This window comes from Muscardinus avellanarius (assembly GCF_963383645.1).
Source record: "Muscardinus avellanarius genome assembly, chromosome: 19".
NCBI lineage: Eukaryota > Metazoa > Chordata > Mammalia > Rodentia > Gliridae > Muscardinus > Muscardinus avellanarius.
In genome coordinates, this window is record NC_137805.1 from 50,071,851 (window position 1) to 50,137,054 (window position 65,204).

At 45.1% G+C, this 65,204-nt stretch overlaps 1 protein-coding gene across 1 annotated transcript; it reads right to left on the bottom strand.

Moving 5' to 3' along the window:
• Nucleotides 1-30,703: 30,703 nt before the first annotated feature.
• On the bottom strand, nucleotides 30,704-60,621 carry FKBP1A (FKBP prolyl isomerase 1A; the record flags this gene model as incomplete). The annotated part of the gene is made up of 5 exons (XM_080716065.1): nucleotides 30,704-30,737; nucleotides 32,817-32,980; nucleotides 38,350-38,462; nucleotides 60,463-60,510; nucleotides 60,585-60,621. 4 exons carry the CDS (start codon nucleotides 60,619-60,621, stop codon nucleotides 32,852-32,854), a joined length of 327 nt encoding a protein of 108 aa, XP_080572191.1. The 3' UTR covers nucleotides 30,704-30,737; nucleotides 32,817-32,851.
• Between the last annotated feature and the right edge of the window lie 4,583 nt (nucleotides 60,622-65,204).

The following is a 65,204-nucleotide window of genomic DNA, read 5'->3' on the forward strand; positions in this document are numbered from 1 at the left end:
ATATTTTGTCAGCCTACAGAATGTATTTGACAAGAGAAGTCCAAATTCTTAAAAGGTAAATCAAGGAAACCAAGCTCACCCCACCTCACATGCTCACATTTGCACACCTCTTATGAAAGCCCCCATACAAGGTGCCTCTCATTCACTGTGGCGTGGTCCATGTTCTCTCTTGAACGTGTATTTCTTGCTTTCTTAAATCAACTTCTGTTTATGTCTCTGGCACATGCTGGAATGCTTCTCTGTCATGTAAATCAAGAACCCTACAATCCTAAATTGAGGAATTTACCCTCTCCCATGATAACTCCAGATCCTATGCTTTTAACTAGAGTGAACTGTACATATTTATTTGGAAGGTAACTGTATAAATATGTAATATATGATAACAGTTGGTGATTCCTCTGGCTCCCACTGGGCCGCTCAGATCACCCCAGAGGGAAAGCAGGCTTGTTAGGCTATCTGTTGGAGCAAGAAGAGTCCATGAAGAGTATATAAAATACATGATTATATTTGTTATAGTTAAGATCTAGAATATCCCCTAAGGAGTAATGTGTTAAAGGTTTGGTTGCCAGTCTGGTACTGTTGGGAGGTGACAGAACTTTTAGGAAGTGGAGGGACAAGGCTTGTCCTTAAAGAACCTCCCTCTCCTCTGCTTGCAAACTGCTATAAGGTGAGCTTTTTTTTTTTTTTTTTTTTTTTCGGGTCTGGGGATGGAACCCAGGGGCATTTGACCTCCGAGCTACAGCCCCTGCCATATTTTTTATTATTTTGTGAAACCGGGTCTCACTGAGTTGCAAAGGGCCTCACTAAGTAGCTGAGGCTGTCCGCAGACTGCGATCCTCCAGGTCTCAGCCTCCCAAATGCTGGGATTACAAGCGTGCATCACCACGCCCGGCTAAGGTGAGCATTTCTACTAAGGTTCCTCACCTGGTCTGTTTCACCACAGGTGCAAAGTAACAGAACCAAGCAACCATGGACTGAAACCATGAACCAGAATAAATCTTCCCTCCCTATTGAAAGGTTCGAGCCCCTGCCCACAGTGGGCGGGGTTGGAAGCTAGGAGGCGGAGCCCGGTGATTCCGAGAGAGGACCACGCCTCTCGATCAGGGAGAAGTGAGTTCAGAGAGACAGAGACGGGCTCTCCCCCACCAGCCCCCACGGGCCTGCGGGGCCTGGCGGCCGACTCCCCATGAATAAAGGCATTCATACCACCAATAATGGATTTCCGCGTGTATCTGTGCGCCAGTGGGACTCGCCATATCTTTCAGTTGGTGCTGAAAGCCGTATTGGACTTATGGGGCCTGACTTGGACCTGCACTTATTGGACCCTCCATCGCTCTGTCTGCAGCTGCTTCCGAGCCCCGGCTCCATCCCCTCTCTGCGTGCCCACCCGCCCCACCGGCGCCGGGGCCGAGGAGGTCCTGGCCCTGCTCAGGTGGGCACATGGCGATCTTCTGCAAAAGCTGAAAGAAGATACGCGGCGCCGCTGGGATGGGCCGTGCTGCCTGCCCCATGCCGCGCCGGGCGGTGCACCGTGCGCCTATGCCTTCTCCGTGCCTGGCATTACTTAGACCTGCCCGCCGGTGCCGCCGCACGCAGCCCGCGTGACCCACCAGGCAGCCTGGGGCCCTGTGCCAGCTGCCTCCTCCATCTGGGCGGCTGCCACTCTGCTGAACAGCCCCCGGCCCGCCAAGTCCAGCCTGCGCTCCAGCTGGTTCCTCCACTCGGACTCGCGCCCTGGCGCCCTTCACCCTTTGCCCGCCCACCCCCGCTGCCTGGGCCCAGCCATTCCGGTAAGCAGCCACATGGAATCACTGGGGGGGGGGCGCCAGCTTTGGCCCACCATCTTTGCCCCCACGTGCAATCACTGGGGGGGCACCATCTTGGACACATGGAATCTCTGGGGGGCCGCCATCTTGGCCCCACCATCCTTAACCCCTCCCACCTCATGGCCTCACTGGAGGCCTCGCCATCTTTAATCCCTCCCACTTTTCGCTCCTAACCAATTCTAGGAGTCAGCGGCCATTTAAAAAAAAACGTTTCACAGCCATTTTAGGCCAAATCTCCACAGCAGCTTCTCTCAGTGGTAAGCTTCCTCTTAAGGGAGTGAGTGGGTTCCGGCTTTTTAGCCTAACTTGGGGGATTCTGACTGACTGCTCTCGAACCCGGTACCGGTATCCTCCAGTTCTCTCCAATCGGACGGGCCGATTGAGGGGTGTAAAAAGAGAAAAGAGACGTCTTCTCTCTGACATACCCGATCTGTTCCGGACTTGGGCAGGGCCTTGGGACGCTGGGGACCTGCCTTCGTTCTTGCCCACTTACAACTCATGGGGGGAAGTCAGCCATCAAAGGTTGAGATCAACTCTCAGTCTCCGCTGGGCCGTGTGTTGGCTAATTTCCAGACTTTGGGGTTCTCCGGGGAACTGTCCCCTGAGAGGCTCGTGTCTCTCTGCACTAAGGTCTGACCAACATATGATTTAACTAATAATTTTTGATGTCCTGCAGTGGGCATGCTAGATCCTAGGATGTTGATGGCTCTCAGTGAATTTTGCACGCGGTCGGCAAAATGGTGTGACCTCACGTATATACAACCTTTTGGCGACTGCATTTTCTGTTTTCTCCCTCTACTGGCTCTACTGCCCGAGGCATGCTGGCTGGGGAGTCCCGCCAGCCACAGCCACCATCTTGGACACCACAACTCACAGGCGCCACCTAGTGGCCCTTCTGGGTCACAGGCTTATAATTCTGCGGACCCACAGCCACCATTTTGCGATGAAATGTGGTGCCGGGGTCTGACCCAGCTGGGTTACAAGCCCCATCTCCCTCTCTCCTGGCCCCACTTCGCAAGGTGGCTGGTGCAGAAGGGGTGGTCTGGGTCCATGTCCCTTTTTTCCTTCCTGATCTCACTCAATTAGAAATATTGTGCAAGCATATGATTTAACTTGGTGGGATTTGCATGTCATTCTAACCTCTTCTCTAACTCCAGATGAACACGATCAGATCCTGAAAGCGGCCAGGGAAAGAGCTGATCGGGCTCATTTAACAGATCCGGGGCTTCCTATTGGCACAGCTGCAGTTCCATCCAAGGAGCCCCACTGGAATTATAATGTAAAGGAGGGAATAGAAATAAGAAATTATATGATACAATGTCTTCTTGATGGTATGCGAGATGCCTCCCATAAGGCGGTTAATTATGATAAGCTTAGGGAAATCACCCAGGGTCCAAATGAAAACCCAGCAGTTTTTCTTAATCAGTTATGAGAGGCTCTTACATGCTATACCCATCTAGATCCATCCTCTGAGACAGGCTTGATCATATTGGCCACCCATTTCATTGGGCAAGTGGCTCCTGACATACGAAAAAAATTAAAGAAAGCTGAGGATGGCCCACAGACTCCTGTCCGAGATTTGATGAATATGGCATTTAAGGTCTTTAATTCCAGAGAGGAACAGGCAGAAGTGGAGCATACCCTCCATCTTTGTCAGATGGCAGACTTACAGTCCCAAGCCCTGATAGCAGGCCTGAGGCCGGAGGAGGAAGGGCAGCCCTCCGGGTGGCAAGCGTCACCCAGGGGAGGATGACAGTAAAGACAACCACCTCCAGGAGCCTGTTTCAGGTGTGGAGTAAATGGCCATTGGAAAGGCGAGTGCCCTTTAAAAAGCGGTGGACCTCAGGTATCTCACTACAGGGGGTCTACCCTTCTGGACAAGGACCTGCCACTGGCCCTATTTGGTCTGACCAAGGACTGACAGCTCCTGGAATCCCTCGTCCTCCTTCCTCCATCTTCCTTGCTGGCCCAGGGTAACTCTACAGGTACAGGGTAAGCCAGTTTCCTCTTTGGTGGCCTGCTCAATCTTTCAGGCCTTAGTTTCCTTCCCAAATCTCCGTCCAGGGTGATGACGGCAAGCTCTCCTGCCTCTGCCCACGGCTTAGGCCATATCTAAAAGGGCTCCGTTACAACAGCTCCAGGACAAATTCTCTTGCACGGTGTTGGGACCCACTAAACTTTGTTTCTCTCGACATAACTCTCTTTGATGTTTATATTTTAGCACGTCCACCACTTGTTTACATACTATGGTGCTCTCCCTCTTCGGATGCCAAATTGCCTTAAGTTTTAAACCGCTAAAATGGGTAACTGATGCTCCTGACACAGTAACAGGTGTTTGTTTGACCAGACAAATCCATACCCACTCAATGCTGAAAAGAGTGGTGTGGGGTCCTCTCCGGGAGTTGCTGCTATTAATAACTCTGGTCTAATGAAAAAAACTGCTAAAGGGGCAGCACATGTATTCCTAAGGAAAGTGCTATTTGTATTAATAGATCTAGTGACAATCTGCCTTGTATCTAAAAGGGCTCCTGCCCAGCCTGGGTTCTACTCTCACAATTTTCTTTTTCTTTAATAGCACCTTGCCTGTTAGTCTCCTCAAAGCAAACCATGTCACCGAGCTCTCCAGGGTAACCTCCAACTCTCGCTGCGACCACACCCACCTGCCCCTTCCGGCGGCTCAGATTCCGATTTCTCCCGACCTGGGGCCCCTGACTGATGACGCCCCTTCACAGCGGGAAGTCGCTAGAAGAGCCAATCATCGCCCCTCCTCCCCCCTAGTCAAAAAGGTTGGAGTGAAAGGTTCGAGCCCCTGCCCGCAGGGGGTGGGGCCGGAAGCTAGGAGGTGGAGCCCGGTGATTCCGAGAGGGGACCACGCCTCTCGATCAGGGAGAAGTGAGTTCAGAGAGACAGAGAGACGGGCTCTCCCCCACCAGCCCCCACGGGCCTGTGGGGGCTGGCAGCCGACTCCCCAGGAATAAAGGCATCCATACCACCTATAATGGATTTCCGCGTGTATCTGTGCGCCAGTGGGACTCGCCATATCTTTCAGAATATTTGCACACAATTAAATTATTACTGGGGAAAAAAACTAAATAAGCCTAGCTTCACTTATTTTTAGTCAACTTAAAAATCACTAATTTTGGAGGTCATTTGGCTGGGCAATGTGTTATTAATTTCCTACTAGCTTTGTTGTGGATAATATGGGGGTTCTGATAATAATGGTTGCCTAGGTTACTTTTTAGGGTGTGTGTGTGTGTGTGTGTGTGTGTGTGTGTGTGGTATTGGAGATTAAAGCTAGGGGCATTCTACCTCTAAGCTATATCACTAGCTCCCCCCTCCTTTTATTTTTTGGTGGTACTGGGGTTCCTGGAAATCCTTTTACCTCTGGGCTACACTCCCAGACCTATTTTTTTAAATATTTTTTATTTGGAAACAGGGTCTCTTAAGCCAGCGAGGCTGGCTTCGAACCTGCACAATCCTCCTGTCTCCACCTCCCAAGTGCGGGGATTACAAGCATGTGCCACCATGCCCAGCGTATTAGCCTTTTTAAAAATTATTTGTTTTGAAACAAGATCTCACTATGCTGAGGTTGGCCTTTGGCCTTGAACCTGTGATCCTCCTGTCTCAGCATCCCAAGTGCTGGAATTACAGCTGTGCACTGCCACACCCCATTATTTTTCAGTCTTGAAGGTCATTTTTACTGAAAACACTGACTCTTCACTTGGGCCCACAGATATCTGGGGGTGAGTGGAAAGGGATCTGTCATCATGTCTGTCCCCCTTGCTTCCTTTACTTTTGGGTCAAATCCTACTTGGCCCTGCATGTAGTCATGCTTTGGCCCATTGGAGCTGCTGTGTGTTTTCTTCTGCTCTACCCTGTGCTTTCTCCATAGCTATAGCAGCCCAAGCACCCAAAGTCTTTCAACCCTATCAAAGGGTGCAGCAGATCAAGCCACGAGGCCAGGATATTTGCACAGGATGATGGTGTCAGCAACAAGAGTAAAAGTTGATGATAGATGGTCCAAGTTTCTCACACAAGAAGAAACATCTTTTGGAACTGTGCCCCTAACCACTGGAAATTACCAGACCCTAACCTACCCCAGGAAATCAAAGAAAGCTTACATCTCCTTGTTTGGGGAACAGCCTAGTCCTCCTCTAAGTGAAGCCCCAATTAATGCCCTGCCTGTATATTCATGTTCATTTAGCTCCATTTTATTTCTCTTGTTACTGAGTCAAAAGTTCCAGTCTCTAAGACCCCACCCACTGTGGGCTCAAAGACTGTTTGAGAAGAGAGCCCAGCACATCTTCTCGTATAGCTGCACTCATCCCAGTGCCGCCCTTTTGCCCTGGGTCCAGCTGGGAACACCACATGGGGAAACAAGATCCCTAAGTGTTGTGACCCCTGCCTGCTTCCATGTGGCCCTGAGCAAGTCATTCTCTCTCCGTAACCTCCAGCTTCTCGTCCCTACTCTACCAGCATCCTCCAAAGACTCTTCCTGTTCTGACAGGTGGTCTAACAAGAATGCTGTACCTCTTTGGGGTCACCAGAGCTGCAAGGTGGGTGATCCAATGGTCACCTTTCCAACCCTACAACTCTTATATGTTTACATAATTTTTTCAAAAATAGCTATTGAGGATCTCTCAGCATCCATTTCTCTTCTTACCTAACTGCTCACAATTTTCCTCCTAGAAAGCCTTCTCTCTGCTGCCTCGGGTTCCAAGGAGAAGGAGGGACCAAGCCTACAAAGCCCTGCATTCCATTCCCAAGACTGGGGAATGGTTGTGTGTGTGTGTGTGTGTGTGTGTGTGTGTGTGTGTGTGTAGGGGGTCATCTGACCCAGTTCTAGTCAAAGGTTATCAGGCTGAGGATACCCGACTGTAAAGTCTGGAGGTTTCTGATCTAGAGGGTCTGCAGCTGTACTGGTGGCAGACATCTCGCCTCCACTGAGAACAGAGCCCCTGCAAAGTAGGCGGAACTGGGGTGAAGACAGAACCCTGAGCACTACCTGGTGTAGCTTGACCCTCCAGTTCTTCTGTTTACGAAGTCCCTCTGATCCATCAGCTTTTCAAGTGTAGGAGCTGTTACAGTTTTGAAGCTGATGTTACGATTTGAGAATATGTTACGGTTTTGGGGAAACTGTCCCCGAGGACCCCTGTTAGGGTTCTGGACACAATTTCTCTCAAAACACAAAAAACACAAAAGCAGAAAAATCACGGGTTCTTGTCCTGAGCTAAGGATAAATACAAATTAGCCCCGACTCTTGCTGAAGATTTAAAGAAGTTTATTAAAAAGATAGAAATACAGAAGATAGTTACAGCCCCATGCCATTAGCCCCATGCCATTCAAGAATGGCATTGGGGGGGGGTGGTTCAAGTTAATGCCCCACCAAAGATACAACACATGGACCAGTCCTTTTATACCCATGACCTCCATCTTGTTTAGTAATTCTGACACAGTAAACGTCCCTGTAAGGTTCCTCCCCTTACCCTGTAAGGTACCTCCCCCGGCAAGGTGTCTCCTTTCACAAAGGTCGACCCCTCCTTCCATCCTAGCTAGATTATCCAATTCTTATGTAAACCTGTCTTTAGAATGAGGACGAGGAAGTCCTAGTTCCCTTCTCCTATAGACTTGCTAATTACCTTTAGCTAGGTTAATTAAAGTTCCAATAGCTGTTTGCTTCCTGACCGAAACCGAGTCTTTCTTTCCCCAGGTCTGCCACCATTTTGACACAATTATTTTTGAAATATATCTATTCATAATCAGAGCTTTCTCAAGTCTTCCTAGGCCATTCCCAATACTGGTACATTCCCCCCTCTGTCTAGTAACTTCCTGACATCTGTCAGGCCAAAGGTAGATACAGAAAATACATTTTGACTTTTATAATTTTACAAACATTTAACATGAGCTAATTTCCCATCAATTCTCTCCCATTATCATTACATACATGTACCCATAGCAAAGGAATAAGGGAGATGACTCATTGAGCTTCTTCAGGCTGAACAGGGGAGACGTAAGGGAGCCCTGGCTTAGGATACAGGTGTACGTAATTGGCATGGGGGAATCAGATAGGTCCGTGTGGTGCGTCTCTATGACCATCCAAAGAGCTTTGATAGATGTTTTTGTCAGGTTCTGTCTGTACCACCATCTGATGTCTGAAAGCTTCCAGCCTATGAAAAAATACAATACAGGTTAATCATGAAAACCTAAACATATTACTTAAATGAGAAGTTAAAAGCTGTTTTGCTGAATTAAGCTGAAACACACAAAGGTGGGATATATTTAGTTTATTTTGCACCATGTGAACCCAGAAATTAGTACTGTGGAAACCTGAAATAGGCTTTGGGGTAATTTGAATAAAGATTTTAGAGGATTTCTCATATGTTATATCATTAGGGTACTGTTTTTGAAGTTTAATACATCTATTGATGCCAATATCAAATAGAGTGGCTTGAGGCTAAATAATAGAAAAATTAGTCTTAGAAGGCTTTGACTGATCCATTAAATTTTTAAATCTCGGCTATATGAGAAAATATTGTTTTTGAATGGTTTACCCATATTACCAGTCCTATGGGAGAACTATGATTTGCCCAGCACTGTAATATTAAGGAATTTTCTATTGCCACTGTGTCACTGCTGTAGCTAAAGGCTGTAAGGTAGCATCCTTTAGCAATTGAACATGTAACAATTGGAAAAAGACCAAAAATGAACCACCTCATTGTTTAATTAATCCAGAAAAATGAGTATAATTAGGAAAAGTGAAAAGACAAATTTGAGTGCCTATATAATCCTGAAATTTAATGGTTTTAACTCTGTTAAAGACAAACAACCACATAATTTAGAAACTATGGGCCAAACATAAGTTTAAATAAAATGGCCTCCAGAGGTCTAAAGAGAGGTAGACTTACTAGAAACGTATTTACTCTTAACTATTAAAACCATCTTCACATATGCAAACAAACATACCACAAACACTCTGCAACTTACCATAAACACTCTACAACTTGCTTTAACCCTCTGATTTTTCTATTCTGGTCCTTTCTTTCCCATTTGGGACACTCTTAGGATAAACCTTAAAATATGTTTTCTTAATATCACAAAATTTCCTTTTGTTACAAAAAAAACTTTATACCGACACATGCCTTATATCTATCTATTGTTGTTACATACAAGCTAAACCAAAAAAAAAAAATACCATTTAATAATGTTGTTTAGATAACAGCAATTTTAAAACCCATTTAAAAGACTTAAGTGTTACTTTAAACCTTATGAAGTTAAGAGCATTTTATTGAATTATAGATTACCGTGGAAAGTTAAGACATTAGGTACATATCACTAGCACCTTAAAACCTTAGTTTTGCAAAAGGAATAAAATTAAAAAGACAATGCATATCACATTTGGTCATATAACTTAATAAATGTATAATAGATACCACAGAAATCCACATCATCTTAAAACATTTTGTCAAAGAAAATAACTTTATTTAATCACATCTTAGAAGTCTAATTGGACAGCTTTTCTGAAGTTACCCTTTTAGCTAAGACTGATTGAGATTTTAAAAAAAACTTTGAGCAATAACTTTAGTGACACCAGCAAAAAGAAAAAAAAAAAAGTTCATTTCCTGAGAAGAGCTAAAATCTCTAGTTTAATAGTTTAACTGAGAATGGGAGAATTGAAGGTCATCCTGGATGCCACAGGCTGAGTATTGGGTAAAAAATAGTTTGGGGGCTGGCCTGATCTGCCTTTCACCCTGGCTAAGCTTTTGGACCTTGGGCTGGGAAAGGAGGGCAACGCCTTAGATCTGGCCTCCAGATCTCACTGTGATCACCTAAGGCTCCTTAGTCTTAACTCAGGTGGTGGGAGTTGGGAGGAGTCACTGGGAACCTAGGTCTGGGGACCCCAGTTCCCTTCGGAACTGGGGGTGCTCAGCCGTTTAATGGTCCCCCTTTGCACTGAGCCAGGCCTTGGAGCGCCTTTTTGGCCTCCTGGTTGAGGGTATTTACGTCAGAGAAGCCCTTGCTCTCCACCCCTAAAATAGACTTGAGCCTTGGCTTCTGTGCTCATCCGGACTTCTTTCATTGCTTTTGCCCCTCTGTCTTTCCCTTTTCAAGTCCCTGTTAAATTTAATTGGCAGCCTGCAGTAGTAGTCTTTGTCTGAGAATGGCCTCCCCTTCTACCAGAATTAACTAAGAATGCCAGCACTTAATGTTTGAGTTGGTGATATAGCTTTCAGCTCCGCATATGGACAGATGGATCTCTAAACTCCCCTCTCCAGGTGGTATAAGGAGGCCTGTAGGCAGAACCAATTGGAGGCTAATCTGGCGGCACTAAGACCCTGAGGATCCCAGGCTGCTGAAGCTGCGCCTGGGATGGACTGGCTTTACTGTGGCCAGGCTTGAGTACTGAAACACCTTTGCATTTTGGGATCAAATTTTTCCTTAGCACTTTGGTGTCAATTTTTTTTTTTCCCAATTTTGGAGGACCCATGCTAGTAGTCCACCAGAAGAGTTTTGCAGGCTTGAAGTTTAGCCACCTCCCTTCTGCCCTGCTAGTCCTTTCTCCTGTCCCTTTTCTCAATGAGGTTTTCTAGATGAAAATATTGTCATTTTCAAAAATTAATCTTATTAATTTGCCTCACTGAAAATATTCTCCAATTTCTGAGGGGCCAAAGAATACAGAGCAGCCAGTGGTCAGGCGTGGCCTCCTCCTGAGCTTCCTCCCCTGAGGGCTTCCTTATGCACATGGAGCTGTAGCTGCCTGCTGAATGCCGGACAGTGCCTCCTAGGTGTGGCCATTCACCTAGCAGACCTGCCTGGCTAAAACTTTTGACTTAAGCTTTTTTTTTTTTTCCCTTGAGCTTTTGGGGAAGCTTATCCATTCAGACTATTGCTGCTGCTAAAAGCAAGCTACCTTATCTCCCTAGAACCTGTTTCCAGTTACAGAAAAAAAACTACCATTTTAGAAATGGGTGCTGTCTGGCGTCTCCTGTTTGGTGCTGACTGGCGTCTCCTGTTTGGGGAGCTTTCTGAAGGTGGGCCATGGACCTTTCTCTTTTTAGATTTAACTTTGTATAGGGCTTTTATTATTTATTTATTTATTTATTTATTTATTTATTTATTTATTTATTGTGGGTCTGGGGATAGAACCCAGGGGCATTCTATCTCCAAGCTATACCCCCTGACCTATTTTTTATTCTTTATTTTGAAACCGGGTCTTACTGAGTTGCAGAGGGCCTCACTAAGTAGCTGAGGCTGCCCGCGAGCCACGATCCTCCAGTCTCAGCCTCCCAAATGCTGGGATTACAAGAGTGCACCACCACACCTGGCAATGTATAGGGCTTTTAAGAGTGCCCCATCTTTGATATGGGCAGAATGGATGGGCACTCATTGGACCTATCAAGCCTACACAATTTAAAGGGTTTATTTCCTCGAGGGGATTCATCCACGGGCTAGTTCCTTGGCTGGGGGGTCCCCACAAACCAGAATTGCCTCCCAGATGCCGGAAGATCAATGGTCATCCCGGGGGAACTCCTTATCACTCCAGGAAGATACATACCTTTTGGGGTGCAGTGGGACCAGGACCACTGGCAAGATGCCCTAGAATTCACTTTCAGAGATGCAGTGATGCAAAGGCTGCTCTATAGTTGTTTTAAAGCTCAGTAGCTCTACAGCTGGAGCTACAGCTGCTGCTGCCCACTGACCCACAGGCCAAAAAGTGCCATGAAAATTACTGAGCCACGTGCCCCATGTTGGGTGCCAAAAATGTTACAGTTTTGAAGCTGATGTTATGGTTTGAGAATATGTTACGGTTTGGGGGGAAATGTCCCTGAGGACCCCTGTTAGGGTTCTGGACACAATTTCCCTCAAAACACAAAAAAACCACAAAAACAGAAAAACCGCGGGTTCTTGTCCTGAGCTAAGGATAAATACACGTTAGCCCGGACTCTTGCTGAATATTTAAAGAAGTTTATTAAAAAGATAGAAATACAGAAGATAGTTATAGCCCCATGCCAGAATGGCATGGGGGGGGGGTTCAAATGAATGCCCCACCAGATACAACATGTGGACCAGACCTTTTATACCCATGACCTCCATCTTGCTTACATAATTCTGACATAGTAAATATCCCTGTAAGGTACCTCCCCCAGCACGGTGTCTCCTTTCAGGAAGGTGAAGGCTGACCCCTTCCTCCCATCCTAACTAGATTATCCAATTATTATGTAAACCTGTCTTTAGAATGAGGATGAGGAAGTCCTAGTTCCCCCCTCCTATAGACTTGCTAATTACCTTTAGCTAGGTTAATTTAAGTTTCAATAGCTGTTTACTTCCTGACTGAAACAGAAACCGTCTTTCTTTCCCCAGGTCTGCCGCCATTTTGACACAATTATTTTTGAAATATATCTATTAATAATCAGAGCTTTCTCAATCTTCCTAGGCCATTCCCAATACTGGTAGAGGAGCCACTCAAAAATACCTTTTCACTGAGCCAGTTTGACGTGGGGTTTCTGTTACTCACAGCCAGGAAAATCCTGTTTTGTTGAATATTCTTCCCTCTGACACCAGTAATTGTAAGTTGATTTTTGTTTGTTTTTTGTACTGAGGATTGAACCCAGGGGCCTTCTAACACCAACCTATATCTCCAGCCTTATTTATTTATTTATTTAAGAACTGGGGATTGAACCCAGGGACATTAAACCTCTGAGCTATACCCCCAGCCCTATTTTTTATTCTTTATTTTGAAACAGGGTCTCACTAAGTTGCAGAGAGCCTTTCTAAGTAGCTGAGGCTGGCTGCAAACCCAGATCTCCTGTCTCAGTCAAGTACTGGGATTACAAATGTGTGCCATCATGCCCAGCTATTTTTTTATTTATTTTGAAACAAGGTTTTGCTAAATTGCTGATAAGCTGCTGAGGGTTTCACTAAATTGCTGAGGCTGGTCTTGAACCTACAGTCCTCCTGTCTTAGCCTCCCAAGTACTGGCATTATAGGTGTGCTCCACTATACCTGGCTTGTAAATTTATTTTTAAAGAAAATATCAAGCTGTGTGTGGTGGCACACGCTTGTAATCCCAGCATTTGGGAGGCTGAGACCAGAGGATCATGGTTCACGGACAGCCTCAGCTACTTAGTGAGGCCCTTTGCAACTTAGTGAGACCCTGTTTCAAAATAAAGAATAAAAAATTGGGCAAGGGATGTAGCTCAGAGGTTAGATGTCCCTGGGTTCCATCCCCAAACCCCCCACCCCCACATACAAATCACTGGCTTACTCACAGCCACATAAACAATTGGATAATACAGTGCCAATACCTAACTCACCCTTCCCCTTCTAGCGACATGTTCTGGGACAGTCATCTCCAGTCATGCCCTCATTCCACAAATGAGCATGGTGGCGGGGGAGGCACTGCGTCAGAACTAGTTCTGAACAGTCATCACTTCCTAGAGATAGTCATTGGGCCAAGTAGAACAGAGATATGACCTTGAGACAGAAATGTCACTGCTCTGCTTCTCAATTGCCACATATATAAATGAGAATAATTAATTCTTAATAACTTCTTCAATGTAACTTTCTGGAGTTAAAATTCCAGAGAAGCCAGGTGTGGTGGCACACACTTGTAAGAATTTGGGAGGCTGAGGCAGGAGAGAATCGCGCAGGCTCAAACCAGCCTTAGCTACTTAGGCCCTTTGCAACTCAGTGAAACTGTTTCAAAATAAAGAGGAAAAAAAAAAAAAAAGGCTGGGGATGTAGCTTGGAGGGGAATGTCCCTGGGTTCCCTTCCCAGTACCTAAAAAAAAGAAAAGAAAAGAAAAAATTCCAGAGAAAATCCTGGCATAGTGGCACACACCTGTAAACCCAGCTACTTGGGAAGCTGAGGCAGAAGAATCAAAAGTTCGAGGTCAGCCTCGGCAACTTAGCGAGACCCTGTCACAAAATAAAAATAAAAAGTGCTGAGGAAGGCTAGGACAGGAGGGTCACAGGTTCAAGGCCACTCTCAGCAATTTAGCAAGAACCCCAGCAACTTACAGAGGCCCTGTTTCAAAATAAAAATACAAATAGGCAGGGTGGTGGTGGTGGTGGTGGTGGTGGTGGTGATGGTGGTGGCGGTAGCCTGGAGGTAGAATGACCCTGGGTTAAAAAAAAAAAGTGTGGGGGGGGGAGGGGAGAGCTGGGATTGTAGCTCAGTGGCAGAGCACATACTTCCAAGCATGTGTAAACACCTGGATATTCAATTCCAGAGAGAGAGAGAGAAAGAAAGAGAGAGATAGACAAGGAAGGAAGGGGGAAGGAGAAAGAAAGGGAAAGAGAGAAAGAAAAGAGAAAGAAATGTGCTTAGTCACAATTTCTTCATATACTTCAACAAAAACAATATACTACACCAGACTGAATGCAAAAGTAGATGTAATAATTCATTTGTGTTCTATTAAGCCAGGCACTAAATTTCCAAAAATGTAAAATAATGCCACTCTTCTAATATTCTTTTGTGAGGTAATATATACTTATCAAGGAATATTAGAAAAACTTCCAAACTGAAGGAAACATTTTACAGATAAGAATGAACTTCCAAATATCCAACATTCTTTCTTCTAAAACAGGAGAATTAGAAAGAGAAGAGATAAAAGAACAAAAAAAATTCATGCACGGCCATATTATGAAATTTCATAAGTAGCAAATCTTTTGTGTGTGGGGGGGTCTGGGATGGAACCCAGGGGCATTTGACCTCCGAGCTACACCCTGCCCTATTTAGTATGTATGTATGTATGTATGTATGTATGTATGTGTGCATGTATGTATTATGTGGTACCAGGAATGGAGCCCAGGGGCTTTCTACCTTTGGGCTACACCTCCAGACCTATTTTATATTTTATTTGGAAACAGGGTCTCACTGAGTTGCTGAGAGCCTAAGTAGCTGAGGCTGGCTTCAAATCTGTGCGACCCTCCTGCCTCAGCCTCCTAAGTGCTGGGATTACAAGAGTGTGCCACCACACCTGGCTTTGTATTTTTATTTTGAAACAGGGTCTCACTAAGTTGCAGAGGGCCTAAGTAGATGAAGCTGTCTGCGAACTGCGATCCTCTGATCTCAGCCTCCCAAATGCTGGGATTACAAGCATACGCACCACGCCTGGCTAGTAGTAAATCTTGAAAGACTGCACACACAAAATTAAAAAAAAAAATACTCATGAAGGAACAGAAATCATAATGGCATAATCCATCTCAACAACACCAGAAGCTTCAAGACAATGGAACAATGCCTTTATTCCTCAGGAAAATACCATCTAGAATAAGTTTCCAGCCAAATTATCAATCATGATGGCAGAAGACATTTTTAGACAACATGTATTAAGACTGTTATCATATGGCTCTGATGACCCATGCTTCCTCGTACCCACAGTACTTTGCAATGTGACTGCTATTCCTCCTGTGCAATAGGGATCTATTTCTTCACCCCTTTAAACCTGGGTTGGCCTGTGACTTTTTCTGACCAGGAAAATATGGAAGAAGTCACACTGTGTGAGTTCGTCATCTTTAGAAGGCCTTGAAGCTTCTCATCTGATCTTCCTGGAACCTTGAGACCGCCATGCTGTGAGAAGCCCGGCATGTCCACTTGAGGACAGGTGGCCACAAGATGTCTAAAACTGGTACATCATTAAATAGGGCGTGGTGGTGCACACTTGTAATCCCAGTACTGGGGAGACTGAGACTGGAAGATTGTAGGATTGTGACCCATCTCAGCAATAGTGAGGCCCTCCGCAATTTATTGAGACCCTATTTCTTTTTTTTTTTTTTGCGGGTCTGGGGATGGAACCCAGGGGCATTTGACCTCCGAGCTACACCCCCTGCCCATTTTTTTTTTGTGTGTGTGTGTGTGTGTGGTACTGGGGTTCCTGGAAGCCCTTCTACCTCCGGGCTACACTCCCAGACCTATTTTTACATTTTTCATTTTGGAAACAGGGTCTCCTAAGCCAGCACATGCGGCCGGCTTCGTACCTGCGCAATCCTCCTGTCTCTGCCTCCCAAGTGCGGGGATTACAAGCGTGCGCCACCACGCCCGGCCCCCCCTGCCCATTTTTTATTCTTTATTTTGAAACCGGGTCTCACTGAGTTGCAGAGGTCACACTAAGTAGCTGAGGCTGTCCGTGAACCGCGATCCTCTGGTCTCAGCCTCCCGAATGCTGGGATTACAAGCATGTGCCACCACGCCTGGCTGAGACCCTATTTCAAAACAAAGAATAAAAAATAGGGTTGGGAGCCAGGTGTAGTGGTGTATGCTTGTAATTCCAGCACTTGGGAGGCTGAGACAGGAGGATCACAGGTTCGAAGCCAGCCTTGACAATTTAGCAAGGCCCTCCACAACTTGGTGAACCTGTTTCTTTTTTTAAATTTTTTATTTTTTTTAATTGGTGCACTGTATTCATACATCATAATGGGATAAAAATAATACTTTTGTAGACATACATGCACACATCGCCCAGTTATCCCCTACCCGATCCCTACCCCGTTCCCTCCCCATCCCTCCTTCCCATGCATGGCTTAGTGGTTGACATCTAGTATTATAGCAATTTATCCAAAATTAACAATGATAATCTCACATAAGAAATTAAAAAATTGGAGCTGGGCGTGGTGGCACACGCTTGTAATCCCAGCACTTAGGAGGCTGTGACAGGAGGATCACACAGGTTCAAAGCCAGCCTCAGCTACTTAGTGAAGCTCTCGGCAACTTAGTGAGACCCTGTTTCCAAATAAAGTAAAAAAACAGGTCTGTGAGTATAGCCTGGAGGTAGAAAAGCCTCTGGGTTCCACCCACAGTAACACACACACACACACACACACACACACACACACACACACACACATTGGGCTGGGGGTTTAACTTAAGAGGTAGAATGCCTCTGGGTTTTGTCCCTAGTGCCCCAAAAAAGAAAAAAAAAGAGAAAGAAAAAAGGAGGGCTGGGGATGTAGCTCAAAGGTAGAATACCCCTGGGTTCAATCCCCAGTACTGCAAAAACATACAAAAATCCAGGTGTGGTGGCGCATGTTTGTAATCCCTGTACTTGAGAGGCTGAGTCAACAGGAGGATCACACAGGTTTGAAGCCAGCCTCAGATACTTAGTGAGGCTCTCAGCAGCTTAGACCATTTCCAAATAAAATATAAAATAGGTCTGGGAGTGTAGCCCAGAGAAAGAAAGCCCCTGGGTCCATCCCTGTAACACACACACACACACACACACACACACACACACACACACACACACTATATTTATACATACATATATGGTGTGTATGTATATGTATGTGTGTATACATATATAGAGACCATATATATATCATGTATATATATATATATATATATATATATATATATATATTTTTTTTTTTTTTTTGCGGTACTGGGGATGGAACCAAGGGGCATTCTACCTCCAAGCTATACCACCAGACCTATTTATTATTCTTTTTATTTTGAAACAGGATCTCACTGAGTTGCAAAGGGCCTCACTAAGTAGTAGCTGCGGCTGTCTGTGAACTTCGATTCTCCTGTCTCAGCCTCCCAAATACTGCAAAAATTTTTATATACAAAAAATAAAAATAAAACTGATACATCAAGACATAGCATTTAAGCCAGGTATGCTGGCATACACCTATAATCCCAGTACTTGTGAGGCTGAGGAAGATAGGTTCAAGGCCAGCCTCAGCAATTTAGTGAGACCTTCTCAATAACTTAGATCCTATTTTGAAACAAAAATAAAATAAAAAAATAAAACAGCTGGGATGTATGTCAAAGGTAGAATATACTCTTGGGTTCAATCCCCAGTAAGTTCCTCCCCCAAAAAGATAGCATTTATGTAAAAATCTTACAGCAATTTAATGCTATTCTCTATTAGATTACTTTTCCTGTATGTATGTGTATACACATACGTGTGTGTGTGTGTGTATGTATGTATATATATATATATATATATATATATATATATATATATATATATTCTCCATTTTTAGAATCCTTAGAAGAATGGGAACAAATCTACCATTCGATCCAGCAATACCACTTCTGGGTATCTACCCAAAAGGAAGGAAACCAAACTACCAAACCAATGCATGTGTATCTATGTTCATTGCTGCACAATTCACCATAGCCAAACTATGGAACCAGCCAAGATGTCCATCAACAGATGAATAGAGGGCCGGGCATGGTGGCGCACGCTTGTAATCCCCGCGCTTGGGAGGCGGAGACAGGAGGATTGTGCAGGTTCGAAACCAGCCTCGCTGGCTTAAGAGACCCTGTTTCCAAATTTAAAAAAAAAAAAAAATAATATATATATATATATATATATATATATATATATATATATATATATATTAGGCTGGGAGTGTAGCCTGGAGGTAGAAGGGCTTCCAGGAACCCCAGTACCACTAAAAAAAAAAAAAAAAAAAAAAAAAAAAAAAAAAAAAGATGAATGGATTACAAAACTGTGGGATACGTACTCAATGGAATTTCACTCAGCCATTAAGAAAACACAAGTGCAGCATTTACAGGGAACTGGATGGACCTGAGGACGTTCTGCTGAGTGAGACTCATCAGTCACAGACAGTAAGGAATCGGATGCTTTCCCTAATATGTGAAAGCTAAGGAGAAAGGGGTCATAGGAGGAATCCAGGTGAAAAAGGAGATCCTATAGAGGAGCAAGTAAGGCGACCTGAGGGGATGGGGGGGGGGCCCTTTAAAGTGCACGACGTACTAATTCATATCACAGTCAGCCACTGAGCCAAGCATGGGAGGGCGGCTGGGGGAGGGAGTGGTGGGGAGAGAGGGGCTGGCTGGGGGCTGTGTGCATTTATGTCTACACAAGTGTTTGCTTCATCAGGATGTATAAATATAATGCACCAATAAATTTTTTTAAAAAAAGAACTAAAAGAAGTTTTCTCCATTTTAAAAATTATTTTAGTTAATTAATGAATTGATTTTTTTGTGTGTCTGGGAATGGAACCCAGGGGCATTTGACCTCTGAGCTATAACCACTACTCTATTTTTTATTCTTTATTTTGAAACAGGGTCTAGTTGCAGAGGGCCTCACTAAGTAGATGAGGCTGTCTGTGAACTGCAATCCTCTAGTCTCCTGAATGCTGGAATTACAAGTGTGCACCACCATGCCTGGCTTCCATTTTTTTAAAAAAACAAAATGTGACCTGGGTGTGGTGATAGACGCTTCTAATCCCAGCACCTGGGAGGCTGAGACAGGAGGACTGCACAGGTTCAAAGCCAGCCTCAGCTACTGAGTGAGACCCTATTTCCAAATAAAGTATAAAATAGGTCTGGGAGTATAGCCCAGAGCCCCTGGGTCCCACAAATAAACAAATAAATAGTAAATAAATAAAAACCAAAATGTGTGTCAGGATGTCTTTACTGCTGCTTTCTCCTGCGGTAACAACCTTCAGGAAGCCTGGCCTTTACTCTCATAGCAGGCAGTGGATTGTGGAGCACACAGAACACAAAGCAACCGTCTGTGTGCCTGAGGACCTGGTGGTGCGTAGCATCCGAGGCCTTGTGCACCACAGAGCGAGAGTCAGTGCCAGCTCGCACCAAGTGGTGCTGCCTGTTTTCTTTTCCAGAGAGTGACGGGAGTTCTTCGTGAGAGACACGTTCTTACATACATCATGGCTGGAAAGCATGGCTCACCTATAACTGCGTGCACTGTATCTTCTATCGTACAGAAATTTTGTCTTTTACTTTAGGCAGTCACATCTAATAATAATTTCCTTTACATCTTTGAGGTTTTGTTTCTTGATTAAGATTTGGAATTGTATTTTTTTGGGGGGACACCAGGATTGAACTCAGGGACATTCTATTATTGAGCTATACCCCAGTCCTTTTTTTTTTTTTAATTTGAAACAGGGTTTGAGGGTCTCGATAAATTGCTGAGGCTGGCCTTAAAACCTGTGATCCTCCTGTCTCAGTCTCCCAAGTACTGGGATTTCCGGTGTACACCACCACTCCTGGCTAGGAGATGCACTTAAATTTGTTTTTATTTTCCTTAAAAAACAAATAAGGGAGCTGGGCATGGTGACGCATGCTTGTAATCCCAGAATTTGGGAGGCTGAGACCGGAGGATCGTGGTTCGCAGACAGCCTCAGCTTCTTAGTGAGGCCCTCTACAATTCAGTGAGATCCTGTTTCAAAATAAAGAATAACAAATTAGGGCAGGAGATGTAGCTTGGAGGTCAAATGCCCCTGGGTTCCACGCCCAAAAAACAAAACAAAATAAAACATAAAACAAATAAGGGGAAAAAACAGCCACAGTAAAGGCAAGTGGCAGGTGCAATGTGGCTGCAGCAGTCAGAAACGAGAGCAGAATTTAGTGATAACCTGGAGGGAGGGGCCAGGCAGGAACTGCCGCCTGCCCGTCTACGGGAACTCTTCCTCACATTCCAATTGGAAGCTGCACTCACAGGGCGTATCCTGATCTGACCGCTCACCAGCCTCACTTCCCCCTGCCTGGACCAGTGCCCTATCTTCTCTCACCTCGACAACCCCAGCAGCTGGCTCACAGGCACCCTGCTTCTACCCTTGGCAGTCTTAGTTTCTACTGCTGTGAAGTAAACCATGGCAAAGCTCTTCAGTCTCGTGTTTTGTGATCTTCCTGAGCTGAGTGATGCTGCTGCAGCTGTGGATGCCTGTGGGCTCCACTGGACAGAATGTCCACTGTGGCTCCTCATCTGGCGGCTGGTGGCTGAGTTCTCAGCCAGGATCATCGGTCTCAGGTGGTCTCTGTCTGGTCTCTCCACGTAGCCTAGGGCCAGAGCTGGTGTTCTGACAGAGGAAATGGAAAGCTGGTGGTCCTCTCAAGCCTGGCCTTGGAAGAGGATGTTCTGGTCCAAGCAGGCACAAGGCCAGCCTCTGTGCAGGGCTGTGGAGGAGCCACTGGGGCATCCTGGCAGACAAGCTACCTTTCATTCAATTTTCCAATTTCCCGAGACATCTTTTAAAAATAAACATCACTTCGTTGTTGAAATCCAATGGCATCACCATGCTCACTAGTGTAATGCCCTGCCTGCCCTGGCCTCGGCCCAGTGCTGCCCCTCATGCCTCGGCGCGTTCCCTCTGGTCCCACTGCTATTAGTCCAGCTCCCCAAGTGGGCCGCCCTTCAGAGCTTTGGCACTTGCTGTTCCATTTGCCTAGGACTTCTCTCCAGGCCCTCGCTTGGCCAATTTGCGCTCTACTATTTTCAGCCGGGGAGACCTCACTGTATTTCCTCACTGCTCCCATCTCCTTCATTAGAATGCAAGGTCCCTGCAGGCGCACCTCCCTGTGTCATCCTGATTCATTCCTAACACCCAGAACGGCGCTGATTACAAGAATGGCATAGTTGTAAATATGCTCTGTGGCTAACTGAATTTATTTCCCTAAATCTTGGGCATGTACTGCTTTGAAAAGTATAAAAAGCTAAAATAGAAAGTGACAAGCCAGGTGCGGTCACTACCTATTATGCATCAGGACTTGGGAGGCTGAGACAGAAGGGTTGCAGGTTCAATGACAGTCTCAGCAAGTTAGAGAGGCCCTCAGCAACTAAGAGAGACTGCCTCAAAAAAGTAAGATAAAATAGGGCTGGGGTATAGCTCAGAGGCAGGACACCTATGGGTTCGATCCCCAGTAAATACACACACACACACACACACACACACACACACACACACACACACACAAAGGAAATGACAGTAGTCATTACATAGATCTGATAGTATATCAGTCCCATACATACTCACTGGCATTTTATATTTTGTTAAAAAAAAAAAAAGCTGATGGCTGTTTTGCCACCAACAGCGTAGCTACTATGGCAAGCCTAGCCATGTACAGGTCCATAATTTAGTTGCCCTGTGTATGACTGGAGATCAGGGAACTGATAAGCCCTGGGAGAAGACAGAGAGTTGCCCCCTTGGCATTTTAATTTTAATCCATTTTTATGTCAGCTGTCTTTCAGTATTGATTAACCTGTTTAATTTTGGGGGGTACTGGGATGTGTGATGAAGTGAGCCTAGGCCTTAGCTTCAGTAACGCCGTGCTGTTACCCTAGGTGACCCCAAGGCACTAATGTTCATCAGCCTGAGAACTAATGTTCATCACCAGGTATCTTGCTAGTCCTGCATAACTGCCTGTTTGTCTTCTGTAACGCCTGCTCAGCTTGCACCTGCAGGGAAACAAAGTCTGTTAGGAACTTTCTATCCTTAAAAAAAAATCAATAGGTGGACAACAGAAGGGACTGACATTTGTTGCCGAACTCCTGTGCAGTGCTGTTCCTGGTTTCTGTACTTTCTGCTTGACTTGCACACCCACTAAAAGAAACTGTTGATTGTCCATTCTGTGGGAACCTAAACTCTTCACTCCTGAGCTTGTAATTTTGACGTATACAAAGAGCCTTGAGAAAGAGCTTGGGGCTGCACTCAGGACCAAACACCCTGCAATGCAGTCGCCGGCCGGCTACAAAGACTTTTTATTTGGCTTAAACTAAGTCTGAGTGGTCTTCTCTGGTGGTTGCCCTATAACAGAAGGAAGCCAGGGGCATTCTACTTCCGAGCTACATCCCTAGTCCTATTTTTTTATTCTTTTTTTTGAAACAGGGTCTCACTAAGCTGAGGAGGGCCTCACTAAGTAGCTGAGGCTGGCTGAGAACCTGTGATCCTCCTGTCTCAGCCTCCTATAAATGGTGTCACCACATCCGGCTAATTCATTTTAATTTAATTAGAGCTATAAATGAAATTTCTTACATAGGTTTCTTGTAATCCAGGATTTGGGAGGCTGAGACAAAAAGATATCAGGTCTGAGCCAGTCTCAGCAATTTAATTAATTAATTAATTAATTTTTGGTTACTGGGGATTGAACCCAGAAACATTCTTACACCCCCAGCCCTATTTTATTTTTTGCTTTGAAACAGTCTCATTTAGTTGCAGAGAGCCTTGCTAAATTACTAAGGGTGACCTAGAATCTGTGATCCTCCTGTCTCAACCTCCCAAGCACCAGGATAATAGATGTGTGTCACCACACTCAGCTCAGCCTCAGCTATTTAGTGACACCTTGTTTTAAAGTAAAAAACTGAAAGGGCTGGGGGTGTATGTCAGAGGTAGAATGCCCTTTGGTTCAATCCTCAGTAACAAATAAAACAAAATATAAAAAATAAAAAAGGGCCGGTGATGTAGCTCAGTGGTATAGTTTGGTACTATACAAACAAAAACAAACAAGCAAACAAACAAACAAAAAACCCCAAAAGGAAATACTGTCACATTGGCAGGACCTGTGGAAGTGAAGAGACTAACTGGCCTTCAAGTACATGTGGCCATCCATGATTAGCTGAAAGGGCGAGGGTGCAATCTGGGAGCATCTCAAAAGAGGAAGGGGTGGAGTTTCCCTGCTAGCCATTTCCTGAATAAGTAGGTACCACTAGGTGCTTTTTTGCAGTCAAACTTCCATCATGATTTTCATAGATATGGTGGGGTGGTGGTGGCAGGAAGTTCCTCATATGAAACTCAAATTTCAAATATTTAACATTTTCAAGTTGGAAGGTCTCTTAAAAGTTCACTGGTAACTCTGACCACCTGTGTCTCCATTCCTACCTTATGTTCACTTAACGAATGGAAAAACTCAGACAGAGTCATTTGGTGTTTAAGCCTTAGCAGATGGAAGCAAAATTAGAAACAAATTTCCCTAAATCCCAGGACTGTGACTATAAACATCATGCTTCTCAAAAATAAATAAATAAATAAGTAAATAAATAAATAGCGGCTGGGCGTGGTGGCACACACTTTTAATCTCAGCATTTGGGAGACTAAGACAGGAGAATCGCAGTTTGTAGACAGTCTCAACTCTTACTGAGGCCCTTTGCAACTCACACTGTTTCAAAATAAAGAATAAAAAATAGGACTGGGGGTGTAGCTAAGAGGTAGAATGCTCCTGAGTTCTATCCCCAGTACCAAAAACAAAAAAACAAAAAAACAAAAAAACAACAACAACAACAACAACAACAAAAAACGGCCAGGCATTTTGGGAGATTGAGAGAGGAGAATTGCGGTTTGCAGACAGTCTCAGCTCTTAGTGAGGCCCTTTGCAACTCACCCAGTTTCAAAATAAAGAAGAAAAAGCCAGGCATGATGGCGCTCGCTTGTAATCCCAGCATTCGGGAGACTGAGACTGTAGGATCATGGTTCATGGACAGCCTCAACTACTTAGTGAGGCCCTTTGCAACTCAGTGAGACCCTGTTTCAAAATAAAAAATAAAAAATTGGGTTAGGGCATATCTCGGAGGTAGAATGTCCCTGGGTTCCAACCCCAGTAATGCTAAAAATAAAAATAAAAAAATAAAAAATAGGGCTGGGGGTGTAGCTTGGAGGTAGAATGCTCCTAGATTCTATCCCCAGTACCACAAAAAATAAATTTTTTTAAAAAGCGGGGTGTAGCTGGGTGTGGTGGCACACGTTTGTAATCCCCACGTTTGGGAGGCAGAGACAGGAGGATTGCACTAGTTCAGAGTCAGCCTCGCTGGCTTAAGAGACCCTGTTTCCACATAAAGTTAAAAAATAGGTCTGGGAGTGTAGCCCGTGGGAGTGTAGCCTGGAGGTAGAAGGGCTTCCAAGAACCCCAGTACCACCAAAAAAAAAAAAAAAAAAAAAGCGGGGTGTGGTGGTGCATACCTGTAATCCCAGTACTGGTAGGCGGAGACAGGATTACAGGCTAGAGACCAGCCTCAGCAACTTAATAAGACACTCAGAAACCTAGTGAGATCTTGTTTCCAAATAAAATAGGGCTAAGGTTGTTGCCAGAATGCTCCTGGGTTCAACCCCCACTACTATAAAAATCAGTTTTTATTTTTTGATTGATATCAAAAAGGAAGTTGGATGTGGTGGCACACAGCCTGGGCCACCTATCAAGACCCTTGTTTTGTGTGAAAAAAAAAAAAAAAAGCGGGTTTGGGAGTATATATCTTAGTTGTAGAACACCCCTGGGCTTAATCCTCAGGACAAGACACACCCAAAAGGAACTAAATTAAGATGTACTCAGCAACATGAACCCATTCCAGTTGGGCCCTCTGCTTATTAAAGGAAAACTGATTATTAGGGGCTCCACACCTGGGCTTCAGCTTCCTTCCCCAGCCTTGGGGGACGGGTCCTGATTGGTCCAGGGCAGTCATTTCAAGATTCAATTCTGGCCTATAAACATGGGAAAATGAGAGGGTGTCTTAATTCATTTTGTGCTTCTGCAAGACCACAGACTGGGATATTTAAACTGAAAAGAAATTCATTTCTCACAGTTCCAGAGGATCAAGGTTTAGGGCTTTATTAAAGGCACTGGGAATTGAGCCCGGGAGGCAGAATGTGGTGACTCTATTTACTGAGCCATATCCTCATCCCTTTTTTTTTTTTTTTTTTTTTGGTGGTACTGGGTATGGAACCTTTCTACCTCAAGGATACCAGACCTATTATATATTTTTATTTGGTAACAGGGTCTCTTAAGCCAGTGAGGCTGGCTTCAAACCTGCGCAATCCTCCTATCTCCGCCTCCCAAGCGCGGAAATTACAAGCGTGCACCACCACGCCCGGTCTCATCCCCTTTTTTAATTTTGAGAAAAGGTCTCACTAAGTGGTTGAGGCTGGCCTGATCACCTTGTTTCAGCCACTGAGACTATAGGCCCTGCACCACTATGCCCGACAGCAGGGACCTTCTTGCTACCACCTCGGGGAGAAAGGCAGAGGGGCAAAGACATTAGAGAGGGTAAGAGGAGCTAGAACTCATCCATTTATAAGAAATCCACTCCAAGCAGTGTGGTGGTGCCACACGCTTTTAATCCCAGTACTTGGGAGGCCGAGATAAGAGAATTGCAGGTTTGCAGCCACCCTCAGCTACTTGGTGAGGCCCTCGCTAATTAGTCTAATTAGTGACTGTTTCAAAATAAAGAATATACTGGATTGTGGACAGCATCAGCTACTTAGTGAAGCCCTCTGCAACTCAGTGAGACCCTGTTTCAAAACACAAAGTATAAACCAGGCGTGGTGGCGCACGCTTGTAATTCCCACGCTTGGGAGGCTGAGACAGGAGGATCACACAGGTTCAAAGCCAACCTCAGCTACTTAGTGAGGCTCTCAGTGACTTAGTGAGACCCTGTTTCAAATAAAATATAAAAAAATAGTTCTGGTATATAGCCCGGAGGTAGAATAAGCCCCTGGGTTCCACCCCCAGTACCACCCAAACAAAACAAAATAAAACAAAACAAATAAAACAAAAACAAAAACAAAGAATAAAGCCAGATGTGGTGGTGCACACTTGTAATCCCAGAATTTGGGAGGCTGAGGATTGCGGTTTGCAGACTGCTCAGCTTCTTAGTGAGGCCCACAACTAAATGAGACCCTGTTTCACAAAAAAAGAGTGCTGAGGGTATAGAATAAAAAAGAGGGCTGAGGGTTAGCTCTGAGGGAGAATGCCCCCTGGGTTCCATCCCCAGTATCGAAAAAAAAAAAAAAAAAAAAGCTAAAACTATATATAGACACATGGACAGCTGAGGATAGTGGCAGTTGTCTGTAATCCCAATACTTGGGAGGCTGAGACTGGAGGATCTCAGGTTAGAAGTCAGCCTCAGCAACTAGTAAGACTCTCATCAGCCTAGTGAGACCATGTTCCAACATAAAAATAAAACAGGGCTGAGGTAGAACACCCCTGGGTTCAATCCCCAGTAACACCCTCCACACACACACCCTCCTGATGAAATATTAAACATGTAGGGGAAGAAATGCAAAATTTGTATTATGCTGGGATTAAAGAAAGAATTATAAGTACTCTAGGTAGTAACTAAAAAAGAAAAACAAATCGAGGTCCGATTTGTTAAGGTGATGATCCTGTACAGGTTTTTTATGGTTATTTTTATTTTTTGTGGTACTGGAGGTGGAACCCAGAGGCTTTCTACCTCCAGGCTATACTCCCAGACCTATTTTATACTTTATTTGAAAACATGGTCTAAGTTGCTGAGAGCCTCATTAAGTGGCTGAGGCTGGCTTCGAACCTGTGTGATCTCCTGTCTCAGCCTCCCAAGCGCGGGGATTACAAGCGTGCACCACCATGCCTGCCTTTATTGTTATTAATTTTAAAAATGGCCCCTGCACTAAGTGTCCTGTTTGTATTTGTTGCTGCAATAAATTACTACAAACTTAGGGGTTTAAAGTACTAATTTATCATTTTGCAGCTCTGAAAATCAGAAGTCCAAAATGCTTCTAATGGAACTAAAAATAAAGATACGGGCAGGTTCTGTTCCTTTCTGGAGCCTGAGGGGAGAACCGACTGTCTTGCCATTTGCAGGTCCATAAGCTGCCAGCACCCCTGGGCTAACAGGGGTTCCTCCATCCATGCCTTTCCCTCCTAAGATCTCCTTTTCTGAACCTTGTGTGGCTTCTTGTGATTACACTGGTCCACTCAGGTAATCCAGGATAAGCTCTTCACCTCAGGGTCCTCAGTTTACACTCACAGGTTCTGGAGGAATGATCTGAGCATCAATGACACCATGATTCTGCTGTGCCAGCCTGGATCCAGAGGGCACCTCTCAACTTTGACTTTAATGAGGCTAAACAGCTTCCTTACACGTCAAGTGAAAGCACACAACTACCAAGAACACAGGAACAGAGGACACGGTAGAATTCCACTGAACTTCCATAGCAGGCAACTCTGATCTATGGTGAGAATCAAAACAACTGCTGCCTCTGGGCGTAGGGTGGGGGCTGAGTGGGCGAGGGCCTAAGAAAACTTTCTAGTTTGGTGTGATGTTTCACATCTTGATAGGGGTGCAAAAGTACAAACATTACACTCATTTTATGACATGTAGGGTGACTGTAGTGAAGCCTGCCATTTACTGTATGACATAAAGGATGGAAGAGATGAAGAAATGCATGGTAAAGAGATACAGCAATATTTTATAAAAGTATCAGATAAGGCCGGGCGTGGTGGCGCAGGCTTGTAATACCAGTACTTGGGAGGCTGAGATAGGAGGAGCGTGATCGCATAGGTTTGAAGCCAGCCTCAGCCACTTAGTGAGGCTCTCGGCAACTTAGTGAGACCGTTTTCAATTAAAAATATAAAACAGGAAGCTGGGCATGGTGGCGCACGCTTGTAATCCCAGCATTTGGGAGGCTGAGACTGGAGGTTCGCGGACAGCCTCAGCTACTTAGTGAGGCCCTTCGCAACTGAGACCCTGTTTCAAAATAAAGAATAAAAAATTGGGCAGGGGCTGTAGCTCTGAGGTCAAATGCCTCTGGGTTCCAGCCCCAGACCCGCAAAAATAAAATTATACATATATATATACAAAACAGGTCTAGGAGTGTACCCCAGAGGCAGAAGGCCCCTGGGTTCTATTCCCAGTGCCGCAAAAAGAAAAAAGTTTACTTTGGGGAAAATAAGATATGATCCTGGAATATTACTCCAGCAATCTAAGGAGGATCACAGGTTCGCCGCCAGCCTCAGCTGCTTAGTGAGGCCCTCTGCAACTTAGTGAGACCCTGTTTCGAAATAAAGAATAAAGAATAGGGCTGGGGGTGTAACTCTGAGGTAGAATGCCCCTAGGTTCAATCCCCAGTACTGCAAAAAATAAAAAAATAAAAAATAAATAAATGGAAGAAAGTTAGGCGTGGTGGTATATGCTTGTAATCCCAGTACTTGGGAGGCTAAAACAGGAAGATCTCAGGTTCATAGCTGGCCTTAGCTACTTAGTGAGGCCCCCTGTAACTTAGTGAGACCCTGTTTCAAAATAAAGAATAAAAAGGCCGGGCGTGGTGGCGTACGCTTGTAATCCCCGCGCTTGGGAGGCTGAGACAGGATGATCGCACAGGTTTGAAGCCAGCCTCAGCTACTTAGTGAGGCTCTTAGCAACTTAGTGAGACCCTGTTTCCAAATAAAATATAAAATGGGTCTGGGAGTATAGCCCGGAGGTAGAAAGCCTCTGGGTTCCACCCCCAGTACCACAGGAAGGAAGGAAGGTAGGTAGGTAGGTAGGTCAGGTTGCAAGTGTAGCTTGGAGGTAGAATGCCCCTGGGTTCAATCCTCAGCACCAAAAAAGAAAAAAGAAAAAAAAAAGCGATGAACTTGGAAAATTACTCGTATTATTCATCAAATTCTTGAACAACCTATTTAAAAACCAACAGCTTGTTGCCAGGCATGGTGGTTGCACCCTTGTAATCCCAGCATTTGGAAGGCTGAGACAGGAGGATCACGGGTTGCAGACAGCCTCAGCTACCACTTAGTAAGACCATTTGCAACTCAGTGAGACCCTGTTTCAAAATAAAGACCTGTTTTATTTATTTTGAAACAGGATCTCAGTAAGTTGCTGAGGCTGCTCTCAAACCTGCAATCCTATCTCAACTTCCCCAAGATTGGGATTAGAGCATGGACCACTGCACCAGTGAGAAACACCAATTTAAAACCAAAATTCTCCCTTCATTCTTCTTTCTCAGTATGGTAACATATCTCCAACTAGGCTGTGACTCACTTCTTCAGAGTTGGTCGCATTCCTCCCTCACCTTGTAAGCAGAGAACCCACCACAGTAGACTTGTGCTCTTAAGGAGCCTGACAATAGGGAGTGGTGCTCCTGTACCCCAGCCTGACCTCCTGGCAGTTTTGTTGATGTAAACCTGCTGCCTCCACACCCCCACTGCTGCCCACTCTGCACCCCAGTGTGGCCCAGGGGTAAGGATGTCAACTGCTACCGTTCTTCCAAGAACACTGTTCTCCCCACTCCCCAATCCCTTCCCCCTGCACCAAATGGCAGGGAGGCACCTGAAAGTAACCACCACGACAGAGAGCTGAGAAAGCCAGCGTAAAAGCACTTTTATTGCAATAATAAAACTGGAAACTCATATGTGGTGTGGGGGAGGCAGGGTACAAAGCAACAATTTCTCCCACCAAATCACTACACAGGACAGCAGAGGGTAAGAAGGGGCTGTGGGAGGAAAAGCCAGGAAACTCTGAGATCAGCAGAGAGCCAAGCATCGCAAAATAGGAGATGCTGAAGCGGCGATGACCAGCATCGTTTTCTTAGAGCACACTCAAGGATGTGTCAAGATGGCTGGGCTTTCACTGTAAGTCCACACACAGCACCTTCAATTGAAGCTTTCAATTAAAGTTCTTAAAATTTAGGAAGTAGAGCTTGGATAGTTATGATATTACAAAAGTCCTGAATATTCATTAGAAAACCCAGAGGTTGAAAGGAAGAAGAAAAAAGAAAGAAAAAAAAAGAAAAAGCCAGGTCACAAAGGCTTGAGGTCCCTGCTGGCCCAGGGACAGATTCCTGTAGTGTCTAACATCGCAGTGAAAGTGATCTGCTTTCAAAAGGCAGAGCGATTCAGGGGAGGGTGGATGGGTTAGCAGAGACAAAGGCTCTCCCCTCTCCCGATTCAGTTTTGAGTAGGGCTTTTAATTTAACCCTAAGACATCTCTCATATTAGAGAATAATTCAGCCCTCAACAGCATCTCAAATCTGCTATGGCTTTGCAGCACAGCAGCAAGAATGTTCAATATATAATAGATAAAAATTTCATCCAAAAAAAATAATAAAATATTCTTGCAAACCCCACCCCAACACCAATTCCTATTCTAAAGTTAACCCATCACTGTGCTGTTATACTTGACAATATACTTCATGGGAAACCTATATCCAAAAGATTGAAACCAAATCTTCACCCCAAAACAAAAACAAAATGATTCATTTGAGGTTTATGGCATATAGTTTAGGTAAACACACATCTGAGAAGGGGAAGAGGAAATGGGAGTGTCGGAAGCAAAGCAGAGTGACGGACACATTCAGTCGGGTAGATGTTTATACAAAGAGTGTCATGGGACGTCAGAGAAAGCTCCGTATGGATCCATGTGCACGCGTCTGGAGGCACCAGATCCCTCCATGGCAGATCTGTTGGGGACAGAAAATCTGTGAGTTCCACAATCCCGTGTTCTTTGTGGGGGCAGCCACAACGCCATCTGCCATATCAAATCCCGTCCCCAATAACTGAGAGGTCTTACTGGGATCACACTTTGCTTCTAGCTAGAGAGCCAGATGGGCTCTGGCTAGATTCCCAGGTGAGCAACCTCACTGCTGCTGAAGCTGGTCCATGTGTTTCATTTTGCTCTTTTGCTGTTAACTGAGGTTAAGTTCAGCTTGCTGAGGACAGCAGGAGGGCTGGCCCATGCTGGTCACAGTACAGTTCCCCATTAACAGTGTCTCCAACTTGACAGCACACAGCCTGGCTCAACCAGGGGCTCAAAAACATCTTAATGAAGCTGGGCGTGGTGGAGCACGCTTGTAATCCCAGCATTTGGGAAGCTGCGACAGAATTGCAGTTCGTGGACAGCCTCAGCTACTACTTAGTAAGGCCTTTTGCAACTCAGTGAGACCCTGTTTCAAAAAATAAAGACTAAAAAATATGGCTGGGGGGGAGGGTATAGCTAGGAGGTAGAATACCCCTGGGTTCCATCCCCAGTACTGGAAAAAAAATCTTAATGTCTGGATCTCACCCCCAGTGACCGTGAGCAGAAGGAGCTAGACTAGGTATAGACCTCTCGGCAGACATAGGCTAAATGTCCAGAATTACCTCCTAGTAGGAGTGACAGGCAAAGAAGCCAGGGCTATCAAACCTGGCCAGGCTTGTATGACCTTGGTGTGTATTTACATGTACGTGCTCAAGCCATGGAGAAGATCACTGATCATGAAAATGTGCATGGTAGCACAACGCTTGTAATCCCAGCATTTGGGAGTCTGAGACAGGAGGATCCAGGTTTGCAGAGAGCCTCAGCTACTTAGTGAGGCCCTTTGCAAGTCAGTGAGACCCTGTTTCAAAATAATTTAAAAAAAAACAAAACAAAAAAAACAAAACAAACAAAAAAAAAAAAAACAGGGTTGGGGGAAGGAAGGAAGGAGTCTTACTTCAAGAACCTCCTGGCCAAGACAAGCTTCCAAGCAGCTCTCAAACAAAACAGTGCTTACCCAGTCCCTGGGTGTAGCCTCATGGTTCCAGGGGCAGAATGAATAGAAAAGCCTAGGCAAGTTGGAAAGAATCTGACAGCATTCATGTGTTTAATGATTCTAATATATATAGAAAACTGGACGTACCACTAGGCAATTCAATTTGGTTTCCAAATGAGGGTAGAAGAGTGGGTTCTGGTCCCACTTTGGACTACGTGGACATCCATCCAAAGGCCTTTAAGGAAGGCCTTTCTCCTGGAACTCAGTTTCCTCATCTGTTGCCTAGGAAGGCTGACTCAGGTCCCTAAGTCATATCCCAGGACTGTCCAATCTGGGTGCATCCTTTTACACCTGAGGGGCATCCTCTGGCCTCATCTTTTCACCTCACTCACTGTTAAGTTGGCCTGGAGTGTCCTGGGCTTGCTCCGAGGCCAGTGCACTGAGGCAGTAACACTTTCCTCGGATCATCTCACAGACAATGACTACAACTATATGGTCAAGAGAGCCAGACAAGTTAGATATGACGTTCGTGTGTTTTTCTTACCAGCTTCTAGAAACAGAGTGGAACAAAGTCATGGCTCTAGAAATTTGTTTCCAGACTCCATCCATCTCAGTTTTAGCTATTAAGCTACATATAAAAAGAATGCTTAAACAGCTGCCGCACCCATGATTTCACAAGAAAGCAAATGGGTTACCTTTCCTTGACCAACTCTTTTTTGGCCAAGGTACTGGGGATGGAACCTAGAGTCATTCTACCTCTGAGATACACCCCCAGACCCATTTTATTCTTTTATTTGGAAGCAGGGTCTAAGTTGTAGATGGCCTAAGTTGCTGATACTGGCCATGAACATGCAATCCTCCTGTCTCAGTCTCCCAAGCACTGGGATTACATCCATGCACCATCATGCTCAGCTGGGACCAACTTTTCTTTCCATTCAAGGCTACACCAATAAACACTGAAAAAATACCCAACTGGGCCTAATGAGAGAGGAGCAAGGTGGTTCCAAGCCTTCAGCACTGTTTCCTTACCCAACAACAGGGAGCTGAGAGAGGAGCCACTCTTGTCATTCCAGTTTTAGAAGCTCCACATCAAAGACGAGAGTGGCGTATGGTGGGATGATGCCTGGGTGTCCAGTGGCGCCGTAGGCATAGTCTGAGGAGATGGTCAGCTTGGCTCTCTGGCCCACACTCATCTGTGGAAAGAACAAGAAACACTGAGTCGGATGCACCTATGTCCACAGAGGAGAACTACTTTCCAAAGGTTCTCTGATCAGAATGGTGACTAGGACATTCTGGTGACCTTATAGCTGTTCAGGCTTTAAGCAGTACCCCTGATTCTATGAAGGAACTGAAAGTTGGCACCAGACTCCAGGGTCCCAGTGGCTGTTAAACTCCCCTCTTGACTCCACAAAGGTCAGGTCTCAACCTTTCTGTTTAAGACTTACTGATGGATGCTAGATAGGCAATAATCCTGAAAAGGACCATAGCCTCCCGTGGTATTCTGTGGAAGTAATTCTAGGAACACAGGGACAACAAAACTTGTGGATGCCATGTTCCTTAAGTAAAACATACTTGCATATAACCTATGCACATCATCCTGGATAGCTGAAATCACCTCTGTATTACTTATAATACCTACTATAATGCCAATGCTACAGTTTTGTTTACCTTATTGTTTAGGCCAAAATGACAAGAAAAAATACCCATGTATATTTAGAGCGGATGAAACTTCCATACCCTTTTTTGGTGGTACTGGGGATGGAAGCCAGAAGAATTCTATTTCAAAGCTATACCCCCAGCCCTATTTTCTTTTCAAACTCTTTATTTTCAAACAGAGTCTCACTGAATTGCAAAGGGCCTCATTAAATAGCCGAGGCTGTCCAAGAACCATGATCCTCCTTCTCAGCCTTCCAAAAGCTGGGTTTACAAACGTTCACCACCATGCCCAACCCGAGCTCTCTTTCTTTCTCTCCTTTTCTTTTCTTTTCTTTTCTTTCTTTCTTTCTTTTTTTTTTTTTTTTTTTTTTTTGCAGTACTGGGAATGGAACCCAGGGCATTCTACCTCTGAGCTACACCCCGAGACCTATTTTTTATTCTTTATTTTGAAACAGGGTCTCACTTGAGTTGCAAAGGGCCTCACTAAGTAGCTGAGGCTGTCCGTGGACCGCAATCCTCCTGTCTCAGCCTCTCAAATGTTGGGATTACAAGCGTGTGTCACCATGCCCAGCTTCTTTCTTTTTTTTAATGTGGTACTGGGGATTGAACCTAAAGGCATTCTACCTCCGAGGTATACTCCCGTGTACCCCCAGCCTTATTTATTTATTGTAGTACTGGGGATGGAACCCAGGGGCATTCTACCTCCAAGCTATACTCCCAGCCCTATTTTTTATTCTTTATTTTGAAACAGGGTCTTACTGAGTTTCAAAGGGCCTCAGTAAGTAGCTGAGGCTGGTGGCCACGAACCATGATCCTCCTGTTTCAGCCTCCCAAATGCTGGGATTACAAGCGTGGGCCCAGCTCCAATCCTATTTTATTTTAAAACAAGATCGCATTGTGTTGCAGAGGGCCTAAATTGTAGAAGCTGGCCATGTAGGTGAGATATTCCTGTCTTAGCATCCTAAATACTGGGATTAAAGGCATGCATCATCATGCCTGGCTCCCCTTAAATATTTCTGATCTGTAGCATATCCTATGTGCTATTTTGCACCCCCAGAAAACTATACTATCTGTTTTAAAGTTTCTCAGTGTGCATTTAAGAGTCTAAAAATGGAGAATACAGAAAACAGACTACTCGCAAACAAAACTTCATCTGTTTCCTTTCTTTTTATTTTGGCAGGACTGGGGTTGGAACCCAGGGGCATTCTATCTCCAAGCTATGCCCTAGTTTTATTTTTTGTTCTTTATTTTGAAACAGGGTCTCACTGAGTTGCAAAGGGCCTCACTAAGCAGCTGAGGCTGGCCACGAACCCAATCCTGTCTCAGCCTCCCAAGTACTGGGATTACAGGTTTTCACCACCACACTCATCTTACAAAGTACATTTTTCAGTTTCTAATCAACTGCTCAAATAAGTGTAAAATTCATTTCCTCAGACACTAACAGGTTTTCTGCTGTGTTTCCTTTACCTATTTTTAGTCTTAGTCTCCATGTATGAATTCCTGGCTGACCCAGCATGAGTAACAGTAACTGAAGAGCAGGCTGTGAGTAGTAACAAAGTTTCTAATGCAACTCTGAATTCATAATTCCCAGTGTTCCTCTCACAAACCAGGACATGTTGGATCAAGGTTTAGGTTAAAACCTTATGACTTTACCTAATGAAAATAATTATATACATACATACATACATACATACATACATACATACATACGGCCTCACTAAATAGCTGAGGCTGTCTGCGAACTGCAATCTTATTTCAGCCTCCTGAATGCTGGGATTACGTGTGCACCATCATGCCTGACTAATAATTATATTTTTTGACTCAGTAATTCTAGGACATTCTACGAACAACCCAAACATCCATCACGGGGAATGGTTTCATAGGCTTGTCTGCACCATGGATTAACCATTAGAAAGAATGCAGTAATCCCAGCATTAAGGAGAATAGCAGCTCATGGACAGCCTCAGCTACTTTAGTGAGGCCTTCTGCAACTTAGTGAGACCCTGTTTCAAAATAAAAAGTAAAAAATAGGGCAGGGTAGCTCGGAGGTTGAAGCTCCTGAGTTCTACCCCCAGACCCACAAAAAAATAAAATTAAATAAAATTAAAATAAAAATATAAAGGGAGGGAAGGTGTGTGTGGTTCTGAGGTAGAACATCCCTGGGTGGTCCAATACCCAGTATATCTATCTATCTATCTATCTATCTATCTCTCTCTCTCTCTCTCTCTCTCTCTCTCTCTCTCTCTCTCTCTCTCTCTCTCTCTCTCTCTCTCTCTCTCTCACACACACACACACACACACACACACACACACACACACACAAAATGTAGTAGTTTTTGTTGTTGTTGTTTTTTGGGGATGGTACTGGGGTTCCTGGAAGCCCTTCTACCTCCGGGCTACACTCCCAGACCTATTTTATACTTTTTTATATTTGGAAACAGGGTCTCTTAAGCCAACGCGGCTGGCTTCAAACCTGCATGATCCTCCTGTCTCTGCCTCCCAAGCGCAGGGATTACAAGCGTGCACCACCACGCCTGGCTAAAATGTAGTAGGTTTTAAATGTACTAACACAGAAAGACAACCCCCCCTCCTCAACAAAAAGGGAACTGCCAAATTGTTACTTGTAGTAGGATTCCATACCCATAGTAACAATGTCAAAGAAGAGGACAAGACAATCTCCCTTCCTCCTGTGCCTGTAACTCATTTGCTGAAGAAATATTCTGTGCAGTAGAGTTCAACAGAGTTCCCAGACTTCTCACAAGTGAAGGGCTTTGACTGACCCCACAGAACTGGGTCAGGGGGAGTCTGGGCATCTCCGGGGCTCCCGCCACGCTTTGTCAAGCCTGGGACTCAGTTAGGTTGATAACTTTATCTCCATGGCAGCCATAGCACTTGGGACACACAGCACAGTCATTGTCCTAATGCTGGAACAGTCACAGAAGATGGGCTGTGGTGTGGACAATGGTTGGCATGGGAGATGGGGAATGGGCCACAGACCCCAAAGCTGGCCAGATCACAGGGGACAGGGGCAAATGGTATAGTTGACAAGGTTTCCCCAGGGAAGCAAAACACAAAGGGGCCTCTTCCTTGTTCTGCCAACCCTCTCCCCTACAGAACAGAGACCTAGACAACCAGGAATGGGAAGGCTTAGCATTTCTGCAAATTAAGCAGTTTATTTAGAGATAAATCAGTGACACTTTACAAAGAAAGTAGAGCAATGTGTACTCTGGGGGAAAAATATGAATAGAAATCTTTTTTTCATCTTGGTTAAATTTCAAATTCTTTTTAGTGAGAGGAAAGAGAATAATTACCCATCGTACAGAGCCTAATTTTAAAGCTCCCTGAATCCGGGCCACTGTAAACACCTCTTTATTTACCTGGCTAAAACCAAGAAAAAAAAATCCTGGGCTTGATAAAAGTAGGGGCGGGCGGGGTGGGGGCAGAGTTCCTCCTGTCCTTTGAGAATTTTGTGGTATTGCAGTAACAAAAGCTATTTCCACAAATGGGGAGACAGGTAAGGAAACAAGACTCAAAACTAACAACATGACTGTCTTACTGAGTGTGAACTCTCAGAACTTGTCTACCTAAACTGATCAATAATAAGGGCCAGGAGTGGTGGCGCACGCTTGTAATCCCAGCACTTGGGAGGCTGAGACAGGAGGATCACGCAGGTTCAAAGCCACCCTCAGCTACTTAGTGAGGCTTTCAGCAACTTAGTGAGACTGTTTGCAAATAAAATATCAAATAGGTCTGGGAGTGTAGTTCAGGGGTAGAAAGCCCCTGGGTTCCACCCCTAGTACAACACACACACACACACACACACACACACACACACACACACACACGACAGTCCCCCTGGCCTGGTGGCACACACTTGTAATCCTAGCATTTGGGAGGCTAAAACAGGAGGATCCAGGTTTTTGGCCAGCCTCAGCTACTTAGTGAGGTCCTTTGCAACTCAGTGAGACATTGTTTCAAAATAAAGAATAAAAAATAGGGCTGGGCCAACATGCTTGTAATCCCTGTGCTTGGTAAACTGAGACAGGAGGATGGCATAGGTTTGAAGCCAGCCTCAGCTACTTAGTGAGGCTATCAGCAACTTAGTGAGACCCTGTTTCCAAATAAAATATAAAATAGGTGTGGGAGTATAGCCTGAGATAGAAAGCCTCTGGGTTCTACCTCCAGTACCACCAAAGGGGGGAAAAAAAAGACAGGGTTGGGGGTGTAGCTCAGAGGTAGAATGCCCCTGGGTTCCATCTGCCACCCCCACCCCCACCCCCCAAAAAAACAAGACAAGCTGGGTGTGGTGGCACACGCTTGTAATCCCAGTTTTTGGGAGGCTGAGACAGAGGGATTGCAGGTTTGTGACCAGCTTCAATTTAGTAAGGTCCTCTTTAACTTAGTGAGACTCTGTTTCAAAATAAAGAATAAATAAGGGCTGGGAGTAGAGCTTGGAAATGAAATGCCCCCGGGTTCCACCCCACTACTGAAAAAAAAAAAAAAAAAGACAAACACAAAACTATATGAAATACCATTTTTCACTCGTTATGTTGTCACAAAGTCAAAAATTTAAAAACAGTCCAAGCTGGTGGTGCTGGGAGGAGACAGCACCTTCCTAGCCTGTGGGTGGTAGTTTAACTAAAGTACAATTCCCACGAAAAAGCCAAGTACAGAACAATATGTGTGTGTGTAAAGGCAAAAAAAGGAGTATGGGTCTGTATATGATTAAAGAAATTGAAAGACACAACAATAAAGGAGTTTATAGGGTATTAGACAGATATAGTAGGTTGAGTACGAGACTTTTCACTTATGTCTTTTTGATTTTTGAGCCATATGAATGTGGTACCTATAAAAGCAACTTACAAGGTGGATACTAGAAAACAAAACAAAACAAATGAAAGCATACCTGGGCCACCCCTTCTTCCCAGCCTCGGATCACCTCCTGCTTGCCTAGCATAAATTTAAAGGGCTTGTTTCTGTCCCGAGAGGAATCAAATTTCTTTCCATCTTCAAGCATCCCTGTGAAAAAGGTCAGTTGTAACATGAGCAATGAGGAGAAATGACATGAGGCAAGTCAGAAAACAGCAGCAAAGACCCCATCAGAGCCAGGAGTGGCGGCGCATGCTTCTAATCCCAGCATTTGGGAAACTAAGATAGAATCGCAGTTCGAGGACAGCCTCAGCTACTTAGTGAGGCCCTTTGCAACTCAGTGAAACCCTGTTTCAAAATTAAGAATAAAGAATAGGGTTGGGGATGTAACTCGGAGGTAGAATGCCCCAGGTTACATCCCCAGTACAGAAAAAAAAAAAAAAAAAAAGGACCCATCAGAGATGAATGTGCTGAAGAGCTTGACAAGCTGTTCTAAGCCTGGGAGGAACTGCAGCACCTAGGGAGAATTTCCTGTGACCTCATTCGACTGCTACAGTGTTGGGGTTATCCCCCCAGCCCAGACCTGTGGGGCTCTTCCCCAGTGCCAAGCCACCAACTCAACCACAAAGGGACCTTGGGGCTCTAAGTTTACCTTGTTCCATGTAGGTGGGTAATAAAAACTCCTTCCTGCATGACTTTTTCAGCACCTTTAGGCTTAAAGTGTAAGAAACATTTTCACCCCCAAATTCCTGTTATCTTTTACATATAACATTTTCACCCCCAAATTCCTGTTATCATACACACACACACACACACACACACACACACACACACACACACACACACACACAGTTTTCCATTGTTTGCTTGTTCGTTCGTTCATTCATTCATTCATTCAGTGGTACTGGGGGTGGAACCCAGGGGCTTTCTACCTCTGAGCTATACTCCCAGACCTATTTCATATTTTATTTGGAAACAGGGTCTTACTAAATTTCTGAGAGCCTTACTAATTAGCTGAGGCTGGCTTTGAGCCTGTGCAGATCTTCCTGTCTCAGCCTCCCAAGCGCTGGGGTTACAAGTGTGCGCCACCACGCCTGGCTTCCATTGTTCTTTTGAGGCAAACCCCCTCCACACTGCCAGCCCCTGACTCCCACACTGCCAGCTGCTAAGTATGACTACATGCTGCTGCTCCCCAAGAGGAGGTAACTAGGGTCTTCTAGGGGAAGGAAGAACCCACTCAAAAACATGGAGTGGCAGGAGAAAGCAGGAGGGTGGCTTTCTCCAGCACTCTGATGCCATGTCTTATGCCAACAAGGAGCCTGGGCACAAAGCTGGGTCCTTGCAGGCCAGCTTTTGCACTGTCTTTATCCTCTTGGGAAAAGAAGACACCAAGCTGAGCTAAAGCAGAGAAACGACACTTGTGCAGCAATGCCCCAGAGTTCATCTGAAGCTCATTTCTTCAGACATGAACTCATTCAGTACTCTCCATAGCTTTGTGCTCATCTCATAGATAAGGAAACTGAGGCAGAGAAGTGAAATCACTTGCCAACGTGACAAAGTCAGCCTGTAAATCCAAACAGCATGTTCTTTCTGCTAGACTGATTTCCTAGATGCCAGGTAAGCCACAATGGCAGCCTCCATAAAAGAGGGGAACTCTAGAGATGGAGACCCAGAGTGAATGCCATGAGAAAGAGCAAAAGTTCTGTGACAGAACCTGTACCTCCCCTTTTCAAACACACCATCAGCACAGTTTTCTCCAGAAGCCACTGTCAGCCAGTTGACAGCTGACATAAAGTTCCTGAAACCACTCACACCAGAATCTCAGACAGGATGGAGACAGCCAGTTCTTGACATAACTGACACAAAACTGATTTTACTGGAGGCTGAGGGTGGCACTCTCAAAGGTCCTGAGCATGGTCCAGAAGACTCACAAAACAGAATCCTATTGTGTGGCATGTGAAGGAGCTTAGGGGAAAAGGGAAGCCCTGACAAAAGCCAGCCTCAAAACACCACCATGTGTAAGTAGGACGGGGAAGCAGAGGTAAACTGAGAGTGTTATCACAGCCACCATACTAGGTGGACTTTAACAAAAAAGGAAGTGGGGAGCCGGGCGTGGTGGCTCACGCTTGTAATCCCAGCATTCGGGAGGCTGAGACCAGAGAATCGCGGTTCACGGACAGGCTCAGCTACTTAGTGATGTCCTCCGCAACTTAGTGAGACCCTGTTTCAAAATAAAGAATAAAGGGGGTGGGGGGCAGGGGATGTACCCTGGAGGTCAAATGCCCCTGGGTTCCATCCCCAGACCTGCAGGAAAAAAAAAAAAAAAAAAGGAAGTGGGGGTGGGGGATGCTGTATTTCAAAGAGCAGGTGGGGAGGCAGATACCCAAGAAGACTAGGTACAGACAACGCATGCCGTAAGCAGAGGCCAAGAGAGGACAGGAATGAGGGCCCGTTCCCGCTCCAAGTCCATGCAGAAGCAGGGAATAGAACCCTAAACTGGTGTGTTGGGGTATACATTTAGTTCAATCCTTGATCAATACATAATCACCACCTGGTAAAAGAAATGACAAATGGCCAGGCATGGTGGCACAAGCTTTTAATCCCAGTACTTGGGAGGATAAAACAGGAGGATCACAGGTTCAAGGGCAGCTTCAGCCAAGTACCAGGACTCTCAACCACCTAGCAAGAATGTCTCAAAATAAAAAATAAAATAGAGCTGGGGGGTGCGACTTGGAGGTAGAATGCCCTTGGGTTCAATCCCGAATATCACACACACACACACACACACACACACACACACACACACACAAAAGGGGGGGGGAATGACAAATGGCAGGACTTAGTTTTCTATAAATAACAAGGAAAGAAATAGTCTTCAGCACCACAATACCCACAAGCTATGATTCTCAGAATTTTCTTTGGACAAGCAGGGACCCTTTCCATTCACCTTGGAACTGCTTTTAACAGAAGCAAAGAACCAACTCCCAGGCTCTGTAACCCAGCGAACTGGGGCCTGGCTCTAGCAAAAGGCTTTATTTAGCCAAACAGGGAATGTGAGTTGGGAAGGAGACCAATAACCAGAAATAGCCTCTTCCCGGTTTGTGCCCCTTCGAGCAGTCCTTGAGCTGGGGCTCAGCGATTCCTGAGCAGCCATGATAGAGAAGATGAGGAGGCACACTAGGAAAGAGCCTAGGGTGAAGGGCCTAGGGTGGAAGGGCAGCCTCTGGCCTGAGCTTGGCTTTCTGGACAAAAACACAGAGAGAAGCATGCCCTCGAACCATGGATGCAGCACACTGAGAGCAGAGCCTGCACTACTTCTGACTGAACTCTGACTTTCCAGAACAGCCCCACGCCAGCCTAGGGCATGAGTGGGAATCAACCGAGCCTTCTCCTGTGGCAGAGTTGATGTGGGGTGGGCACATGGTCCAATGTGGGCACTAGGATCTACTTAAGTCTAGGCACTACCTCACTTACTATGAATTTCTACCCGGACTCTTCCAGGAAAGTTCTGCCCCATTGGAAGACACACTCAAGAAAACGCTTAGCTGGGCGTGGTGACATATGTTTGCAATTCCAGTACTTGGGAGGCTGAGACAGGAGGATTACAGGTTAGCAGCCAGTCTCAAGCTACTGCATGAAGTCCTCCGCAACTTAGTGAGACCCTGTTTCAAAATAAAGAATAAAAAATTGGGCTGGGGGTTTAGCTCAAAGGTAGAACGCCCCTCGGGTTCAATCCCCAGTACAATTAAAAAAAAAAAAAAATCTCCTAAATAGGGCGTAGTGACACACATGCTTATAATTCCAGCTACTTGGGAGGCTGGGGCAGGAGGACCACAGGTTCAAGGCCATCTGGACAACTAAGTGAGATACCATCATAAAACAAAACAGAGCCAGGATCCCAGTACTTAAGAGGCTAAAACAGGAGGATTGTCAGGTTTAAGGACAGCCTTTGTTGCTTAAGAACAGCCTTTGCAACTTAGTGAAGCCCTCAGCAACTTAGTGAGACCCTGTTTTGAAATAAAAAATAAAGCCAGGCGTGGTGACACAAGCTTGTAATCCCAGCATTTGGGAGGCTGAGACTAGAGGATTGCAGTTCAAGAGCAGCCTCAGCTGTCCATGTGAGGCCCCTTGCAACTCAGTGAGACCCTCTTTTTTGTGTGTGGATCTGGGGATGGAATAAAGAGGCATTGGACCTCTGAGCTACACCCCCTGCCCTATTTTTTATTCTTTGAAACTGGGTCTCACTAAGTTGCGGAGGGCCTCACGAAGTAGCTAAGGCTGTCTGCAAACCGCTATCTTCTGGTCTCAAGCGTGAATAAAAAATAGGGCTGGGGAGCCAGGCGTGGTGGCACACACTTGTAATCCCAGCATTCGGGAGGCTGAAACAGGCTCATGGATAGCCTCAGCTACTTAGTGAGGCCCTCTGTAACTTAGTGAGACCCTGTCTCAAAATAAAGAATTAAAAATAGGGTTGGGGGTATAGCTCAGAGGTAAATGCCCCTGGGTTCCATCCCCAGTACTGCACAAAAATACATACATAAAAAATAAAAGAATAGGGCTGGGGGTATAGCTTGAAGGTAGAATGAACACCCAAGTTCAACTCCCAGCAATAAACACATAAATAAAAAAATATAAATAAATGGGTTGAGAGTATAAGCTCAGTGATAAGAGTGTTTGCCTACCATGCCATGTGTGAGGCTGTGGGTTCAAAACCTAGTACCAGCAAAAGAAAAAACTAGTGTTCTGAGGTGATTAAAATCTGCTTTGGCACAGGGTGTGGTGGTTTATGCTTAAAATCCCAGTACTTGGTAGGCTGAGGCAGGAGGATCACAGGTTAAAAGCCAGTTTCATCAATGTAGCAAGGTTCTCAGAAATCTAATAAGACCATGTTTCCAAATAAAGAAATAAAAAATAATAAATTGGCTGGGGGTGTAGCTTAGAGGTAGAATGCCTCTAGGTTTAATCCCCAGTGCAAAAAAAAAAAAAAAAAAAAAAAAAAAGTTTGATTTGGAGGAGTTTGAGGAGGGAGGAATGAACAGATGAAACACAAGACCCTTTTAGAGCAATGAAAATGATCTTTATGATACAGTAACAGCAGATATATGTCATTATACATTTGGCCAATCCCACAGAACATACATCACTAGGAGTGAATCCTAATGTAAACTATGGAACGTGGGTGATCATGATGTAGGCTCTTCAGCTTTAACAAATGTACCACTCTGGTGGAGGGTGCTGTTAATGGGAAGAAGGCTAACGCACGTAAGGCCAGGATGTATGAGAAATTTCTTGTATTTTCTTCTCAGTTTTGTTGAGAATATAAAACTGCTTTAAAAAATTGTTTTATTTAAAAACAAGTCTGTTTGCTTTGTGTTTTCAGTTACTCACAGCTGAATGCAACCTCAGTGATAGGTATGAGGTAAGCCTTTTATGATGTTCTTAGCATACCCTTGAGTATGCCATGAGGTGAGTATCAAAGAAATGGAACTCAATAACCAAGACAACAAGAGCTATCATTGATCTGTTGATAACCCTTCCAGTGTTTTATGCCAAGACCTAACAGACACATCTACATTTTGTGTGTGAATGATCAAAACAAAACTTACAAGCCGGGTGTTGTGGCACACGCTTGTAATCCCAGCATTTGGGAGGCTGAGACAGGAAGATCCAGGTTCGAAGACAGCCTCAGCTACTACTTACTGAGGCCCTTTGCAACTCAGTGAGACCCTGTTTCAAAATAAAAGAGTACTGCTGGAAGTGGTGGCAAACACTTGTAATCCCTGTGCTTGGGAGGCTGAGACAGGAGAATTGCACAGGTTGGAAGCCAGCCTCAGCTACTTAGTGAGGCTCTCAGCAACTTAGACCCTATTTCCAAATAAAATATAAAATAGGTCTGGGAGTCCGGGCGTGGTGGCACACACTTGTAATCAATCCCCGCATGTGGGAGTCGGAAAAAGGAGGATCATGCAGGTTCAAAGCCAGCCTCCACTGGCTTAAGAGACCGTTTCCAAATAAAAATTATAAAATAGGTCTGGGAGTGTAGCTCAGAAGTAGAAGGCCCCTGGGTTCCATCCCCAGTACCACAAAAAAAAAAAAAAAGTCTGGGAGTATAGCCCAGAGGTAGAAAGCTCCTGGGCTCCACCCCCAAAGCCCCTGGTTCCACCCCCAGTACCACCAAAAATAAGCAAATAAATAAATACATAAGTACTAAAAAATAGGGCTGGGGGTGTACCTCAGAGGTAGAATGTTTCTCAGTTCCATCCCTAGTACCATCCCCAGTACCGCAAAAAAAAAAAAAAAACTTATAATAGCTTCCATATGTGATACACTTCTCATTTTTAAAAAGAATCTGATTGTGGCCCACTAAATTTATTTCATAATACATAAATGAGCTGTAACCCAGTTTTAAAAATATAGAATATCTAGAAAATTATCCTATTTCTTGTCAAATCTGAACATGGTCTTAAGCCTGGTCAAGACCATATTTTGATTGTAAGGAAAAATCACAAGGTACAGAGACAGACTCCCTACACTTTAAATTCCAATCAAATACAGTGCTGAGCCTGGTATCATAGTGCATGCTTGTAATCCCAGTAATTGTGAGGCTGAGACAGGAGGATCACAGATTCATAGCCAGCCTCAGCTACTTAGTGAGACTCTTTTTAAAAATAAAGACTAAAGCCAGGTGTGGTAGCCCATGCTTGTAATCCCAGTACTTGATAGGCTGGGACAGGAGGATCGCACAGGTTCGATGCCAGCCTCAGCTACTTAGTGAGGTTCTCAGCAACCGTAGTAAGACCCTGTTTCAAAATAAAATATAAAATAGGTCAGGTGTATAGCCCGGACGTAGAGGCCCCTGGGTTCCATCCCCAGGACCACACAAAAAATTCATAAATAAATATAAAAAAAGAATAAAAATAAAGGGCGTTGTGGTGCATGCTTGAAATCCCAGCATTCAGGAGGCAGAAACCGGAGAATTGCTGTTCACAGACAGCCTCAGCTACTTAGCAATGCCCTTCACAACTCTGAGACCCTGCTTCAAAAAATAAAAAGACTAAAAAATAGGACCAGTGTGTAGCTTGGAGGTAGTACTATCCCCAGTACTACAAACAAACAAAGCAGTGTTCAGCACTACCTTCAGAAGTTCCATGCATACGCTACTTGGCCTGAGGTGAGATGCTTCGACTATGACTGGCGCCAGGCAGGAAGCACAAGGTGAGTCAGAGTCTCCACCTGCTTCTGAGCCAGCCTGGAAGTGAATGCAGATTGTGGGTCTGTGAAGATGTCTAACTCCTGCTTTCTTAAGCTTATGTGAGAAAATGAGGGGCGAAGCCTCTCCCTATTATCTCAGGAAATAAGGCCAGGAAGCAGAATCTTTGCCTAGGATCCTTTTTCTCCTATAATGAGATGTTATCTCTAGAAGAGTTGACATGAGCCTTGCTTCAGCTCTTCAGGCCAGTCACTGTCAACTTCCTATACTTCTTCAAGGAGGGAATTTCCTATAATCCAACTCCAAAAGCTAAAAGACATTCCAAAAGATGAGCAAGGTGACTGAATGGGTACCACACACCTGACACAAGTTATAGGAAGAGATACCGGAAGGTTTCCCCAATGGGAGGAACAAAAGTGGCAGTGTATGTTAAGAGGCAGGAATGAGCAAGCCTCTACCTTTCTGGAATGGGAATTATGCTGATCAGCTCTGGTTGCAGGGAAGAAGAGAAGCAGGCAGTGAAAACAGGTGCAAGGGCTTCTGTTTTCAGCCAAGATACAGGAAAAGATTCAAATTTATCCTTGAAACAACCAAAGAGCCCCCCAAAAGCCAAGAAAAAACCTAAACAAGACCCTAACAATAGTTTTAATATATTATGGACACCTGTAATGAAGGACATCAATTGCTGAGAGTGGAATTAAAAAAGCAAGTATACAATTGCTCCAGTTAACATCCTTGGGAGCTTACAGCATTAGGACAACACCATGGAGATGCTCCTCCCTGAATATTTAGCATCATGCCTGAGAAGACTACTGGAGGTCAGGGGGGAAAAACACTCAAAAGGTTTAGGAAGGAAGCCAAGTGCTCACACAGGGCAGGATTAGTGCCTGTTTCCACTAGCCAAACTGGAGAAACTCCTAGTTCATGAAGCACTGAGGGGACGTTCAAGACCTCACCACTAGAGTGGAATCGGTCCTGAATTGGGCATTGCTCCACACCTATCTAACAAATCCGCAAAAGCAAGTTCCAAAGGACCAAAACACTTCCTAGGAACTTAACTGCTTCTCAGAAGGAAACTCAACAGGATCTACAGGACTAAAGATATCTAGCACTCCAAAAGGTAAAATGCATAATACCCAAAGAGGCAGAAAAACATAACCTACAATGAAGAGAAACTGGTAGAGAAGGACAATTAAGACTTAAGTTTCCAGAGAAGAGAATTAAATATATGAGACAAAAAAATAGACTGGGCTGAAACATCTGGATATGCATATAGAAAAAAACAAAAACTTAGGATTCATAGTTTATACCATTATCAATTAAAAATGATCATAGGCCTAATGTAAATACTAGGCCTATAACTTAGAAGAAAACAAGAAAAAGATCCTTATAATTGTAGGTTAAGCAAAGATTTCTGAGTTATGATGTCAAAAAGTACAACCCATATAAGAACACTGTTAAAAGAGAATAAAAAAAAAAAGTCAAAGACTGGGAAAAATTTTGCAAAACATACATTTGATAAACAACTTACATCCAGAATATATATAAAAAAAAAAACTATCAAAATTCTACAATAAGCTTGTAATTCCAGCATTTGGGAGGCGGAGACAGGAGGATCACAGCTTATGGCCAGCCTCAGCTACTTAGTGAGGCTCTTTGCAACTCAGTGAGACCCTGTTTCAAAATGAAGAATAAAAAACAGGGCTGGGGGTGTAATTCGGAGGTAAAATGCCCCTGGGCTCCATCCCCAGTACCACAAGAAAAGAAAGAGAAAGAGAAAGAAAGAACGAACAACTCAATTAAAGGAAAGGCTTAAATATTTCATTGAAAAAGATGTATTCACTGGGCGTGGTGGCGCACAGCTTGTAATCCCCACCCTTGGAAGGCTGAGACAGGAGGATCACACAGGTTCAAAGCCAGCCTTAGCTACTTAGTGAGACTCTCAGCAACTTAGTGAGACCCTGTTTCCAAATAAAATGAAATTATAATATAGGTCTGGGAGTGTAGCCCGGAGGTTCAAAGCCTCTGGGTTCCACCCCCAATACCACCACCCCCCCAACAAAAGAAAGAAAAAGATGTATTTGAGCTAGGTGCGGTGGCACGTGCTTGTAATCCCAGCATTTGGGGATCTGAAACAGGAAGATAAGGGTTTGCAGGCATCCTCAGCTACTTAAAGAGGTTCTTTGTAACTCTGTCAGACCCTGTCTCAAAATAAAGAATAAAAAATAGGGATGGGGTGTAACCCCTGGGTTCCATCCCAGTACCCCCCCACACACAAAGATGTGTATGAATGGCAAGCAGCACAAGAAGGATGAAAACTAAGACTCAAAAGCTGAATACATCAGGTGGATAGTGAGGATGTGAAGCAACTCAACTTCTCATTCACTGCTGGTGAAAACACAGAATGGAGCAATCACTGTGGAAAAAGCTTGGGAGTTGAAGTTAAACATACTCTTCCCATATGATTTTATTACTGGAAAGGACAGACTATGTCCATATAAAGACTTACACACAAAAATGTTCAAAGCAAGTTTATTTGTAATAGCCAAAACTAGGAACCAATCCAAACATCTACCAATTGGTGAATAATCATACATAAAGTATAACCATACACAGAAACCATACATAGAAAATATTCAGCAATAAAAAGGAACAAAGTATTGGTACATGGAAGACATAGATGAATCTCAATAGTTATGCTGAGTAAAAGATGCCACACTAGAATATGTACTGCATGGTTCCATTTATATAAAACTGTAGGAAATACAAACTAATATTGATTGACAAAAAAAAAAAAAAAAAAAAGCACACCAGCAGCAGCTGGGGAAAGGTAAAGAGTGGGGACTTTATTTATTTATTTGCGGGTTTGTGGATAGTACCCAGAGGCATTTTACCTCTGAGCTACACCCCCTGCTCTATTTTTTAATTCATTTTGAAACCGGGTCTCACTGAGTTGCAGAGGGCCTAAGTAGCTGAGGCTGTGCGCGAACCGCAATCCTCTGGTCAGCCTCCAGAATGCTGGGATTACAAGCGTGCGCCACCACGCCCGGCTAGGAGTGGGGACTTTAAAGGGAACAAAGAAACACCAAAACGTTATGAAACTGTATATGTAAAGTTTACTGATTGTCAATTATACTTCCAACAAAACTTTTTTTTGTGTGTGGGTCTGGGGATGGAACCCAGGGGCATTCTATCTCCAAGCTACACCCCCAGCCCTATTTTTTCTTCTTTATTTTGAAACAGGGTCTCACTAGCTGAGGCTAGCAGCGAATCATGATCCTCCTGTCTCAGCCTCCCAAATGGTGGGATTAAGCGTGCGCCACCACGCCCAGCTCCCAACTTTAAAAATAAAAAAAGTAAATAGTGCTGGGCGTGGTGACAAACTGCTTGTAATCCCAGCATTTGGGAGGCTGAGACAGGAGGATCAGGGTTCGAGACAACCTCAGCTATTTAGTGAGGCCCTTTGCAATTCAGTGAGACTGTTTCAAAAAATAAAGAAATCGCTGGGTGTGGTGGAACACGGTTTGCACACGCTTATAATCCCAGCGCTTGGGAGGCTGAGACAGGAGGATTGCACAGGTTTGAAGCCAGCCTCAGCTACTGAGTGAGGCTCTCAGCAACTTAGTGAGACCCTGTTTCCAAATAAAATAGAAGATAGGTCTGGGAAGATAGCCCGGAGATAGAAAAGTCCCTGGGTTCTACCCCCAGTACCACAAAAATAAAGAAAGAATAAAAAATACGGCTGGGGGTGTAGCTCAGAGGTAGAATGCCCCTGGATTCCATCCTCAGTATCACCAAAAAACAAACAAACACCTAAGGAGTGATATTTATGAAATTCCTGCCTATGCTTAGTTCCTATATCCACCCTGTAATGGATAAAAAGTGACTGGGGCTTGGTGGTACACGCTATAAATCCAGTACTTGGGAGGCTGAGACAGGAGGAGTGCAGGTTCACAGACAACTGCAGCTACTTAGTGAGGTCCTCTGCAACTTAGTGAGACCCTGTTTCAAATAAAGAATAAAAACTAGGGCTGGGAGTATGGCTCGGAGATAGAATGCCCCTGGGTTCCATCCTCAGTACCACAAAAACAAAACAAAAGCTTCCTCTGTGGGGAGGGAGCAGGTAAAGCATACAGCAGTTGTTCCAATATTAACTCCGGAGGTCTCTGTGCCAGTACCTGGAGCTCTTGAGCAGTTATGCCACCTCGAAGTTAGTGCCATAATTTCCTAGAGAAGGCATGCTCTGGAGGTAGCAACTGAGGCTATAGTTCAAACATGACACCTGGCTTTTTTTTTTCTTTTTTTTTTGTGTGGCGGTACTGGGGATGGAATCCAGGAGCATTCTATCTCCGAGCTACGCCCAGCCCTATTTTTCATCATTATTTTGAAACAGGGTCTCACTGAGTTGCAAAGGACCTCACTAAGTAGCTGAGGCTGTCCCTGAACCATGATTCTCCTGTCTCAGCCTCCCAAATACTGGGATTACAAGTGTGTACCACCACTTCCTAGAAGAAGGGGGGGGCGGTATTGGGAATTGAACCCACAAAAATTCACCTCTGAACTACACCCTCCCCAATTCTATTTTACTTTACTTTTTTATTTTGAAACAGTCTCACTAAGTTGCAGAGGATCCCACTAAATCCCTGAGGCTGGTCATGAACCCGAGATCCTTCTTTCTCAGCCTCCCACTACTAGGATTATAGGCATGTACCACCAGGCCTGACTTTTAATTTGAAACAGGACCTAAGTTGTTGAGGGCCTCAAACCTGCTATCCTCTTGCCTCAGCCTCCCAAGTACTGGGATTATAGGCACGTGCAAGAACTTCCATATTCTTGATTTCAAGAATGCAGTTTGAGGCTACAGATCTAACTCAGCCCTCTGCACTCACAATGCTGGCATTCATGAGTACTTTGAATTTGCTTCACTTGCATATTTACAAACTAGCAGGACAAGCAGGAAGCTTCATATTTAGAGCTTCTTCCCTATACTGGTAGGAAGAATCTGAGGAGTAATCCCAGAATTGTGCAATCTCTGCTTTCTGTACCTTTAAGCTACTAATCAGTGAGAAAACTGAAAATTGGGGTGTCTAGTTAAAAGCACAAGACTGAAAAGAGTAAAAGCTCCAGCTGCAGGCAGAGTTGATGTCACCTTTACCTGGGTCTCCTCCCAAACTGTATAGCTGTGAACTAGGCAAGAACCACACTCAAATCCCTGGTGGGAAGATTAAACAAAAAGTAATGATAACACACACACACACACACACACACACACACACACACACACACACACACCTCAAGTCTCTCTTCTCCACAGCAGTGGGTTCTTTCTTGCTGCTTATCTGGGTGAGCATGCTCTTGAAGGAATCTGCAGAGAGACCTGGCCAGCAGTTGCTGGGCAGGCAAAGTGCCCCAGACTTTGTTCCTGGTGCTCAGCTCACATCAGAGAATTAATGGTTGAGACCCAAGACTGAGACTCAAAAGACTCATGGGGACCACTGCGTTATTATTTCACTAATCACTCAAGAGAAACAGAGGCAGTTCCAGTGCACTCTGCTTTGTGGAAGGCAGAATCCCCGTACGGGTAAAAGGTGACTGAAAGCCCCTGCAGGAAAAGCTCTGTTCACAGTGTGGTGCACAGCTGCTCAGCAACCTGTGCAGGTTTTCAAAGGCAGCATTAGTTACAAGGGCCCAAATATGAAAAGTTTTAAAGACTACACCTAAATCAAACAATAACAACAAAATAACACCACAGCCCAACCCCAAGTTCTTGCCATTTGCAGTTGGGAGAGGTTGAAAAGATTTCTACCTTCAACACACACACAGGAGTTTCTTAATAACCAGTGGACCTGTTGGAGGGAAAGAGAGTTAAGCTGAAGACACACTTTCCTGCAGAAAATTTGCATCTGGAGCCACTTAGACCCTTCCCATACGGATGCAATGCTTGAGACCTACTGGCTTAGCTGTTTTCCTTCCCTCTTGTTTTTTTTTTTTTTTCCAGTACTGGGAATAGAACCCAGGGGCATTCTACCTCAGAGCTACACCCCCAGCCCTACTTCTTCTTTCTTCTTTATTTTCAAACAGGGCCTCATTAAGTAGCTGAGGATGTCTATAAACCCAGATCCTCCTGTCTCAGCCTCCCAAATGCTGGGATTACAAGTGTGCGCCACCACGCCCAGCCGTTTGCTTTCCCTCTTACTAGACACACAAACTCCCTGAATCACCCTTTACTTACCTATTTATTTATTACTTATTTTCTGGTGGGGACTGAAGCCATGGGTGTTCTGTGAGCTACATCCTCAAGCCCTATTTTCTTTTTTACTTTAAAACAGGCTCTTGCTAAATTAACATGCTCTGGTCTCAGCATGGGCTTATGGGATTATGGGCCTGTATCACCAACCTTGAGTCAGAAAAACCTACTGTCTACATAATAACTAAACCTGCAATGGTGAAGAAAGCGCTCTTCCGCCTCACACCTTCATGAGTTTTACCAACAGGGGCAGCTATATTTGCTTCCAAACCCATTCACGTCAGCTATGCTAACTGTGTACAGATGACATAATTAAACAGCATGTAAATCAATGAAATATGAGTCTGACTAAAAAGAGTAGTCCCAGCTGACTGTCTGGAGAGACTCAATACAAGCAAATCCCTAAATAATATGGCTAGCTAATAAGTGCATAGGATACCACCGAATGTATACAGAAGTAAGTCTTAAAAATCTGGGAAGTGAGCTGGGCGTGCTGGCATGAGCCTGTAATCCCAGTACTTTGAGAGGCTGAGACAGGAGAATTGAAGGTTTGCAGGTAGCCTCAGCTACTTAGGGAGGCTGATGCAACCCAGTGAGACCATAGTTCAAAATAAAGAAAAAAATAAGGCCAGGGGTGTATCTCAGAGGTAGAGTGCCCCTGGGTTAAATCCCCAATAACCACCCCCCACACACACACACTCTCTCTCACACACACAAAAATATGGAAAGGTATGGTATTTACATGATCTCTCACAACAGTACTTCTCTACTAAAAAAAAAGAAAGAAAGAAAGAAAGAAAGGAAGAAAAGATGGTGCCTATAATCCCAGTACTTGGGAGGCTGAGACAGGAAGATCTTAGGCTCAAAGACAACCTCAGCAATGTAGCAAGACTCACAGTAACCGAGACTATTTAAAAAAATAATAATAAGCCAGGCACGCTAGTGCATGCTCATAATTCCAGAACCTGAAAGGCTGAGGACAGGAGGATCACAGGTTTGTGGCCAGCTTCAGCAACTTAATGAGACCCTATTTAAAAAAAAAAAAAAAAGGTAAAATGTCGGGCATGGTGGCGCACGCTTGTAATCCCCACGCTTGGGAGGCAGAGACAGGAGGATCTCGCAGGTTCAAAGCCAGCCGTGCTGGCTTAAGAGACCCTGCTTCCAAATAAAAAAAGTATAAAATAGGTCTGGGAGTGTAGCCCGGAGGTAGAAGGGCTTCCAGTAACCCCAGTACCACCAAAAAAAAAAAAAAAAAAAAAAAAGGTAAAATAGGGCTGGGGGTGTAGTTCTGAGTAGTAGTAGTAGTAAGTTCTGAGTAGTAAAATAGGGCTGGGGGTGTAGTAATTTCCTTGAATCCCCACTACCATACACACTAAAAATAACAATAGGCCAGGAGTGTGAAGATAGAATGCCTCTGGGTTCAATCCCTAGTACAAAAATTTTTTTTAAAAAGTTTAAAATAAAGCCTTTTAAGATCAATGTATCAACCACCTAATTATCCCAATCATGATAGGTGACAAGGAATTTTTGCAGTTTGGTACACGAAAGGTATTAACTAAAAGTTTATTAAGGTGCCAGGCATGGTGGTGCATGCTTGTAACCCCAGTACCGGGGAGGCATAGAAACAAGGACTGGGATTCTGAGAACTCCTTGTCAGTGGTACAACCAAAGGTCAAGTGCCTATTCATCCCACCCCCCAACTATCATTTTCAAACTGAGTACAATCATCTTTCCTACCTGCAGTATTCTAACCTTTGGCTAAACCCCTATAGATGTTATGGCCAAAGATCCATTTTCAAAGGCAAGGCCAATGACAGACGCACACACAGACTCCCAGCAGCAATACGAAGAACACAGACCTCGACACATACCCTTGGGGAGAGGGGGACTATTCAGCACAGCTGGCTGGAAGTAGTAGAAATACACGTTTTCTATAGGGCATAATGACTAATGGCACGAGTCATGGTCCCTGCTCCAGACTATTATAATTTCCTCCCTGCTTCTGTTTTTGTTTTCTTGCAGTCCAAACTTGATATGGCAGACAGATACACTTTAATATACAAGTCAGACCTTATTACTCCTTTGCTAAAATCTTCCTTTGGCTCCCCATCTCATTCAGAAAAAAGGTTTTAAGTCCTTGAAATGGCCTATAGGAATATAAGGCTGCCACCCCATCCCCACCACCTCTTTAACCTCAACCTCTGACCATGCTCATACCCACGAAGTCTTAAGTCTTATAGATATAGGCTGCTTAGCCTTATAGATATACATGATAGATATAACCCACAGACAGAGGTTTACCAATCACCAAACACAGAGGCTTCCGCTTGCTCCCAACACTTTCCCTGAGTAACTGAAGGATGGCTTTGGTGTACTGATCCATGTGTGCAGCGGATGTAAGCAGAGGGAGTGGTCACAATTTTATTAATCCACAGGGACTGAGTAAAGTCCAATAAATTATAAATACTGTCTTTCTCATTCTAATCTAAAGGAAATAGAAATATCATGTCAATCATAACTGGAATGTGGGCTTTGTCTGGCATTGGGGTCTAATGCCAGGTCCTTACTGGCCACTCAGTCATACCCCAGTGCATCAGTATTTTTTTTTCACATAAATCTTTTTTGCCAGGCATAGTGGCACATGCTTGTGATCCCAGTTCTTGGGAGGCTGAGACAGGAGGATTGCAGGTTCACAGCCAGCCTCAGCTTAGAGAGGGCCTCTGCAACTTAGTGAGACCCTGTTTCCAAATAAAGACTAAAAATCAGGGCTGTGCAACAATATTAAGCACTGACAGGGAGACCCTAGAGAACAACCGCAGTGGGGTTCTGGTCTCCTGGAATCTGGAGTCTGTTGGGGAAAAAGCAGATGTAACTACATGCAACCTCACTGTGATAAGGACTAAAAGAATGGATGAGTAAACCTTCTTGGAGAACTAAGAGGTATGTGTGTACACGTGTGGGGAAACAGGTGGACATGGTCCTCAGAGGTCAGCTTCTTAGAACTCAAAGCAGGGTAGAGAGAAAAAGATAAATTCTAATATGCGAACAGAATAACAAGGGCCGAAGGGTGTCACTTCTGTGACGCAAAACTTCCAGGCAGTACACTCACTGCACACTACCATGGAGTGTACACTGTCTCAGTGTCCTATTTATAGGACATTTTCCACCACTGATAATTCAAAATACACACGACGTTCCTCAAAATAAGCAACAATGCCGGGCATGGTGGCGCACGCTTGTAATCCCCGCACTTGGGAGGCGAAGACAGGAAGATTTCGCAGGTTCAAAGTCAGCCTTGCGGGCTTAAGAGACCCTGTTTCCAAAAAAAAAAAAAAAAGCAACCTAATTCTAGAAAATATCTTCATGACATATTTCTTATGTTACATTATGTTATGCATGTAATATTTTGTTGTTCAGTTGAGCATTCAGTAGCTATGTAACTTTTGCAGCAAAGTTTATGCTGTTTTCACTATAAATTTTAAAACATTTTTTGTCAGGCATGGTGGTGCATGCTTGAAATTCCAGTATTTGGGAGGCTAAGGCAAGAAGATCCTGTGTGGGTGCCAGCCTCAGCTACTTAGTGAGGCTCTCATCAACTTAATGAGACCCTGCTTTATCAAATTAAAGAATAAAAAATAGGGCTGGGGATGTAGCTTGGAGTTGGAATGCCCCTGGTTCAATCCTCAACACTACTAAGCAAGTAAGTAAATAAACAAATAATTCACCTACTGCTTTCCTCAAATGAAGAGACCTCTAAAGACAGTAATTATTTCAAATTGCCATAAGTGGTTTATTTGTTGCTTAGTTTTCTTATAGGTCTTCTGCACCTGGGATGATGAAATAAACGGAGTAAGGAATAGTGGGAGCATGTAAAAAAGATACTGGAGACAGCCCGAAGGACTCCTAGAGCCACATTTAGGGCAAAACCAGCATCCAAATAATGAGCATCTTTGATTTTAAGGCCCTGAGTAAAATCTAAGGGTCCACAGTAAGCTAAAAACAAACGGAAGAGAAAACACTGAGTTGCCATTACTAAGGTTGACTTTAACACTAATCTGACTTTAAAACTACCATCTTGTACCCCATTAGAATGTATGACTACAATGTGGCAATTTAAAAAAAACACCTAAATGCTAAAAATTTAAAAAAAAGAAATTGGCTCTTTTAGGGAGGGGAACTGGGGATTGAACCCAGAGGCATTCTACCTCCATGCTAAACTCCTCGCTGTATTTTGAAACATGGTCTTGCTAGGTTGATTAGAGTCTCACTACGTACTGAAGCTATCCTCAAACCTGCAATCCCCGTCTCTGCCTTTCAAGTATGGGATTACAGGTGTGCAATACCATGCTGGTTCAAAAATTGGCATTTAAAGGGAAAGAATTAGTCTTACTCTAGTTTATAGAAGGCAGCTAATAAATACAGATGGAATGAGAGAATTTAAATTTTTTCTAAATTAGTAAAAGCCAGTGAGAAGTTTCTTTTTTTTTTGGGGGGGGGGATAGTGGAACCCAGAGGCTTTCTACCTCCGGGCTATACTCCCAGACCCATTTTATATTTTATTTGGAAACAGGGTCTCATTAAGTTGTTGAGAGCCTCACTAAGTAGCTGAGGCTGGCTTCGAACCTTGAGCGATCCTCCTGTCTCAGCCTCCCAAGTGCGGGGATTACATGTGTGCGCCACCACGCCTGGCGAGAAGTTTCTTCAGGTTAAAATTATCCATAGGTGGAAAAACCACCAGGTGAAAGCTGATGAGGACAGGACATCTGCAGGATACTGAAGCACTCCACAGAACATGGCTAACTGCAAAGAGGAAATTTACCTTAACAAACAAGATCAAGTTCAGTGTCAGCAGTAGTACGTCCCATGTGCACTGAAGATGAAGTACCCACACTGAAATGTTTAACTGGAGTCTATTCAGACATTAAATGTCCAGTTTACAGGAAATGGGGGAGGGAGCAGTTAAACAATACCAGGAGAAAACAATGGAACAGATGCGGGGTATTCTGTAAGGTAATTAGCCTGCTCTCTTGGAATAATCAGGGTCATTTAGAAAAAAATAATGCAGACTCTTACAAATTCAGACCACAGAGAGAACATCCAGTTGTCATGAATGAACCACAAATGAATTGTGGTTAAAAAGCAAATCAAAACTACATGCTGGGCATGGTGGACACACCTGTAATCCCAGTACTTGGGAGGCTAAGATAGAAGGATCTGGAGTTTGAGGACTTCAACAATGTAGTCAATAGCTAGCAAGATGTTTCAAAACAAAACAAAAATAAAAATAGAAAGGTCTGAAGTGTAGCTCACAGGTAGAAAGCCTAGGGGTTCAATCCCCAGTACTAAACACACACACACACACACACACACACACACACACACACACACCCCCTCCTTCAATCCACTTGAGATTGCTCTCACAATAGCAGGCACATGGCTTACTGATGTGAGTGAACAGAACATGAACCTAGCTGTGTGCCAGGACAAGCTCATTGGAAAACAGGCAGGGAGTGAGCAAGGAGAACCACTGGATCCTCAAAGCACTTACTTGCAGGTGACCTGCCCACCACCTCCTACCTCACTCATGCTGTCACACTCCTGGTGTGCTGCCAGTCACATTTTATTCTCCCTCTGGCACCACAAAGTGGTGGTGAAGATCATTCTTTGAGACCTTTCATGCTGTGCCCTGCTAGCAGACATGGAAAGAACAGAGAGCTCCCAGAGTGGTGTCAAAGCTACCAATGACAGCCATTAGTGACACTGAAAACATCCTTTCACCTAACCCAAAACTAGGTCAATCAGATCTTCCCTCTCAGGAACTGTAATCATCAATCATAAAGCCAAACAACCTGAGCTAGGTACTCAAAATGAGACAGAGGGCTAGGTATGGTGGCACACACCTGTAATCCCAGTACTTGGAAGACCAACACAGGAGGACCATGGGTTTAAAGCCAGCCTCAAGCAACACAGTGAGGCCCTTAGCAACTTAGTGAGACCATGTTTCCAAATAAAAAATAAAATAGGGCTGGGGGGTAGTTTGGAACTACAATGCCTCTGGGTTCAATTCCTAAACACCACAAAAAAAAAAAAAAAAAGAAAGATAAAAGGGGGAGGGAGAACATATTGTGATAGAGTGTAGAGTGGACTGGGGATGGGAATGTAGGAGACTTCCACCATCTACCAGTTGGAAGAAGCAGAAAAGTGCACATCTGTAATGGGATTACTGAAGCAGGCGGGGGGTGGGGGGGGCAGAGAAGAGAACTAGAGGCATAATGAGAATCTCGTCTACTTCCTGGGGCCCAGTTGGCTTCCTGATTTTTAAGACTCCCTTTCTAAACCTTTGTGATAACCACCCCTTCTCGTCATATTCCCTCAAGGATTCTGTTCCCAGGTATAAGGCTTGCCTTAAGTGCTACAGATGACATATCAGAGTGCCTACCCCCTCCTCCTACGCCCCCACAGGTCTCCAACAGGTTCTTCCTGGGAGGCTGATGGCAAAGACTCATGGGAACAAAGCCACCCACCCACTGAGAACAGCTTATTCTATGAGCATGAGGCAGAGCTGGCTTCTCACTAAGGCGTCTTTGTAGGGCTTATCAAAATGAAATAAAAAAGCAAGCTTTTGTCCTAATGAATGCCAGGGTCCTGCTGCTGTTCTGGGAATGAGTGGGTGGGTGCCACCTGCAAGGAAAATGCAGACATGAAGAGGCACTGGGAGCCCTGATGGTGTTCTGGGTCCTATGGCCATCTGTTCTTTTAGGAAAAGGCTCCAGACATGCTGTGTGGGGACATTTCACCAAGAGGCACAGTGAAAGGTTTCTGCCTACATGCTGATGTCCAGTACTCAGCAGCACCAAAAAGAGCTGAACAAAGGATGAGGACACAGGCTTGGGAGTGGGGCAGATATAGCCAAGCACCCTAGTGTGGCTACCTGCAAACTGGGGTGGGGAGGGGCTGCAGCCAAAGTTGCCTCATCACCAACTGAGTCCCAGTCTCTTCCCCATTTGGCTAGGGGAACTGCCTGATCACCCCAGCACTATTAAAAAAAAAAAAAAAAAAGGCAATGGTTACTCTTCTCAACCTGATCAAAAACGACCAGTTGATAAACTTTTCTCCTCTAGACCTCCCAGGCTCAAGAGCTGACCGTGGCCTACAATGATAGCTATCTAAAATATCAAAACTATTTGCCAGTTTTGCTCAAGACATGAGACTCAACTGTCCAAAGATGGATCTCAGTATCTTCTTTCTTTTTTTAGCGGGTCTGGGTATGGAACCCAGGGGCATTTGACCTCCGAGCTACACCCCCTGCCCTGTTTTTTATTCTTTATTTTGAAACAGAGTCTCACTAAGTTGCGAAGGGCCTCACTAAGTAGTAGCTGAGGCTGCCGAACCCGCAATCCTCTGGTCTCAGCCTCCCGAATGCTGGGATTACATGCAGGCGCCACCACGCCCGGCTCAGTACCTCCTTTCTTTGGTAATTTTTTTTAAAAGTTCTAGTTCTTAACTCCTTCCTCCAGCCTCCATTTCTACCCAAGGAGAAGGGCCAGGGAAATAAAAGGGCACAGGAAGGAGGATGTTAGTTGCCATGTTTCCTTTCCCAATTTAAGTCATTTCCCTTAAGGAGGGCTCCTCCCATGATGGGGGAGAGAAGGGTAGAGGTTATCCCTGAGCAACTCCCCTCAGAACTGCCCAAGAGGAGGTGGAAGAGGAAGGGGGAACAGAAGAAACAGAGGAAGGAGGGGGAGGGGGAACAGAGGAAAGGGTGGGAAGGGAAAGAAACCGGGAGAAGGGGGAGGGAAGGTTATTCATATCAACCGTGGCTACACCAGCCACTGTCCTCCTCCTGGAGCCAACAGCTTTGGAGTCACAGCCAACTCAGCCCCTTCCTCCCTCCCCCCTTCCCATACAGCCCAGGAGGACCTTGTAAGGGCATGGAGTAAAAGATGTTTCCAAGGCACGCAGTTCTAATTTTTGAATTCTGGCCAGGGGGTCTGAAATGTCCTTTGGCTTAATTTACCATGTATTCTCCTCCCAGAGTCTCCAGTTTTCTCATCTTTAAAATGGGTTTGAGAAAAATCTCTATTCCTAGAAGGGCCAGGGAGCTAAATGACACGTGCAGTTTTTGCTCTGCCTGGAATATCGATGCCACTGAGGCGCGGAGCGGTTTATAAAAAGAGGAGCAAAAAAGATGATGCTTATCTATTTCCTCCAAGGCCTGGTGGAGCAAAGTAATGGCTTGGAAGCGGGTCGTTTCCCACCCGCGGCAGAAGGGCGCATTCCGAGTTCCCAGGGCGCAAAGGGCGGCTCTGCTGGCTGGAAACCACCTCGCCCTTCTAATCTCCAATGAGAGGAGCGCACAGGCCGGAGTAGGGTTATCAATCGGGACACTGAAATGGCACAAATCCCTCCGAAGGCTTCCTGCCCACGTCTGAGCGTGTGACCTTGGGCAAGTGACTTGCCTCGTCCAGCCTCAGTTTCCTCATCTGTGCAGTGGGCACAATGGCAGCATCCGCGGCACCGCGCTGCTCCGCGAGCGCCCGGCCTGGCCTGGCCGCTCGCAGCCGCGGGTCGCAGGCCCGAGGCGGCCCCTCCGGGCGCGGCACCGCCCCGCGCGCCGGCCACGCGGGCTCGCCACGCCCGGCCCAGGCCGCGGCGGCCGGCGCAGCGCCCCCTCCCACGGCCCGCGGACTCACCGGTGTAGTGCACCACGCAGGTCTGGCCGCGCTTCGGGAAGGTGCGCCCTGCGGGGAGAGAGAGAGCGCGCGGTGAGCGGGGGCGCGGCCGCGCACGCCGCGGCCTCGGGCGCCCTACTCACCGTCTCCGGGGGAGATGGTCTCCACCTGCACTCCCATGGCGGCGGACGCTGGGCGGGCGGGCGGCGCGGCGGGCGGCGTGGACAAGCGGCGGACCTGGCGGCGGCTCCGCGGCTCTGCCTCTCGCCTCCGCGCGTCGCCTGCGCACGTGCGCGCCCCCGCACGCCCCGCCCTGCGTGCGCGCCCCCGCGCCGCGCGCCCCCCGGAAGCCCGGCGGTCGCGGAAGGAACCGGAAGCGCAGAAGCCGCGAGGCCCCGAAGGCCGCGGCGGGCCGGGGCGGGCGCGCCCTCCCGCGTCCTGCGGTCCTTTAGCTTCCAGCCCAGCGGGCATCTCCTGGACCAAGTTAGCGCTGCAAGAACGGGAGTGGTAATAGGGGTCCACGGTACTGACTGGCGACTGAGCAGGTCACACTTCCACGTACAGCTATTTGTGCCGTAAAGACCTCACAGATGTGAGAAGGCCGCGCGCACGAGCCTGAGCGGTCAGCGAACGGCTCAGGTGTCTGAGCTCAACTGTGAAGGAAGCCTGACCTCACTGGTCCGAATATATCACTCACCCATCGCTGACAAGCATGTATTCTGATTCAGCACCGGCTCTGTGCCGTGTTAGATTCTGGGGATGCAGCAATGAAAGAGATACTCATTCCCAGAACTCAGTCTAGTGTGGAAGAGACAAAGACACAGGTTAAAATTCCAGTCCTGTAAGTACAGTGAGAGGGACATAGATGCCTCAGAGTGTGGTGAAGTAATTTCCCGAGTTAGCCAGGTTTAGCCAAGGTCTGAAGCACTGACCATCTATGTGAATGTATTGGAAGGAGGAGGCCGAAGAAACCGCGCACAGAGGCACTGACCTAAAAGTATTGTGACAGGCTGGGACCTAGGGAGGCAGAATGGCAGGGGGATTGTTCTTTGGTCTCTGCTTGTGCTCCTGTAGTGTTCTAGACGTGATCTCAGGTTCTGCTACACTCTTCCCTTCTATGTCCCTTTCCCTAGACTTTCAGTGAGTTTGTGACGCTTCAGCAACTTTTATATCAGATACAGGCAATAAGAGAAACCAAATTATCAATGGCAGAGAGAGAAGTTACTGCCTTTCCTCTGTGTGTGTGTGTGTGTGTGTGTGTAGTACTGGGGATTGAACCCAGGGGCATTCTACCACCAAGCTATATCCTCAGCACCGTTTCATTTTTCATTTGGAAATAGAGGCTCAGAAAATTTTCAAGAACCTCACTAAGCTGCTGAGGCTGGCTTCGAACTTGTGATCCTACTGCCTCAGTCTCCTAAATTCTGAGATTACAGATGTGCACCACTATGGGCCCTACTCAGTTTACTGTCTTTCTTTTTTTTTTTTTTTTTCCCTTAAACCTACCCCTCAGTTTACTGTCTTTCTAATGTAACAGTTCAAGGGGCAGATGGTTCAGTACAGGTAGGAATTCGCAGGCTGTTCAGAAATCTATTCTTCTAATTGTATTTTTCAGTCCTTAGATTCCTACCCTCCTGTGCATGGTCCAAGAGGCTCTCCAACAAGTTTTATTCCAACAGTGAGAAGAAGGAAAGGAAGGAAATTGCACACATCTCTTCCCCTTACACCTCAGTGACTACATCTTAGTTGTGTGGCCAAAATTAGCTGCATGGAAGGCTGGGAAATGCGATTTTTTTCCAGATGGACATATGACCAACTAAGAAGCGGAAGTTCTGTGTCTATAGAAAGGAAGAATGGACATTGAGGAACAAAACAAATATTTTGTGGTGCTGGGGATTGCACCCAGGGGTGTTCTACCTCTGAGCTGAGCTATATCCCCAGCCCGATTTTTTATTCTTTATTTTGAAACAGGGTCTCACTAAGTTGCAGATGGCCTCACTAAGAAGCTGAGGCTGGCCATGAACCCTAATCCTCCTGTCTCGGAGGTAGAAAAACCCCTGGATTCCACCCCCAATACAGAGCTAGAATCCCCTTGAGTTCCATCCCCAGGACCGCAAAAAAAAAAAAAAAAAAAAAAAAAGAATGGTGGTTTCTAACAATTCAGAGTTATTATTCAATGGGTAAGGACTTTCAGTGTTGAGAATGAGAAAAGTTCTGGAGATGGGTTATGGTCATGATTGTAGAACAATATAAGTGTCTTAATACCCCTACATGGTATACTTTTTATTTTTGCAGTACTGGGGGTGGAATCCAGGGATTTTCTACCTCCAGGCTATACTCCCAGACCTATTTTTTATTTTTTATTTTTGAAACAGGGTCTCACTGAGTTGCAGAAGGCCTCACTAAGCAGCTGAGACTGGCCATGAACCTGCGATCCTCCTGTCTCAGCCTCCGCCTCCCAAATGCTGGGATTACAAGCGTGCGCCACCACGCCCAGCCACAATAAAACTTTTGATAGTAAGTTTTATGTTATGTGTATTTTAGCACAATAAAAAAAATGAGGGTGGGAATTCAGATACAAGACAGAGATCTAGAAAGTGAGCTGTCCCTTTTTAGCTCCAAGAGGAGAAATTGTTTCTGTGGTATCCAAGGAGCTGTCATGTGGCCTAGCTTTGCTGCCCGCTTGGGTAAGACTTGGGCAGTACACATTCTGAGCAAAGCTTTAATCTAGAAACATACACGTAGCAGGAGGAACGCATAGCAGGTGGCTGTCACCTTCAGACCCTCTGCCCGATGCTGTGTCAAGAGCTCCAAACCTGGGTCTTTGCGCAGCAACTGAGCCAAGGTTTTGTTACTGCTGTGGAAGGGGGTACTACTCAATTTGGCATAAGCAACAACTAGCCTCTATTCTAACCTCAGAGATGAAACCCACAGCTCCTGAAAGCACAAAGTGCATTTCAAAAGGGGGTCTACAAGTGTAAGCTTTTGGAAACATACCTAACATGGGTGGGGGTCTGAGACCCCCTTTCAAGGCAGAATTGTCAAAATTCCCACGCCCCTTTCTCCCTTTGAGCTCCTGCAGCCTTTGTTTTTCAATCTCTGAAGAAAACATTCTAGATTTTTCAAGGTATCAAATATATAAGTGACTGGCAGCATCTTCACTGTATATATATATGTTTTTACTTTTTTTTTTTGTACTGGAAATGGAACCCAGGGGCATTCTACTTCCAAGGTACACCGCCAGCCCTATTTTTTATTCTTTATTTTAAAACAGGGTCTAAGCCGGGCGTGGTGGTGCACACTTGTAATCCCTGTGCTTGGGAGGCTGACAGAAGGATTGCACAGGTTTGAAGCCAGCCTCAGCTACTTAGTGAGGCTCTCAGCAACTTAATGAGACCCTGTCTCCAAATAAAATAGAAAAAAAATTGGTCTGGGAGTATAGCCCGGAGGTAGAAAGCCTCTGGGTTCCACCCCCAGTACCACCAAAAAATAAAATAAAATAAAACAGGGTCTAAGCCGAACGTGGTGGAGCACACTTGTAATCCCCGCGCTTGGGAGGCTGAGACAGAAGGATCACGTAACGTCAAAGCCCGCCTCAGCTACTTAGTGAGGCTCTTGGCAACTTAATGAGACTCTGTTTCCAAATAAAATATAAAATAGGTCTGGGAGTGTACCCAGAGGTAGAAAACCCGTGGGTTCCATCCCCAGTACCACCAAAAATAAATAAATTAAAATAAATAAATAAATAAATAAATAAATAAATAAATAAATAAATAAAAGAGGGTCTAAGTAAGTTGTGGATGGCCTCACTAAATTGCTGAGGTTGGCCATGAACCTGTGATCCTTCTGTCTCAGCCTCCCAAGTACTGGGATTTCAAGTGTGCCCGACTTCACGGTATGTGTGTATGTGTATATATATGGAGAGAGAGAGATGGATAGATAGATAGATATATTTTGGTGGTACTGTGGTTCCTAGAAACTCTTCTACCTCCAGGCTACACTCCCAGACCTTTTTTTTTTTTTTTTTTTTTTTTTTTTGCGGGCCTGGGGATGGAACCCAGGGGCATTCAACCTCTGAGCTACACCCCCTGCCCTATTTTTTATTCTTTATTTTGAAACAGGGTCTCACTGAGTTGCAGAAGGCCTCTCTGAGTAGCTGAGGCTGTCCGCAAACCGCGATCCTCCGGTCTCAGCCTCCCGAATGCTGGGATTACAAGCGTGCGCAACCACGCCCGGCTCCCGGACCTATTTTTATATTTTTATTTCGAAACAGGGTCTCTTAGGCCAACGAGGCTGGCTTCGAACCTGTGCAATCCTCCTGTCTCCGCCTCCCAAGCGTGGGGATTACAAGCGTGCGCCACCATCCCCGGCTTCACTGTATATTTTAAAGGTTTATAGTTAGAGGTTTGAAGCTCAGGTTAAGGGATAGTTGCTAATGGTGAAATTTCAGGCCTCTAGCAGTAGATGGAGTTGTTACATCTGAGCCTCCTTGAACTCTTAGGGAACCTTAGAGACATTCCCTCTATGCCACTCAAATGTGCCCCAATCTCCCCTCAGACAAGCTTTCAAGAGGTTGCCCACATTCTGCTTGAATGCCTCCCCAGGCAGGAAACCTACTACCTCAAGGAGTAGAAGCTTTCACCTTCCAAGAGCTCTGTATATTGAGTAAAAGTGCCCAGAGGGGTGTGAACAAAAGCTTTGGACTAGAGCATCTGTTTGTGGGTGGAAGCAAGCACAGGAGGCCAATTTCGAGGGCCCTAAAC